At 47.2% G+C, this 64,371-nt stretch overlaps 2 protein-coding genes and 3 long non-coding RNA genes across 6 annotated transcripts; all 5 read right to left on the bottom strand.

The window, feature by feature from the left end:
• Window positions 1-13,979: 13,979 nt before the first annotated feature.
• LOC117194645 lies at window positions 13,980-15,293 on the bottom strand. The gene is made up of 3 exons (XM_033399161.1): window positions 15,257-15,293; window positions 14,684-15,190; window positions 13,980-14,073 (listed from the first exon to the last, which is right to left on the bottom strand). The coding sequence occupies exons 1-3, from the start codon at window positions 15,271-15,273 to the stop codon at window positions 13,980-13,982; spliced, it is 618 nt and encodes a 205-aa protein (XP_033255052.1). The 5' UTR covers window positions 15,274-15,293.
• Window positions 15,294-16,024: 731 nt separating this feature from the next.
• LOC117194744 lies at window positions 16,025-16,302 on the bottom strand. Its single transcript, XR_004474901.1, has 2 exons — window positions 16,263-16,302; window positions 16,025-16,205 (listed from the first exon to the last, which is right to left on the bottom strand). It is a non-coding gene; the product is annotated as an uncharacterized LOC117194744 (long non-coding RNA).
• A 23,563-nt stretch (window positions 16,303-39,865) lies between these two features.
• LOC117194689 lies at window positions 39,866-40,402 on the bottom strand. 2 transcript variants are annotated; one of them, XM_033399198.1, is made up of 2 exons: window positions 40,185-40,402; window positions 39,866-40,122 (listed from the first exon to the last, which is right to left on the bottom strand). In XM_033399198.1, the coding sequence occupies exons 1-2, from the start codon at window positions 40,386-40,388 to the stop codon at window positions 39,910-39,912; spliced, it is 417 nt and encodes a 138-aa protein (XP_033255089.1). In that variant the 5' UTR covers window positions 40,389-40,402; the 3' UTR covers window positions 39,866-39,909. The 2 variants fall into 2 exon arrangements, with proteins under 2 accessions (XP_033255089.1, XP_033255090.1); XM_033399199.1 differs by having other exon boundaries at window positions 39,866-40,119.
• Window positions 40,403-40,423: 21 nt separating this feature from the next.
• On the bottom strand, window positions 40,424-40,853 carry LOC117194688. Its single transcript, XR_004474871.1, has 3 exons — window positions 40,743-40,853; window positions 40,518-40,675; window positions 40,424-40,464 (listed from the first exon to the last, which is right to left on the bottom strand). It is a non-coding gene; the product is annotated as an uncharacterized LOC117194688 (long non-coding RNA).
• Window positions 40,854-41,800: 947 nt separating this feature from the next.
• Window positions 41,801-42,268, bottom strand: LOC117194770. Its single transcript, XR_004474914.1, has 2 exons — window positions 42,234-42,268; window positions 41,801-42,176 (listed from the first exon to the last, which is right to left on the bottom strand). It is a non-coding gene; the product is annotated as an uncharacterized LOC117194770 (long non-coding RNA).
• Between the last annotated feature and the right edge of the window lie 22,103 nt (window positions 42,269-64,371).

Below are 64,371 nucleotides of genomic sequence, written 5' to 3'. Positions count from 1 at the left end.
TCAATATTTTTGAAAGTAGTGCTCTTAATTGCTAGGGTCAGATCCGACTGAGAGAGGAGTTGCTCACTTTTGAAATCGTTTGCTGTTAAGTTTTCTGTTAATTATTGTGATATTACGCCATTCTGTCAACCGATGTCTTAGTAAGACTTTGGGTCGAGCTTCAGCTTGGACAAACAATGAAGTTGTTTGTCAATTGCTTGGCAAAATACTCGTATTCGGGTGGAAAAACAATACCAGAATGGGGAAGAGGTTAAGATGGGAGACAAGAAAATATCAAATAAAGGGCAATTAAGGAAGGGGATTGTGCGATTCTGTTTATCTTATCAACGACAAATTTTGACCCCAGGGGCGTCATTTACAATCCTCAATTTGTTTGCATACTAAAGCAACATTAGCCGAAGAGCTACCTACAAAAGATAAGACGATGTTTCCTGATCCCAATTCGTAGGCTATTGATAAACAATCAGTGGAGGATATTCAAAATTAGCCAGGTCTCATGTGTGATTAGCCGATTTCTCACACATTTCAAGCATCAAGCAGACAGCAGACAGAACGAAACAGAACAGAACACAAAAAAGCGGAGAAGACGTTGAGCTGACGGCTGCAGGGATCAAGATCCCACAGAAGAAGCCGCCTTGAAATTTACGAAAAGACGCCTATAAATCGCAAGATTTCCAGCACTGCCAGGGATTTATCTAAAGCTCATTCGAACAGTATTCAAAGCATAAAGCGTAACCAATTGATTGCTAATTGATATTGATGTGTCGATTATTTTATGATTATTCTTTATGATCTTAAATTTCGATATACCAAAGGCGAGCGAGATCGAACACCAAACTTGATTCAAATTTGTAGATCACTTTGAACAATCAAACCACTCCCTGAGTACTTCTCAGGCCTTGTCTTACCTTGTCTTCAGTTGGATTGTTATAGTTTAATAACTACACGGAGGCAAATTAAGTCTGTAGTTCGGGTACCACAAAAACCACTTAAAGACGCTTTCTTAATTGCCCCAAAACGAAGATTTGGTTTTTGTTTTTCGAGAAACCTGTGGGGTAGCTTTCGGCTGCGGATGTGGCTGTGACTGTGGCTCTGACTGTGGTTCTGCCTCCAGCTGCTGGCCAGCTCCATGGACAGACAGTCATTTGTGTGAAAATCATCGTAGCATGAAGCGTTGTCAAATACCGTTTGTTGCGGGGCTCGGTGCACTCTCATGCTTTTGTTTCGGCCATTTCAAGGTCTGTACAGAAACGTCTGTTGGGTCAGACCTCCCTCCATTGACCAGAGCAGAGCTCTACAATGCGGGTTCTGGCATCATTTTCATAGAAACGGCATTAGAAGTTACTCATACGCAGCGTGGGTTGGATAAGATTAACAAAAGCCCACATAGACATAGCTCATCCTCCCCATTCTCACTTGACTCTTTGCAGACAGCAGAATGAGCTCTAACAACTGCGGTTTCATCGATCCGCAGGGCCAGTTGATTGCAGCCCTCGCTAATCGGGACATACGGGAATTCCACACTGCTCTGGACAGCGGTGCCCAGGCCAATCGCCAGACGATCGAATGCCTCTCAGGTGGGCTCCTGCATTCAGCTGCTGCTCGAGTACAGAGCCTCTCCGAATTTGGTGGAAGAGGGCGAGTTCACGCCCTCCACCATGTGTGAAGAATAGAAAGATTGAGGCAGGCACTAAGCTGGAGCTGATCCGACTTTTCCTGAAACAACCACAGTTGGACATTGACAGCTATCGGAACGGGCAGGTACGCCAGATGTTGAGGGATCAGTATCCGGAACTGCCGTTGCCGGAGCTGCGCGAGGCCGGAGCAGAGATCGACTGCGAGCGACTCCTCCGCACGCTGCGGGACGGAGACGAGAACCAGTTCGAGCAACAGTTCGCGGAGTACCACCAGAACGTCAGCGGAAACGCAGACAACCAATGCAATGCCAACCAGGAGGAGTATCAGTCCCTGCTGGCGGAGAGTATCAAGCGGGGCAAGCAGCGAGCCTTTGAGGCCATCCGCGAGACGGGCATCAACATTAATCCTTTAAAATTGAGCGACATCAGCCCGTGGAATTGGCCGTAATCTGGGGCAACCACAGGGCGCTAGAGAAGCTGTTGAAGCATCCGCAGCTGAGGCTGACATCGCATTCCAAGCTGCTGAACGCGGTTATCAGTCGCCTGGGTGAGCAGCCGCTGGACGACTTCTGTGACCACCAGCGCTGCTTCCAGCTGCTGCTCGAGAGCGATCGTGTGAACATCAATGAGGCGGACAAGGCTGGCCTGGTGCCACTCTCCTATGCGGTCAAGTATCGCAACACAAAGGTGGCACAGGAGCTTCTACGGCAGGGAGCGTACATCGGGGCGAGAAGCGCGTTCGGAGATCTTCCCATACAGGAGATGGACCGAAAGTGCTGGAGGAGCACTTCGATTCCTGCAACACCACCAACGGGGAGAAGCCCGGTGACCAGAGTTTCGAGATCATCATCATCTACAAGAATCTGATGAGACGCCAGCGAGAGCCCGGGCAGTCGGACAAGCGGAGCATTGGCCATCCTCACCAATTGGAGGGCGAGATGACTCCAATCGCATACATCGCCGATTCCAAGGAGCTGCGTCACCTGCTGCAGCACCCGCTAACCTCGAGTTTCCTCTTCCTCAAGTGGCACCGCCTCTCGGTGATCTTCTATCTGAACTTTCTACTTTACTCGCTCTTCACTGCCTCCATTATCACGCATACGCTCCTTAAGTTCACGAAAGCGACCACACGGGCCTGACTGCCCTCTTCGGCCTGTTCTCTTGGATAGGGATTGTGTATCTCATGATCCGAGAGGTCATACAGCTTGCCATGTCGCCGCTGCTGTACTTCAGGTCCATCACGAACCTGATGGAGGTGGCTCTCATTGTCTTGTCGATCCTAACCTGCATGGAAGCCAGCTACGACAAGGAGACGCAGCGCATACTGGCCGTCTTCACCATTCTGCTGGTGTCCGTGGAGTTCTGCCTGCTGGTTGGCTCCCTGCCAGTACTCTCAATTTCGACGCACATTCTCATGCTGCGCCCCGTCTCCAGCAGCTTCATCAAGAGCTTTGCTCTCTACTCGATCTTTGTGCTTACGTTTAGTCTGTGCTTCTACATACTGTCTGGCAAGCCCCAGGTGGATTCCTCCTCTCCGAAGGACAGCACGCCAGAGCCAGCAAAGGAGGGAGAAGATGATGGTCACTTCAACACATTCTCCGTGCCCATCGAGGCGCTCATCAAGACGATTGTAAAGGCGCTATAAGGGTAGTACTGTAATCCAAAAGGGCATCCAGTATATCCAGAGCGAAGGTTAATCCATTCGATGGAGCGCTCAAGCAGACCAGCCAGGCGGTTGACCTGAAGCTTAACGAGGCTTAAAATTTCCAAGAGGCCGCCAGCCGGCAAGTGTCATTGCAGTCCCTCCAGTCGACTCCACTCCAGTCCAGTTTTTTCCCAAACTGTGCGACGTGAATAACTTTGATGATTTCTTGGCCCAAAGGCGCCCACACAATATAAATACTCCTCCCTTTTTTGTCAATAAGTTACATTTACGAATAACAGGCGAGTTTTTCTACACAAATCAAATATTAAAATTAAAAAACGAAACAGTTATTGGTTGATGTCCTTCAGCTTCTCTGCATCCGTTTTGGCGGCCCACAAGCGGCACCCAATTTTTTTATAGTCATCGCTGCACATGACTATCGCCCTCAAATACTCGGCCGGCACCCCAGTTTCCTCTGATAGTCTTAACATGGTCACTTTTTTTTCCTTAAAAACGGCAGCAATTTTTTGCATTGTCTTCGAATTCCTTGAAACCATACTCTTATTGCTGTGTAATGTTGGTTCATTACGTGGTTTCCCAAGGTGCTCAACCTTCCAATCATTTTGCCGCATAGTTTGCACTTGCAGCCATGCACGGGGGGCGAAGCCTTAGGGGAAATCGGTGTTTTCAAATTGTCCTTTCCACTTTCAGTACTAAGAATGTCTTCAGTAAACATGTCTGGAGAATTAAGAATTTATTATATGTATTTTTTTAAATTTTACTTATTTACTTACTTAAGTCCGGATCCTCCCGAACCTCCTGCTCCTGCTTCTCCTCCACGTGGTGCACTGGCTCAGACGAATCATATATTTCATCAGAAATAGTACACTCCATATCATTGACTGTATAATCAGAAATATTGTGAATATTGTCAGAAATGTTGTCAATATTCTCCTCAATATCGTGAGTTGTGGCCGACTCCTCCGTATGACCGTGCATATTGTTGTCAATATCCTCAATATCCTCAGTTGTGGCCGACTCCTCCGTATCACCGTGCATATTGTCAATATCCTCAATATCGTGAGTTGTGGCCGACTCCTCCGTATGACCGTTCATATTGTTGTCAATATCCTCAATATCCTGAGTTGTGGCCTACTCCTCCGTATCACCGTGCATATTGTCAATATTCTCAATATCAGAACAGAAATATTCTGCACCGGAGTAACAGGCTCAGCATACTTCGCGTGCGTCGTCCCCGCTGAATGGAATACATTATTAGAAGAATATAATATAAATGTAACTAATTTACTTACCCTTACGTTGATGGTCCAGAAAAAAAGTACAAATTAATCACTCCTGCTGCACTTATGTCGCAAACTTGGGCTCCACCGAACGACAACGTCATGTTGGCAATTTCCTGTGCTTTCGGGCTTTGCACTTTCCGGCCTTGCAGATGGTCCCAGTATATCCCGCATAATACATTAACAAGGGCACTGTCCACCCCGTCAATTCTTACACCTCCCAAATTAATGTACATCATTGTCTTATTTTGTGTTCTTTATTTATGTTTTAAATAACGGGGCATGTATGGTTTTGGTATTTACTCATCGATAGTATTATAAGAAATACCAATGTACTCGATATGCCAGCACACATTTATTCGAATACGACGATCAAGAAGGAAGAACGTTTACAGATATTTTGTTGCTATACGATACGGACCGATAAATATCACATAATTCCGCGTCTAGTTTCCTGATTTCAACATGTATAAAAATAAAAATAAAATAATTGTAAGGCAACATATGTTAACCCTAACCGATCGAGATATTATACTGCAATTAGTTTTATGCGATATTATACTGCGATATGATACTGCGATAGGTTTTATGCGATATTATACTGCGATAAGTCTGAGGCGAGTTATTCGACGATCGACAAAAATAGAGAAAAGAGTGAAATAAGTTAATAAGAGTAACCCAAGAACCGCGCCAAGATGGATAAAAAGATAGATTCAGAAATGCATAAATTGTCGTGTTTCGATGGGGACATAAAGGAACTCAATCTGTTCGAGCCGTATCAGGACATAGAGGAAGATATGTTCGAGCCGTCGCAATTGTCGTGGTTCGGTGAGGACATAAATGAACTCAATCTGTTGGAGCCGTCGCAATTGTCGTGTTTCGATGAGGACATAAATGAACTCAATCCGTTCGAGCCGTATCAGGACAGAGAGGCAGAGGAACATCTGCCGTGTGGACCGCTGGACCGGCTGGTTAGTACATTGCCTATGGATGTTGACGACGACGACACTGAAGGTGAGTAGATTGTGGCAATTACATTGGAGCAGGTGAATCAGACTTTTCTTCCTCCAGGTATCGTCGGTAACGATGATCTGGTCAACGATATTGGTCGCCTTCAAGCGAGCAATGAATTGCACAAAGGTACAGGCCCCCGAAAATCTGGTAACGGACGCATTGGAAGAACTGAAAATGCAAGGAAACATAATGAATGGACGCATTAACATGACTGTAAATTTACAGAAACTAAGCGACTCAGAATTTTCCATGAGTATCACATGTCGTGGTACCAATATGCAAAAAAAGGAACGGTACATAAATGGAAAATTCTTGCAGTCGCTGCAATCCCAATTAACGGGAATGAAATTCATTATTTGTATTTCCACATTTGTCCCGTTTCCAAAACATCTGCACTAGGCAGGAATGCGGTCAAGGAAGGACTCGATTTAGTATTGAGGGAGGTTGAGAGTGGGGGCTTGTCAAGTCAACTGTTGGCAGTTGGATCCGACCACTGCTTGGCAAATTTCATGCCGTGCAAAAGTGTAAGGGGAAAATTCCCCATATTGTGGGATCTGCCCCACCTCAAAAAGGTTATTTTAAAAAATGATATACATGAGGATGTGTTGTTGTCAAATATGTATGTCAAGGAATACAGGAAAGAAAATTACAAGAGTATCTTTGAGGCTACGAAGTCGGTAGACAACTTGCCCGACTACCTAATGTCTGATAAAGTTAAAGAAATCATTAAAAATGAAATAATGAACTTATTACGCGCTGTTGAAAAACATTTCGAATTTAGAAACGAACCAATATGTTTTAACAACATGAACAGCAATACCTTCGAGGAACGTGGCAAGCATTTATCAACAATTTTTATAAACATAATGAAAGTATCGTTTAAAGAAGATTTCAACAGAAACCCAGTATATTATGCTACAACTGTAGTGTTCATGGCTCACCAAACAAAACAACAAAAAATTAAATTATTAAATAAGACGTTAGAAAATATTTTGTAGTATGTAGTATAATTATATTAATTTTAATAATAATAACAATAATAATAATAATAATAATTTGTTTTTTATTTTATTTATTTTATGTAGTATGTATTATACATGTACTATACATAATTAATGTATTTTCAGCTGTAGAATGTAGAATATTTTCAGCCTGTACAAGATTTTCAGCTGTAGAATGTAGAATATTTCAGCCTGTACAAGATTATCAGCTGTAGAAGCCTGTACAAGATTTTCAGCTGTAGAATGTAGAATATTTTCAGCCTGTACAAAATTTTCAGCTGTAGAATGTGGAATATTTCAGCCTGTACAAGATTTTCAGCTGTAGAAGCCTGTACAAGATTTTCAGCTGTAGAATATTTTCAGCCTGTACAAAATTTTCAGCTGTAGAATGTAGAATATTTTAGCCTGTACAAGATTTTCAGCTGTAGAAGCCTGTACAAGATTTTTAGCTGTAGTGTTCAATTTTTGTTTGTTGTTTGATTGATCTTTGAATTGATTGTTGTTGTTTGATTGATTTTGTTGTTCTGAAGGCTTGATCCACCGGTGACCAGGGACGCAGGATGGCTCTAAGCTATAGTATTTATTGTACGAGTAATAATCAACTAGCACAGCACTAGCATTTAACCCGTATTCAGAGCAGACTGTAAGTTTACATTAGTCTGAAATTGTTTTTATTAACATACGAATAATGAAATTGAATAAAACAATTAATAATTTGTTGTCAGTAAGTAAGTAGTATATAATGGTTATATAGACAGTAAATATAGTATAAACGAATATCTTTACTGTATGTACCATTTTGTACCAGAGTAAATATTTTGTAATTGCAAATGTTAGATTTATGCATTCTTGAATTTTCATTTCTTTTTCTTTTCGTTATAATAGTTTTAGTATCTTTAATTGGTTTTCTGTTTTCTGTTTTCGTTTTGTTTTTTTTTGCATTTGATATGATTCGGTTCAAAATGTGTGTGTTATTTACGCACATATTATGGTTAATGGTTCTTAATCTTGTTCGTTACTCTTTTATTACCCTTTTTGTATATCTTTTGTTTTATAAATTAATCTTTAGCTAAGCTGAGGAGCGTAGCGTATCGGATCAAATCAATCAAAAGTTGATGGGTCTAAGGGGCTAGCTAACGAGGCAGTCAATTGCAATGGCAATGGAAATCCAAATGGAAATTTATGCAAACCATGCGGCAAATCTAAAAAAAAAACTAAACTAAAAACGCAGAATCATAGACGAGGGGGAACGTTGTGAGTTGCTGCGGACACCGCAACTCTACAGTTATACCCGATACTAAGTCAGTATGGCTCTCCTCCGGCAGACGCCTCTACAGAAAATCAGTCTGAGCGTGACGTCGGGCGCTGCGTATCCACTGCAAATTGATTTGTTCCTTTTGGCTATAAAAATTATCTGATCTAAACCAGATTCAGCAATCTGATAGATATGGTCGTTATCTATGATTCTGCGTTTTAAGTTTTCTCGAATGTGCAATATTGTGGATGCAACAGATTTTCGTCCTTTGTGGAGGCGGAAGGGGGTGGGGCGAAATTCTGAGATATACGTTTTATAGTGAGATCTAACAGAAGTGCGGATACCAAATTTGGTTACTCTAGCCTTAATAGTCTCTGAGATTTGTGGATGCCACAGATTTTCGTCCTTTGCGGGGGCGGAAGGGGGTGTGGCGAAATTTTGACACAAAACGGTCAAGGTCCGATATCACAGGAGTGTGGATACCAAATTTGGTTGCTCTAGCTCTTATGGGTTCTGAGATCCTTGAACTCATATTTTGCAATTGGCAAAACCGACCATGAAACCTGTGTGTTAGAGAGAGACAGAGCGAGAAAGAATGAAATTGTTTTCTTGATTCTGGCTATAATAATTATACGATCTGGTTCAGATTTTGCACTCTAGAACATATAGTCATCCTCTACGATTCTGCGTTTTTGGTTTTCTCGGACATGGCTCAATCGACTCGGCTATTGATGCTGATCAAGAATATACATACTTTATGGGGTCGGAAACGATTCCTTCTGGACGTAACACACATCCACTTTTACCACAAATCTAATATACCCCAATACTCATTTTGAGTATCGGGTATAATAATGCCATAAATTGGATAAACAATCCAAGCACAGTTTGCCAAAAAACAGACTTTATGGACAAGCAATTTAGTTTAGAGGGTCTCTCGATCTGATCACATCACGTATTCGGGAAGGGTATGGTAAAATATCATGTTAGAATGTTATAGCAGTGTAAGACAGTACGTAAATAGTATAAATTATTGACAGACGATCGGAGAAACGCGGCTGATCCTGTGCAGCTGGACATATACATATTCAGTTTATCGCGTTAAAAACTTTACATTAATCACGTCTGTCCCCCTTCTACTTACTCTTTCCGAAGTGTTGTCATTTGCTGATTTCACTTTTGCAGCTGCAACAACACAAAGAACTTTAGTAGAGGATTCGGTGTGCAACTCAGAGCCAATTTTGTTGGGCAATTTCCTAGGCTCCAGCTCTCTCAGTCTCCAAATTCGAGATGTTCCCACAGACAGAAAGAAGAACAGGGCTGAAAGGTTTATAAATATAAATTCACTCAAAGAAAAAATGAGAAGTCGAAACAGTTTTCGAATCGCGAATGAAGATAATCTCATTATTATTTTTCTTTTAAAACTAGTAATAATGCCGTTGGACTCCCTTTCCTTTGTGACACACTTTATTCTCAAATTCCAGAGTGATACGAGTACTTTTTTTTAACCAGTGTTATAGTATATACATATGTGAGCTCCAAGAGAAGGGGGAATAAAATTCCACTCCAGACTCCGTATACTCTGTGATTTCGACTGGTTTCCGTAGATGAAGCAAATGTTTAAGAGTTAAAGGGCAATTTGTGTTTTCCGAAGCTTTTCGCAATAAGTATAGATTACCTTGACTACATTAATATTTCTGAAAGTAGTGCTAGGGTCAGATGCGACTGAGAGAGGAGTTGCTCACTTTTGAAATCGTTTGCTGTTAAGTTTTCTGTTAATTATTGTGATATTACGCCATTCTGTCAACCGATGTCTTAGTAAGACTTTGGGTCGAGCTTCAGTTTGGACAAACAATGAAGTTGTTTGTCAATTGCTTGGGCAAATACTCGTACTCAGGTGGAAAAACAAATACCAGAATGGGGAAGAGGTTAAGATGGGAGACAAGAAAATATCAAATAAAGGGCCAATTAAGGAAGGTGATTGTGAGATTCTGTTTATCTTATCAACGACAAATTTTGACCCCAGGGGCGTCATTTACAATCCTCAATTTGTTTGCATACTAAAGCAACATTAGCCGAAGAGCTACCTACAAAAGAGAAGACGATGTTTCCTGATTCCCAATTCGTAGGCTATTGATAAACAATCAGTGGGGGAATATTCAAATTAGCCAGGTCTCATGTGTGATTAGCCGATTTCTCACACATTTCAAGCATCAAAGCAGACAGCAGACAGAACGGAACAGAACAGAACAGAACACAACAGAGCGGAGAAGACGTTGAGCTCTGACGGCTGGAGGGATCAGATCCCACAGAAGAAGCCGCCTTGAAATTTACGAAAAGAGCCGCCTATAAATCGCAAGATTTCAGCACTGCCCAGGGCTTTATCTAAAGCTCCATTCGGAACAGTATTCAAAGCATAAAGCGTAACCAATTGATTGCTAATTGATATTGATGTGTCGATTATTTTATGATTATTCTTTATGATCGTTAAATTTCGATATACCAAAAGGCGAGCGAGATCGAACACCAAACTTGATTCAAATTTGTAGATCACTTTGAACAATCAAACCACTCCCTGAGTACTTCTCAGGCCTTGCCTTACCTTGTCTTCAGTTGGATTGTTATAATTTAATAACTACACGGGAGGGCAAATTAAGTCTGTAGTTCGGGTACCACAAAAACCACTTAAAGACGCTTTCTTTAATTGCCCCCAAATCGAAGATTTGGCTTTTATTTTTCGAGAAACCTGTGGGGTAGCTTTCGGCTGCGGATGTGGCTGTGACTGTGGCTCTGACTGTGGTTCTGCCTCCAGCTGCTGGCCAGCTCCATGGACAGACAGTCATTTGTGTGAAAATCATCGTAGCATGAAGCGTTGTCAAATACCGTTTGTTGCGGGGCTCGGTCCACTTCAAGCTCTGTACAGAAACCGTCTGTTGGGTCAGACCTCCCTCCATTGACCAGAGCAGAGCTCTAACAATGCGGGTTCTGGCATCATTTTCATAGAAACGGCATTAGAAGTTACTCATACGCAGCGTGGGTTGGATAAGATTAACGAAAGCCAACATAGACATAGCTCATCCTCCCCATTCTCACTTGACTCTTTGCAGACAGCAGAATGAGCTCCTACAACTGTGGTTTCATCGATCCGCAGGGCCAGTTGAGCGCAGCCCTCGCTAATCGGGACATACGGGAATTCCACACTGCCCTGGACAGCGGTGCCCAGGCCAATCGCCAGGACGATCGAATGCCTCTCAGGTGGGCTCCTGCATTCAGCTGCTGCTCGAGTACGGAGCCTCTCCGAATTTGGTGGATCAGGGCGAGTTCACGCCCCTCCACCATTTGCTGAAGAATAGAAAGATTGAGGCAGGCACTAAGCTGGAGCTGATCCGACTTTTCCTGAAACAACCACAGTTGGACATTGACAGCTATCGGAACGGGCAGGTACGCCAGATGCTGAGGTATCAGTATCCGGAACTGCCGTTGCCGGAGCTGCGCGAGGCCGGAGCAGAGATCGACTGCGAGCGACGGACGGAGACGAGAACCAGTTCGAGCAACAGTTCGCGGAGTACCACCAGAACGTCAGCGGAAACGCAGACAACCAATGCAATGCCAACCAGGAGGAGTATCAGTCCCTGCTGGCGGAGAGTATCAAGCGAGACAAGCAGCGAGCCTTTGAGGCCATCCGCGAGACGGGCATCAACATTAATCCTTCAAAATTGAGCCAAATCAGCCCCGTGGAGTTGGCCGTAATCTGGGGCAACCACAGGGCGCTAAAGAAGCTGTTGAAGCATCCGCAGCTGAGGCTGACATCGCATTCCAAGCTGCTGAACGCGGTTATCAGTCGCCTGGGTGAGCAGCCGCTGGACGACTTCTGTGACCACCAGCGCTGCTTCCAGCTGCTGCTCGGGAGCGATCGTGTGGACATCAATGAGGCGGACAAGGCTGGCCTGGTGCCACTCTCCTATGCGGTCAAGTATCGCAACACAAAGGTGGCACAGGAGCTTCTACGGCAGGGAGCGTACATCGGGGCGAGAAGCGCGTTCGGAGATTTTTACATACAGGAGATGGACCCGAAAGTGCTGGAGGAGCACTTCGATTCCTGCATCACCACCAACGGGGAGAAGCCCGGTGACCAGAGTTTCGAGATCATCATCAACTACAAGAATCTGATGAGACGCCAGCGAGAGCCCGGGCAGTCGGACAAGCGGAGCATTGGCCATCCTCACCAATTGGAGGGCGAGATGACTCCAATCGCATACATCGCCGATTCCAAGGAGCTGCGTTACCTGCTGCAGCACCCGCTAATCTCGAGTTTCCTCTTCCTCAAGTGGCACCGCCTCTCGGTGATCTTCTATCTGAACTTTCTACTTTACTCTCTCTTCACTGCCTCCATTATCACGCATACGCTCCTTAAGTTCCACGAAAGCGACCACACGGTCGGTGGCTGACTGCCCTCTTCGGCCTGTTCTCTTGGATAGGGATTGTGTATCTCATGATCCGAGAGGTCATACAGCTTGCCATGTCGCCGCTGCTGTACTTCAGGTCCATCACGAACCTGATGGAGGTGGCTCTCATTGTCTTGACGATCCTAACCTGCATGGAAGCCAGCTACGACAAGGAGACGCAGCGCATACTGGCCGTCTTCACCATTCTGCTGGTGTCCGTGGAGTTCTGCCTGCTGGTTGGCTCCCTGCCAGTACTCTCAATTTCGACGCACATTCTCATGCTGCGCGCCGTCTCCAGAAGCTTCATCAAGAGCTTTGCTCTCTACTCGATCTTTGTGCTTACGTTTAGTCTGTGCTTCTACATACTGTTTGGCAAGCCCCAGGTGGATTCCTCCTCTCCGAAGGACAGCACGCCAGAGCCAGCAAAGGAGGGAGAAGATGATGGTCACTTCAACACATTCTCCGTGCCCATCGAGGCGCTCATCAAGACGATTGTGATGCTCACGGGAGAATTTGATGCCGGTGACATAAAGTTTGACAGCGTCTACACTTACCTGATCTTCCTGCTCTTTGTGTTCTCCATACCATTGTGCTGTTCAATCTCCTGAATGGTCTGGCTGTCAGCGATACTCAGGTGGGTTTATATTTCCTTTTCTTCCTCGGCTTTATCCAACTGTTTTCTCCCCTCTCTTTTCCCACAGGCTATCAAGGCCCAGGCGGAACTGAACGGCGCCATTGTCCGCACCAATCTGCTGACCCGCTACGAGCAAGTTCTCACTGGCCGAGATGGACACGCTCAGACCTCATCGTCCCAGTTGAACAAAAGCAGTCGGTTCGCTCGAGGAAGACCATGAGCTAGTCACCGGTTCAATCGTAATTTTCTTCATGCTTTTCTTGAGTTTCACGTGGCTTTTCCCACACTTGGGACCCCACTAGGCAGAAAAGCGAAAGGAGAGAAAATCTTCACTGATGAATCGCCTGATCGGATCGGATGTTATATACTCACAACACATACTCATTGGCCGCATTTGCGAATCGCCGGGCCGTGAACAAGCTTGAATTGAAAGAGTGTCGGCACTTCGGTGTGCCAAAGATACATATATTTACCCCTTGAATCAGCTCGTGTTGATTTTTCTGCCGTGCATTGCACTTTTGAGCTCAGGTCCTAAACGAGAGTCACACACCACACACATGCATATTATTATCATTATCATCATCATTATGATAATGACTGTGAGCGAACGAATGCTGATGAAGCCTCATTGTCAATGTCGAAAGTTATGGGATTGGTTAAGGAAACCCAAGGTGGGATATGAAAAGTATTGCGTTCTGCTCTGGCATAGGATCCCAGCTTTAATATTAGGGGGATTCCCCTTCCAAGCAACGATGCGACAATCAACGGACATTGATTAACAACTGTATGTACATATGCATCTACAGTGGGTACAAGCATGGCAGGCGCGATTAGATACAGGCCGGCGCCGAGCAGCGTAGACACCCAGTACCCTGCCACCCTCCCAGGGAAACAGAGAGCGATGAAGGGGGATCTGTGTGTGCGTATCCAATGAAATAATATTTCATTCTAGAACGCAGCTGTCTGCGCTATTTGCATATGTATATGTACTATGTGTGTGTGTGCCACATAGTACATATACATATGCTGGCAGCGTTCCCATTCAATCTACTCGACGGCTGATGCACGCCAGTAGCTCCCGCTGGAAACTTCCGCAGATTCTGGAACGCAGAGGATGCGGGCTATCGGCGACAGGGGAATCCTACTAAGCAGAAAGAGAAGGCGAGTTCATATTATTGCCAATTTAATGCAAGAAAAATAAAGAGAGTGGAGTGGGCGATGCCAAAGGCAGAAGAAAGAAAGGCCGTAAACCAAAAGAAGAAGGCCTGTCTCGCTCTCTCTCGTGGGAATTGACTTTGAATTTCGAATATTTCGGTATCTATTTTCATTGCGGCCAAAAACGGAGAGACGATTCCGTGTATTGCGATGCCAGCATCAACGAAAATAGATGCCCAAATGGAAGTGCAAACATCTCTTAGGGGAGGGGTGGAGTGTCGGGCGTGTGGCCGTGTGTCTTCTGTCAGTGTGTGATTGGATACTGCTTGCTGCTTTCTGCTCGATGGCTGCCCCTAGAGCACGAGGTGCAGGCGTATCTGGAACACCAGCTGCTCGACGGTCTTCTTCAGGAGCGCCGCCAGGGACAGGATGAATCCCAGGAGGCTGAGGGAGAACAGCCAGGGCGTGGTCATGAGCACGGCAAAGAAGACGAGCGTCTCGTCGCCCCGGGCATTGGCCATGCGCCACAGCAACTGGCGCTGGATGGTGCGCAGCTTGAACTTGCTGTTCCACAATCGGTGGCGCTTCGAGCCGACGGTTTCGTTGAAGCCCACGGTCTTCTCGACCAGCCAGAACACCGCGCAGCACAGCAGTTGCAGCACCAGCAGCACGACCTTGACCACAGCGGTCTCCAAGACGAGGTGGTACAAGGCCACCATGCGCTGACGGTGCTCCGGCTGCATTGTGGAGAGCACGACTGCGCCGAGGGACTCCAGCGGGGAGACCTTGGGGAAGGGCCGACGGAGAGCTCCTCCCACTCCGAGTCCGACTCGGTGCGCTCTATCGAGCTGAACTCGCTCTGGCTCTGACAGGTCTGGCTCTGACAGGTCTGGCTCTGACAGGAGCACGACTCCTCCTCTTGGTCCTCCTCGGTGGGCTTCGAGTAGTCGACCTCGTAGTCGCCCTCGTAGCGGCAGTCGGAGTACTCTTCGTGGGGGTCGTCGTAGTAGTCTCCGCGGCTGTCCGGAGAAGCGCCGCCTGTCCAGAGGGAGCTCAACACGGGCGGTGGTCCCATCGAAGCCATCTGTGGCACAGCATTGAATCTGAAGGGGAGCCGGGGGGTAAGTTATTTTCTGGGGGGAAGGGGAGTCTGGGCTGCTGCCGCTCACCCATCTGAATCCCCCATCGGAGGGAAGGTGGGGGGGTGAGCAGCTTAGCCAACCTGTCATTTGTACATTGAATTGATGCTCGAGAGGTCTCTTTGGAGTCCTCTGTTCCCCGTGTACAAGTTTACATCAAATCACAGGAAGCACTTAAGATTAATAGGGGGCACTCATCCCCTCTACTCACTCTCCCCCTTTTGGTGGTGTCATGGGTTAAGCATTTGCTGTGTTCGGCATTCAATTTGTGGCTTGTAGGACATGCACTTTGTTTATCCATTCAAAGGCGCTAAAGAGGGTAGTCCTGTAATCCAAAAGGGCATCCAGTATAAACTGAGCGAAGGTTTATCCATTCGATGGAGCGCTCAAGCAGACCAGCCAGGCGTTTGACCATAAGCTTAACGAGGCTTAAAATTTCCAAGAGGCCGCCAGCCGGCAAGTGTCATCGCAGTCCAAATCAAATATTAAAATTAAAAAACGAAACACTTATTGGTTGATGTCCTTCAGCTTCTCTGGATCAGTCTACTCAAGCCAAATCAAATATTAAAATTAAAAAACGAAACAGTTATTGGTTGATGTCCTTCAGCTTCTCTGCATCCGTCTTGGCGGCCCACAAGCGGCACCCAATTTTTTTATAGTCATCGCTGCACATGACTATCGCCCTCAAATACTCGGCCGGCACCCCAGTTTCCTCTGATAGTCTTAACATGGTCACTTTTTTTTTCCTTAAAAACGGCAGCAATTTTTTGCATTGTCTTCGAATTCCTTGAAACCATACCTCTTATTGCTGTGTAATGTTGGTTCATTACGTGGTTTCCCAAGGTGCTCAACCTTCCAATCATTTCGCCGCATAGTTTGCACTTGCAGCCATGCACGGATGGCGAAGCCTTAGGGGAAATCGGTGTTTTCAAATTGTCCTTTCCACTTTCAGTACTAAGAATGTCTTCAGTAAACATGTCTGGAGAATTAAGAAGTTATTATATGTATTTTTTTTAAATTTTACTTATTTACTTACTTAAGTCCGGATCCTCCCGAACCTCCTGCTCCTGCTTCTCCTCCACGTGGTGCACTGGCACAGACGAATCATATATTTCATCAGAAATAGTACACTCCATATCATTGACTGTATAATCAGAAATATTGTGAATATTGTCAGAAATGTTGTCAATATTCTCCCCAATATCGTGAGTTGTGGCCGACTCCTCCGTATGACCGTGCATATTGTTGTCAATATCCTCAATATCCTGAGTTGTGGCCGACTCCTCCGTATCACCGTGCATATTGTCAATATCCTCAATATCGTGAGTTGTGGCCGACTCCTCTGTATGACCGTTCATATTGTTGTCAATATCCTCAATATCCTGAGTTGTGGCCGACTCCTCCGTATCACCGTGCATATTGTCAATATCCTCAATATCCTGAGTTGTGGCCGACTCCTCCGTATCACCGTTCATATTGTTGTCAATATCCTCAATATCCTGAGATATCATCAGAACAGAAATATTCTGCACCGGAGTAACAGGCTCAGCATACATTATTAGAAGAATATAATATAAATGTAACTAATTTACTTACCCTTACGTTGATGGTCCAGAAAAAAAAGTACAAATTAATCACTCCTGCTGCACTTATGTCGCAAACTTGGCCTCCACCGAACGACAACGTCATGTTGGCAATTTCCTGTGCTTTCGGGCTTTGCACTTTCCGGCCTTGCAGATGGTCCCAGTATATCCCGCATAATACATTAACAAGGGCACTGACCACCCCGTCAATTCTTACACCTCCCAAATTATTGTACATCTTTGTCTTATTTTGTGTTCTTTATTTATGTTTTAAATAACGGGGCATGTATGGTTCCTATGGTCTAGTTTCCTGATTTTAACATGTATAAAAATAAAAATAAAATAATTGTAAGGCAACATATATTAACCTTAACCGATCGAGATTTTATACTGTAATTAGTTTTATTTATTTATTTATTTATTTTATTAAATAAACAAATTATCTGTTAATAATGGTACTTAGTTACTAAAGGCGGAAAAAGATAAGTTAAAAGTTAGCTAAATTTAAATGATTATAAATATTGCATGCAATTAGTTTAAGAGACAGTTCAGGGGATAGGGTTTGACAGAGGGAGTTATAATTATGGCATAAAACCCTAAAAGGTTCATGATCAGCATAATTAGACCTACATATGGGTAGACGGATAGGCCTAAAAGTACGGGTAGGTCTGGATGGAACGGCCAAGTCAATCTAACCCAAGAGAGTTTGGGAGTCAACAGTCCCAAGAAGGAGCTTGTGCACGAACATTACGCCATTGCATATTCTGCGATGGTGCAACGACGGCAGGTCAATAAGATTTAGCCTAGACCGGTAGGGTGGCAAGATTCTACCCGAGTCCCAGTTAAAGTTCCGAAGGGCGAAAATTAAAAATTGCTTTTGCACGGATTCAATAACAGCCTGCTGCTCTTTATACTGCGGGCTCCACACACAAGAACAATACTCCAATATAGGACGTACTAACGAGATGTACAGTTGTTTCGTAACGTACGGGTCGTCAAACTCCTTGGACCAACGCTTGATGAACGCTAAAACACCCTTAGCTTTATTTACAGTTGCAGCTATATGGGTGTTGAAACACATCTTATGATCAAAAAGGACTCCGAGGTCATTTGAACTCGAAATTCGCTCAAGGACATGATTTCCTAGAACATATGAGACAAGATGAGGAGCGCGACGGTAAAATGTCATAAGTTTGCATTTGGAAAGGTTCAGAAAAAGAAGATTAGTTGAACACCACAATAGTAGTTCACTTAGATCAAGTTGAAGGCGTGTGTGCAAATACCAATCAGAGTAAGAAAGACAGATTTTGACATCATCAGCATACATTAGTGTAGTAGAGTATGTTATAACTTGAGGAAGGTCGTTCACAAATAAAATAAACAGAAGCGGGCCCAGATGACTTCCCTGTGGCACACCTGAAGTAACATTAACAGTATTTGACAACACGTTAGAAAACAAAACACGTTGAGTACGGTTAGAGAGATAGGACAAAATCCAATCTAGAAGATTCGTTGGGAACCCTAATAAAGAGAGCTTTTGAATAAGCAGAGCATGGTTCACAGAATCGAATGCCTTGCTAAAGTCCGTAAAAACTACATCCGTCTGCAAACCAATTTGAAAACCCCGGTGGATTAGGTTAGAAAACTCAAGAAGGTTAGTCGATGTTGAACGATGTCTGAAAAAACCGTGTTGCGACGGAGATATCAAGCTGCAACAAAGATGTTGCAGTTGCCGGGTGACCAGGAACTCAAGAAGCTTCGGGATGGCGGAAAGCTTTGCGATACCACGATAGTTTTCAATGTTAGATCTTGAACCTTTTTTGTGAAGGGAATGGATGTAGGACTCATTCCAAATTACTGGGAGACAAGACTGTTCCAAGGAGAGGTTGAAGAGAAAGGTCAAGGGTTTGCAAAGGGACTGGGCACAGTGTTTTAAGATGCAACTTGGTACCTTATCTGGACCCGCAGAAAACGATATGTCCATAGATGACAAACCTTCCAGAACAACGCTTTCCTCGAAAAAGGGCAGAAAAATGCTGTTAGCTTGAGGTAGCTGGTACGGATACGGAGTGGATGCGTTGCAAATATGAGACGAGTACGTTGTTTGGAAAAAGTTAGCGAATAAATTTGCAATACCAACAGCAGAAGCTTCTGTTTTGTTCTGGTAATGAAGGGACGGAGGAAAAACGTTTGACTTGCGCTTAGAATTAACGAACGAATAGAATTTTTTAGGATCACTACGAAAGTTACTACTACATTGTGAAAGGTAATGATTATAACACTGACTATTGACGGCAAGGAACAGAGAGCGAGCGGAGGAGTATAGAGCTAAGGCCAACGTGGAGCCCGACTTCTGGTACTTTTTATAGAGCCGGGATTTATTATTTTTTAAGTATGACAAATACTTGGAGAACCAGGGAGGCTTGGACGATACAGGTACAGTGATATCTGGAACAAACGTATTAAGGGCGGAGTAAATAGAACTATAAAACGAGTTAACAGATGCATCTATGTTCGGTAATGAATAAAGAAACGACCAATCAACACGCGAGAGATGTAGATCTAAATCAATAAAGTTTGTTTTGCGAAAACACTTTATGTGACAAGGAGCCATGGAACTGTCAGCACCTCCAGATTGTGTACACTCCAGTGATATCAACAAAGTTGGATGGTAAGGATCTTCAGGGAGAGATATTGGGCTTGCTCTAGATACAGTAGCAAGAGAACCATCGTTAACAAAAACGAGGTCAAGAAGTCTGTCCCTAATGTTTTTAACGGCATTAATTTGGACAAGGGAAATATCCGTTAGCCCATTGATAAAGTCAATTGGGAAACAACAGGTTAGCGTCATTACAAGGCAGCCAAGAAAGAAATGGGAGGTTAAAGTCCCCCATGACAATAATTCGATCATTGCACCCTAATGTAGAAACAACATTATTAAATGCTGAAAGGTGGTGTAAGTAAAGCTCAGAATCAGACCTGGGAGGAATGTAAGAGCAGGTTAAATAGAAAAATGCGGAGCCAACACGAACTTTGACTGCAACAAATTCAATTCCATGAATGAATTGCTGAAAGGTGGTGTAAGTTAAGCTCAGCATCAGACCTGGGAGGAATGTAAGAGCAGGTTAAATAGAAAAATGCGGAGCCAACACGAACTTTGACTGCAACAAATTCAATTCCATGAATGTTATTGAATGGGAATAACTCAGATGAGAAAACAGATTTAACTCCAATCAGAACCCCACCTGCAAAAGATGGGCGGTCCATTCTATAAATAGTGTAACTATCAATGAAAATTTCATGATCATTGACAGAGGAGTTAAGCCAGGTTTCGGTAAACGCGATGGCATCGAAATCAAAGGACCCGCTATTAGTATGAATTTGACGCAATTTTCCCAGCAAACTGCGGACGTTCTGATAGTGCATGGAAAAATAGTACATCAGTTTTTTGGAGCATGTTCGGTAATTCTTGGATTCGAGCTCGAATCTTTGAGAAGGAACTCATGCACAATTGTATGCTCAGGCCATATTGACGGTTCTAGAGAACAGGATAGTAAAGAATCAGGGAGAAGAATTTTAAAGGATGATATGTTGCGCTTATGTTTAAATGTAAATTTAGTCACAACTATATCAACAGGCGAAGTGTTAAGTTTAGCGGCAAGATGTTGTTTAACATCCTCCGTTGTAGCCTCAGGAATAAGACGAGAAACAAATATTGCTTTCCGAGGGACCACTGCTTTAAGTTGAAGTCCCGAGCGAGATCGAGATGGTGGAGCCACTCCTAAAAGAGATCTCGGTACAAGGGCAGAGGAATTGGCAGCAATGGCTGTAGCAGGAATTGGAGTAGGAATTGGAGCAGGAATTGGAGCAGGAATTGGAGCAGGAATTGGCAAGACGTCGTCAGCAACCAGCACACCCGCACTAGGAGCACTCACCGCGTCAGAAGTGACGGCCACAGAAACTGCAGGGATGCGATTGATGCTGTTGGGGAGTTGGGTGCTCGAAGGAAGCACATTGCTCGGTGTAAAGAACTCCGGAGCCACCGTTGGCGGATTTACAGACAACGGCGTGGCATGACTACACGGAAATGCTTCCGATGGATGAAGGTGGGAGGCAGGCGTACCAATCGGATTAGGTTGCAAGAGATTGGTATCATTATGCGGAATTTTCCGTCTAGGCGATTCGCTCAAGAGTTTGAGCCCAAGAAACTGTGATTCAAGGGCAAGAAATTTCTCGATGAGAGCCACAAATTGTTTCCGGACATCCAGAAACCCAGTTCGAGTCTGTCTCATAAATGTGCGCATTTCGGCCTCAATCTCCCGACAAGCCAGACATGACCAAGACAGGCCCATGCGTTTCGAGATCAGATCATTCAGCCGGCCAAAATTTCCACCACCAGCACATTTTATGTGGGCAAAATTGTCGCACAGCCAGCAGCTAAGAAATGAATCACCAATGATAACACCACCGAATTCACATTTCTTTGCACTACAAACGATTGCCATTATTAACAGCAGTAGAATCACTGTGCACGAATAATAAGAGAACGGAGTGAGATCGCAGGTAAAGTATTAGAGCAGACAGCAGAGCGAGCCAGACAATCAGCTGCAGCGGCAATAATTCAAAGCAGATGATCCAACGAAGTGCAGAAAACGAGCAGTAAACTCACCAAAGCAGAGACACAAAAGAAAAGTCCACAGAGAGGGAGAGTATAGGCAATCCAGAGAGAGTGAGAGCAACAATGCGAGAAGCCCGCGTATGCTCACGAGAGAGTGTCGGCGATGCAAACGCTGATGCGCGAGAACAGTGCACGCCGAAGAAGCGATAACGAAAAGCAGACTGGGCAAAAAACAATAACAAATTGCGTGCACGAGTCCGATGTGTTACGTTGCAATATTGAATTTATAATAAACACTTGTTTACAAACAAAACACTGGTGGTTAACACAAAGTAGAATCAAATTAAAGAGATGCGATAATAAATCAAAACAAAGACACAACAATGTTGTATGATATTTAGGCAAAGGGCGGAGAATGCGGGAGCAAGAAAAAAACACAACCGGCTTAAGCAAGAGCTAGAAGCGAAGTGCGATATTATACTGCGATATGATACTGCGATAGGTTTTATGCGATATTTTACTGCGATAAGTCTGAGGCGAGTTATTCGACGATCGACAAAAATAGAGAAAAGAGTGAAATAAGTTATGTAACGGACCTGCTTCTTGGTCCGCTTGAGTTTGCTGGGCTCGCTCAGCGGTCGGCCGATTTGTCGCAACGTATTTTTATACCCGATACTCAAAATGAGTATTGGGGTATATTAGATTTGTGGTAAAAGTGGATGTGTGTAACGTCCAGAAGGAATCGTTTCCGACCCCATAAAGTATATATATTCTTGATCAGCATCAATAGCCGAGTCGATTGAGCCATGTCTGTCTTTCCGTCTGTCCGTCCGTCCGTCTGTCCGTCCCCTTCCGACCCCTTCAGCGCCTAGTGCTCAAAGACTATAAGAGCTATAGCAACGATGTTTTGGATCCAGACTTCTGTGATATGTCACTGCTACAAGAAAATTTCAAAACTTTGCCCCGCCCACTTCCGCTCCCACAAAGAGCGAAAATCTGTGGCATCCACAATTTCGACGATACGAGAAAACCAAAAACGAAGAATCGTAGAAAATGACTATATGTTCTAGAGTGCAAAATCTGAACCAGATCGTATAATTATTATAGCCAGAATCAAGAAAACAATTTCATTCTTTCTCGATCTGTCTCTCTCTAACACACAGGTTTCATGGTCGGCTTTGCCAATTGCAAAATATGAGTTCAAGGATCTCAGAACCTATAAGAGCCAGAGCAACCAAATTTGGTATCCACACTCCTGTGATATCGGACCTTGACCGTTTCGTGTCCAAATTTCGCCACACCCCCTCCCGCCCCCGCAAAGGACGAAAATCTGGGGCATCCACAAATCTCAGAGACTATTAAGGCTAGAGTAACCAAATTTGGTATCCGCACTTCTGTTAGATCTCACTATAAAACGTATATCTCAGAATTTCGCCCCACCCTTTTCCGCCCCCACAAAGGACGAAAATCTGTTGCATCCACAATATTGAACATTCGAGAAAACTAAAAACGCAGAATCATAGATAATGACCATATCTATCAGATTGCTGAATCTGGATCAGATCAGATCATTTTTATAGGCAAAAGGAACAAATCAATTTGCACTGGCTACGCAGCGCCCGACGTGACGCTCAGACTGATTTTCTGTCTCTCTCGCACGCACTCTTTGTCGTGTCGTTTAATATTAGCGGCGTCTGCCGGAGGAGAGTTATACTGACTTAGTATCGGGTATAACCGTAGAGTTGCGGTGTCCGCAGCAACTCACAACGTTCCCCCTCGTTATTGTTGCCCCAACGACAAATGATAAGACCTTCCTTTTCTTTAATCGAATTTCTCTTTATTCGTACTTATATTAGGACTTAGGGCTAGATGCTACAATTCAGCTTATCTATGGATCTCCACCACGCGTGGGCTCTCGTCGGGTGTGGCAGCGTTGAGGCTAACGATTGGGGCAGTTTGACCTCCGCTATTGCTTTGGCCCGCCACGCAAATCCGCACTCTACGTCTCGCACTCCCCTCTTAGCTTCCGCCGGCAACTGTGGATCACCTCTTAACTTAGACTCACTCTGGGGGCAGGCGGGGCCTGTCTTCCTGTTGCTATTCACTTCACTGCACTTCTTCGAACCGTACCGGGTACTACTCTTACGTTTCGGCGGGGTTTCAAAGTGCGCACGCGATCACTTCCCCACGGCAAAAAAAACTCCGCTTCGTTGCCGCAGCCTCCTTTTATAGCCCCTTGACGGGCCCCGGCTTGGCGTTGGTAGTTTTCCATCGCCGTCTCCTGGTTTCCACGGCCTTCGTAACGGGGCCTGGCCGGTGGCGTGATCCCATGCCCATATTTGGTCATGCGTCGGATCGCTGCCGGCCCGATCCCGCCGTCTCCTCTGCCTCTCGCGTTTCTCTCGCTCCGAGAGCGGGACACTTCTCCTCTCGGGGCCCTTGGCCTGTTCGCCGCATCCGGATATCCGTGGGTATCTGGGCTGACCTTCGCCTTATCCAGCCAGCCATCAGCCTTTATCCGACCGTCCCACCGCCTTTATCCGGCTATGCTTTGGTCGAATTCGGCCTGTGGGAACCGCGGTTCCTCACACCCCCCTCTTTCTTCCCGCAGCGGAATACTCCCGTTTTCCGCGACCTTGCGACGGAGTGTGCTTTCCCCATTCAAACGGCCCCATTTTACGCGCGCTCCTTACTGCATCTGGGATCACGGGCGCCCTGGCGCCCTCTGGCGCCTTTGCTCGGGCGGCGCTGCCAGCCCTTGCAATTTTCTGGCTGGGGCCGAATCCCCGCCTATCGATAAGGTGTAGGGGCGTTTAGGCGATCCACTCGATATCTCTCCCCAGTAAGTATTCCACTTTTCTCTTTTTCGTCTTCTCTTTATTCAATTTTTTCCCGCGTGTTTCGCCCTTGTTTTTTTCTTTTTTTTCCTTTTGCTTTTTTTTCCTTTCCCTTTTTTTCCCCTTACTTTTGTTCGCGGAACACCTCCGTGCGTGTGGCCGACATCGCAATGCGGTACCGGGTACCCCGCTCGCTCACCAGCTTCTTCACCATCCTACCCACGAGGCGAATCTGGGTCTGCGCGCGGACCACCGCCGCCGGCCACTCCTTCCGCGGGATCGCCGTCCAGTGGACCGTGGCTGCCGGTGCCGAGCTCTGCCGTTGCAGGGCCGGTCGCTTCGGTCCTGCACAGGGCTCCGGCAGGAGGCCTGCCGCTTCAGAGCTGGGCGCTCGGCCGCCGTCGACCTCTCCGGTGCGGGCCACACTCACGGTCCGCGCTCCCACGCCTCGAGTTCCACCTCCGTCGGTGCTGTCGCCGCCGTCGCTGCTGCCGCCGTCGCCGCCTCTGCCGCTGCCGCTGCCTCGGCCGTCGCTGTCTGGGCCGCCGTCGTCGTTTCCGCGGTCTGCGTCCCGGCTGCCGTCGTCGCCGCTCGGGCGGGCCACGAGGCCCACGTGATGTGCAGGGTCTGGTGGTGCCACACCATCCCCTGGCGCACGGCGGTCCGCACCTCCTGCGATACATACGGTCCCATTACGGCCGCCTCCGGTCCCCTCCACTGTGGTTGCTGCTGCCACTGCTCCTGCCCCACGTTGGGCGCCAGTTGTTACGGACCTGCTTCTTGGTTCGCTTGAGTTTGCTGGGCTCGCTCAGCGGTCGGCCGATTCGTCGCAACGTATTTTTATTGTAGCCCCCAACGACAAATGATAAGACCTTCCTTTTCTTTAATCGAATTTCTCTTTAGGGCTTGATGCTACAATTCAGCTTATCTATGGATCTCCACCACGCGTGGGCTCTCGTCGGGTGTGGCAGCGTTGAGGCTAACGATTGGGGCAGTTTGACCTCCGCTATTGCTTTGGCCCGCCACGCAAATCCGCACTCTACGTCTCGCACTCCCCTCTTAGCTTCCGCCGGCAACTGTGGATCACCTCTTAACTTAGACTCACTCTGGGGCAGGCGGGGCCTGTCTTCCTGTTGCTATTCACTTCACTGCACTTCTTCGAACCGTACCGGGTACTACTCTTACGTTTCGGCGGGGTTTCAACGTGCGCGCGCGATCACTTCTCCACGGCAAAAAAAAACTCCGCTTCGTTGCCGCAGCCTCCTTTTATAGCCCTTTGACGGGCCCCGGCTCGGCGTTGGTAGTTTTCCATCGCCGTCTCCTGGTTTCCACGGCCTTCGTAACGGGGCCAGGCCGGTGGCGTGATCCCATGCCCATATTTGGTCATGCGTCGGATCGCTGCCGGCCCGATCCCGCCGTCTCCTCTGCGTCTCGCGTTTCTCTCGCTCCGAGAGCGGGACACTTCTCCTCTCGCGGCCCTTGGCCTCTTCGCCGCATCCGGATATCCGTGGGTATCTGGGCTGACCTTCGCCTTATCCAGCCAGCCATCAGCCTTTATCCGACCGTCCCACCGCCTTTATCCGGCTATGCTTTGGTCGAATTCGGCCTGTGGGAACCGCGGTTCCTCACAGTTAATAAAAGTAACCCAAGAACCGCGCCAAGATGGATAAAAAGATAGATTCAGAAATGCATAAATTGTCGTGTTTCGATGAGGACATAAAGGAACTCAATCTGTTCGAGCCGTATCAGGACATAGAGGAAGATATGTTCGAGCCGTCGCAATTGTCGTGTTTCGATGAGGACATAAATGAACTCAATCTGTTGGAGCCGTCGCAATTGTCGTGTTTCGATGAGGACATAAATGACCTAAATCTGTTCGAGCCGTATCAGGACACAGAGGCAGAGGAACATCTGCCGTGTGGACCGCTGGACCGGCTGGTTAGTACATTGCCTATGGATGTTGACGACGACGACACTGAAGGTGAGTAGATTGTGGCAATTACATTGGAGCAGGTGTATCAGACTTTTCTTCCTCCAGGTATCGTCGGTAACGATGATCTGGTCAACGATATTGGTCGCCTTCAAGCGAGCAATGAATTGCACAAAGGTACAGGCCCTGGTAACGGACGCATTGGAAGAACTGAAAATGCAAGGAAACATAATGAATGGACGCATTAACATGACTGTAAATTTACAGAAACTAAGCGACTCAGAATTTTCCATTTACATGGATGAGTATCACATGCCGTGGTACCAATATGCAAAAAAAGGACCGGTACATAAATGGAAAATTCTTGCAGTCGCTGCAATCCCAATTAACGGGAATGAAATTCATTATTTGTATTTCCACATTTGTCCCGTTTCCAAAACATCTGCACTAGGCAGGAATGCGGTCAAGGAAGGACACGATTTAGTATTGAGGGAGGTTGAGAGTGGGGCCTTGTCAAGTCAACTGTTGGCAGTTGGATCCGACCACTGCTTGGCAAATTTCATGCCGTGCAAAAGTGTAAGGGGAAAATTCCCCATATTGTGGGATCTGCCCCACCTCAAAAAGGTTATCCTAAAAAATGATATACATGAGGATGTGTTGTTGTCAAATATGTATGTCAAGGAATACAGGAAAGAAAATTACAAGAGTATCTTTGAGGCTACGAAGTCGGTAGACAACTTGCCCGACTACCTAATGTCTGATAAAGTTAAAAAAATCACTAAAAATGAAATATTGAACTTATTACGCGCTGTTGAAAAACATTTCGAATTTAGAAACGAACCAATATGTTTTAACAACATGAACGGCAATACCTTCGAGGAACGTGGCAAGCATTTATCAACAATTTGTATAAACATAATGAAAGTATCGTTTAAAGAAGATTTCAACAGAAACCCAGTATATTATGCTACCACTGTAGTGTTCATGGCTCTCCAAATAATGGACCAAAAAATTAAATTATTAAATAAGACGTTAGAAAATATTTTGTAGTATGTAGTATAATTATATTAATTATACCCGATACTCAAAATGAGTATTGGGGTATATTAGATTTGTGGTAAAAGTGGATGTGTGTAACGTCCAGAAGGAATCGTTTCCGACCCCATAAAGTATATATATTCTTGATCAGCATCAATAGCCGAGTCGATTGAGCCCTGTCTGTCTGTCCGTCTGTCCGTCTGTCCGTCCGTCCGTCTGTCCGTCTGTCCGTCCCTATTAGCGCCTAGTGCTCAAAGACTATAAGAGCTAGAGCAACGATGTTTTGGATCCAGACTTCTGTGATATGGCACTGCTACAAAAATATTTCAAAACTTCGACCCGCCCACTTCCGCCCCACAAAAGACGAAAATCTGTGGCATCCACAATTTTAAAGATATGAGAAAACCAAAAACGTAGAATCGTAGAAGACGACTATATCTTCTAGAGTGCAAAATCTGAACCAGATCGTAACCCTGTCTCTCTCTAACACACACGTAGCATAGCCGGCTTTGCTTAGAGTAAAACATTAGCGCCTAGATCTCAGGGACTATAAAAGCTAGAGCACCGGTGGATCAAGCCTTCAGAACAACAAAATCAATCAAACAAAAACAATCAATTCAAAAATCAATCAAACAACAAACATAAATTGAACAGTACAGCTAAAAATTTTGTACAGGCTTCTACAGCTGAAAATCTTGTACAGGCTGAAATATTCTACATTCTACAGCTGAAAATCTTGTACAGGCTTCTACAGCTGAATATCTTGTACAGGCTGAAAATATTCTACATTCTACAGCTGAAAATCTTGTAGAGGCTGAAAATATTCTACATTCTACATTCTAAAAAACAAATTATTATTATTATTATTATTGTTATTATTATTAAAACGAGGGGGAACGTTGTGAGCTGCTGCGGACACCGCAACTCTACAGTTATACCCGATACTAAGTCAGTATGGCTCTCCTCCGGCAGACGCCGCTAATATTAAACGACACGACAAAGAGTTCGTGCGAGAGAGACAGAAAATCAGTATGATCGTGACGTCGGGAGCTGCGTAGCCACTGCAAATTGATTTGTTCCTTTTGGCTATAAAAATTATCTGATCTGATCCAGATTCAGCAATCTGATAGATATGGTCGTTATCTATGATTCTGCGTTTTTAGTTTTCTCGAATGTGCAATATTGTGGATGCAACAGATTTTCGTTCTTTGTGGGGGCGGAAGGGGGTGGGGCGAAATTCTGAGATATACGTTTTATAGTGAGATCTTACAGAAGTGCGGATACCGAATTTGGTTACTCTAGCCTTAATAGTCTCTGAGATTTGTGAATGCCCCAGATTTTCGTCCTTTGCGGGGGCGGAAGGGCGTGTGGCGAATTTTGACACAAAACGGTCAAGGTCCGATATCACAGGAGTGTGGATACCAAATTTGGTTGCTCTAGCTCTTATGGGTTCTGAGATCCTTGAACTCATATTTTGCAATTGGCAAAACCGACCATGAAACCTGTGTGTTAGAGAGAGACAGAGCGAGAAAGAATGAAATTGTTTTCTTGATTCTGGCTATAGTCATCCGCTACGATTCTGCGTTTTTGGTTTTATCGTATCTTTAAAATTGTGGATGCCACAGATTTTCGTCCTTTGTGGGAGCGGAAGTGGGCGGGGCGAAGTTTTTAAATTTTCTTGTAGGAGTGACATATCACAGAAGTCTGGATCCAAAACATCGTTGCTATAGCTCTTATAGTCTTTGAGCACTAGGCGCTGAAGGGGACGGACAGACGGACGGACGGACAGACGGACGGACGGACAGACGGACAGACAGACATGGCTCAATTGACTCGGCTATTGATGCTGATCAAGAATATATATACTTTATGGGGGCGGAAACGATTCCTTCTGGACGTTACACACATCCACTTTTACCACAAATCTAATATACCCCAATACTCATTTTGAGTATTGGGTATAATAATGCCATAAATTGGATAAACAATCCAAGCACAGTTTGCCAAAAAACAGACTTTATGGACAAGCAATTTAGTTTAGTGTTTACTCTGCTCTCCTCCTCCCACGCAGCTAGAGGGTCTCTCGATCTGATCACATAACGTATTCGGGAAGGGTATGGTAAAATATCACGTGAGAATGTTATAGCAGTGTAAGACAGTACGTATATAGTATAAATTATTGACAGACGATCGGAGAAACGCGGCTGATCCTGTGCAGCTGGACATATACATATTCAGTTTATCGCGCTAAAAACTTTACATTAATCACGTCTGTCCCCCTTCTACTTACTCTTTCCGAAAAGTTGTCATTTGCTGATTTCACTTTTGCAGCTGCACCAACACAAAGAACTTTAGTAGAGGATTCGGTGTGCAGCTCAGAGCCAATTTTGTTGGGCAATTTCCTAGGCTCCAGCTCTCTCAGTCTCCAAATTCCAGATGTTCCCATAGACAGAAAGAAGAACAGGGCTGAAAGGTTTATAAATATAAATTCACTCAAAGAAAAAATGAGAAGTCGAAACAGTTTTCGAATCGCGAATGAAGATAATCTCATTATTATTTTTCTTTTAAAACTAGTAATAATGTCGTTGGACTCCCTTTCCTTTGTGACACACTTTATTCTCAAATTCCAGAATGATACGGGAATTTTTTTTTTACCAGTGTTATAGTATATACATATGTGAGCTCCAAGAGAAGGGGGAATAAAATTCCACTCCGGACTCCGTATACTCTGTGATTTCGACTGGTTTCCGTAGATGAAGCAAATGTTTAAGAGTTTAAGGGCAATTTGTGTTTTCCGAAGCTTTTCGCAATAAGTATAGATTACCTTGACTACATCAATATTTCTGAGAGTAGTGCTCTTAATTGCTAGGGTCAGATGCGACTGAGAGAGGAGTTGCTAACTTTTGAAATCGTTTGCTGTTAAGTTTTCTGTTAATTATTGTGATATTACGCCATTCTGTCAACCGATGTCTTAGTAAGACTTTGGGTCGAGCTTCAGCTTGGACAAACAATGAAGTTGTTTGTCAATTGCTTGGGCAAATACTCGTACTCAGGTGGAAAAACAAATACCAGAATGGGGAAGAGGTTAAGATGGGAGACAAGAAAATATCAAATAAAGGGCCAATTAATGAAGGTGATTGTGCGATTCTGTTTATCTTATCAACGACAAATTTTGACCCCAGGGGCGTCATTCACAATCCTCAATTTGTTTGCATACTAAAGCAACATTAGCCGAAGAGCTACCTACAAAAGAGAAGACGATGTTTCCTGATTCCCAATTCGTAGGCTATTGATAAACAATCAGTGGGGGAATATTCAAATAAGCCAGGTCTCATGTGTGATTAGCCGATTTCTCACACATTTCAAGCATCAAAGCAGACAGCAGAACGGAACAGAACAGAACAGAACACAACAGAGCGGAGAAGACGTTGAGCTGACGGCTGGAGGGATCAGATCCCACAGAAGAAGCCGCCTTGAAATTTACGAAAAGAGCCGCCTATAAATCGCAAGATTTCAGCACTGCCCAGGGCTTTATCTAAAGCTCCATTCGGAACAGTATTCAAAGCATAAAGCGTAACCAATTGATTGCTTATTCATATTGATGTGTCGATTATTTTATGATTATTCTTTATGATCGTTAAATTTTGATATACCAAAAGGCGAGCGAGATCGAACACCAAACTTGATTCAAATTTGTAGATCACTTTAAACAATCAAGCCACTCCCTGAGTACTTCTCAGGCCTTGTCTTACCTTGTCTTCAGTTGGATTTTTATAATTTAATAACTACACGGGAGGGCAAATTAAGTCTGTAGTTCGGGTACCACAAAAACCACTTAAAGACGCTTTCTTTAATTGCCCCCAAATCGAAGATTTGGCTTTTATTTTTCGAGAAACCTGTGGGGTAGCTTTCGGCTGCGGATGTGGCTGTGACTGTGGCTCTGACTGTGGCTCTGCTTCCAGCTGCTGGCCAGCTCCATGGACAGACAGTCATTTGTGTGAAAATCATCGTAGCATGAAGCGTTGTCAAATACCGTTTGTTGCGGGGGTCGGTCCACTCTCATGCTTTTGTTTCGGCCATTTCAAGGTCTGTACAGAAACCGTCTGTTGGGTCAGACCTCCCTCCATTGACCAGAGCAGAGCTCTAACAATGCGGGTTCTGGCATCATTTTCATAGAAACGGCATTAGAAGTTACTCATACGCAGCGTGGGTTGGATAAGATTAACGAAAGCCCACATAGAGATAGCTCATCCTCCCCATTCTCACTTGACTCTTTGCAGACAGCAGAATGAGCTCTAACAACTGCGGTTTCATCGATCCGCAGGGCCAGTTGAGCGCAGCCCTCGCTAATCGGGACATACGGGAATTCCACACTGCCCTGGACAGCGGTGCCCAGGCCAATCGCCAGGACGATCGAATGCCTCTCAGGTTGGCTCCTGCATTCAGCTGCTGCTCGACTACGGAGCCTCTCCGAATTTGGTGGATCAGGGCGAGTTCACGCCCCTCCACCATGTGCTGAAGAATAGAAAGATTGAGGCAGGCACTAAGCTGGAGCTGATCCGACTTTTCCTGAAACAACCACAGTTGGACATTGACAGCTATCGGAACGGGCAGGTACGCCAGATGCTGAGGGATTGTGGCAATTACATTGGAGCAGGTGTATCAGACTTTTCTTCCTCCAGGTATCGTCGGTAACGATGATCTGGTCAACGATATTGGTCGCCTTCAAGCGAGCAATGAATTGCACAAAGGTACAGGCCCTGGTAACGGTCGCATTGGAAGAACTGAAAATGCAAGGAAACATAATGAATGGACGCATTAACATGACTGTAAATTTACAGAAACTAAGCGACTCAGAATTTTCCATTTACATGGATGAGTATCACATGCCGTGGTACCAATATGCAAAAAAAGGACCGGTACATAAATGGAACTGCCGTTGCCGGAGATGCGCGAGGCCGGAGCAGAGATCGACTGCGAGCGACTCCTCCGCACGCTGCGGGACGGAGACGAGAACCAGATCGAGCAACAGTTCGCGGAGTACCACCAGAACGTCAGCGGAAACGCAGACAACCAATGCAATGCCAACCAGGTGGAGTATCAGTCCCTGCTGGCGGAGAGTATCAAGCGGGGCAAGCAGCGAGCCTTTGAGGCCATCCTCGAGACGGGCATCAACATTAATCCTCAAAATTGAGCGACATCAGCCCCGTGGAGTTGGCCGTAATCTGGGGCAACCACAGGGCGCTAGAGAAGCTGTTGAAGCATCCGCAGCTGAGGCTGACATCGCATTCCAAGCTGCTGAACGCGGTTATCAGTCGCCTGGGTGAGCAGCCGCTGGACGACTTCTGTGACCACCAGCGCCGCTCCAAATAAAGAGAGTGGAGTGGGCGATGCCAAGGGCAGAAGAAAGAAAGGCCGTAAACCAAAAGAAGAAGGCCTGTCTCGCTCTCTCTCGTGGGAACTGACTTTGAATTTCGAATATTTCGGTATCTATTTTCATTGCGGCCAAAAACGGAGAGACGATTCCGTGTATTGCGATGCCAGCATCAACGAAAATAGATGCCCAAATGGAAGTGCAAACATCTCTGAGGGGAGGGGTGGAGTGTCGGGCGTGTGGCCGTGTCTTCTGTCAGTGTGTGATTGGATACTGCTTGCTGCTTTCTGCTCGATGGCTGCCCCTAGAGCACGAGGTGCAGGCGTATCTGGAACACCAGCTGCTCGACGGTCTTCTTCAGGAGCGCCGCCAGGGACAGGATGAATCCCAGGAGGCTGAGGGAGAACAGCCAGGGCGTGGTCATGAGCACGGCAAAGAAGACGAGCGTCTCGTCGCCCCGGGCATTGGCCATGCGCCACAGCAACTGGCGCTGGATGGTGCGCAGCTTGAACTTGCTGTCCCACAATCGGTGGCGCTTCGAGCCGACGGTTTCGTTGAAGCCCACGGTCTTCTCGACCAGCCAGAACACCGAGCAGCACAGCAGTTGCAGCACCAGCAGCACGACCTTGACCACAGCGGTCTCCAAGACGAGGTGGTACAAGGCCACCATGCGCTGACGGTGCTCCGGCTGCATTGTGGAGAGCACGACTGCGCCGAGGGACTCCAGCGGGGAGACCCTGGGGAAGGGCCGTCAGAGAGCTCCTCCCACTCCGAGTCCGACTCGGTGCGCTCTATCGAGCTGAACTCGCTCTGGCTCTGACAGGTCTGGCTCTGACAGGAGCACGACTCCTCCTCTTGGTCCTCCTCGGTGGGGATCGAGTAGTCGCCCTCGTAGTCGCCCTCGTAGCGGCAGTCGGAGTACTCTTCGTGGGGGTCGTCGTAGTAGTCTCCGCGGCTGTCCGGAGAAGCGCCGCCTGTCCAGAGGGAGCTCAACACGGGCGGTGGTCCCATCGAAGCCATCTGTGGCACAGCATTGAATCTGCAGAGGAGCCGGGGGTAAGTTATGTCCTGGGGAAGGGGAGTCTGGGCTGCTGCCGCTCACCCATCTGAATCCCCCATCGGAGGGAAGGTGGGGGGGTGAGCGTGACCTATTGGACCCATTGGGCGGGACAGCAGAGGACTGGTGTGGATTTGGCCTAGGAAGGGCATCGCATTGGGTCCATTCTTGTCGGCGGAACCTTCGGGGGGACCTGCTGCTGCTGCTGGTCGGTAAAGACGAAGGATCCCATGGATCCGAAAATACCCCGCGAGCGGGTGAATGGGGAACGTGGATTGTTAATAGTTGGATTCATCTTATTCCAGCACCTGTGAGGAAATATTCGTTCATGGGCTTTGTTGTGTATTTGTATTTTTATGTTCCCTGTGCTTTCGATATTTCCTGCCGTTCTCTGTGTTGTGCCGCTCTCTCCAGATATTCGTACTGAATGATTTCCAGAGCCAGTTCTGAACGGCTCCAAGTGATAGTTCAGGGCCCACTTCGATGTTGTGTTTCGAATCACAGGTCAGGTGACGTACTTTCCCTGGGCAGAGCTGCGACTTGCAATAGTTGATCGGCTTTGTTGGTTTGGGATAGGACTTGCGATAAATACCATGCCACCATACTCCTTGGTGTGGCCGTAATGTTGGCTACCATTCTGGGATTAAGGAGTTAAGGGTTAAGAAGAGTGGTGGTGGGGGGGGGGGGGCGGGGTATATTTTTGCTTGGCTTTACATCTTCCTTAAGCTGCTGTTTTGTGTCACAGCCAACCTGTCATTTGTACATTGAATTGCTGCTCGAGAGGTCTCTTTGGAGTCCTCTGTTCCCCGTGTAGAAATTTACATAAGATCACAGGAAGAACTTAGGATTAATAGGGGGCACTCATCCCCCTCTACTCCCTCTCCCCCTTTTGGTGGTGTCATGGGTTAAGCATTTGCTGTGTTCGGCATTCAATTTGTGGCTTGATTTCTTACCTTTTATGATGCGCTATACGGCTGTAATCCATGTAGGACATGCACTTTGTTTATCCATTCAAAGGCGCTAAAGAGGGTAGTCCTGTAATCCAAAAGGGCATCCAGTATATCCAGAGCGAAGGTTAATCCATTCGATGGAGCGCTCAAGCAGACCAGCCAGGCGGTTGACCTGAAGCTTAACGAGGCTTAAAATTTCCAAGAGGCCGCCAGCCGGCAAGTGTCATTGCAGTCCCTCCAGTCGACTCCACTCCAGTCCAGTTTTTTCCCAAACTGTGCGACGTGAATAACTTTGATGATTTCTTGGCCCAAAGGCGCCCACACAATATAAATACTCCTCCCTTTTTTGTCAATAAGTTTATTTTCAGTCGTTACATTTACGAATAACAGGCGAGTTTTTCTACTCAAATCAAATATTAAAATTAAAAAACGAAACAGTTATTGGTTGATGTCCTTCAGCTTCTCTGGATCAGTCTACTCAAGCCAAATCAAATATTAAAATTAAAAATCGAAACAGTTATTGGTTGATGTCCTTCAGCTTCTCTGCATCCGTCTTGGCGGCCCACAAGCGGCACCCAATTTTTTTATAGTCATCGCTGCACATGACTATCGCCCTCAAATACTCGGCCGGCACCCCAGTTTCCTCTGATAGTCTTAACATGGTCACTTTTTTTTTCCTTAAAAACGGCAGCAATTTTTTGCATTGTCTTCGAATTCCTTGAAACCATACCTCTTATTGCTGTGTAATGTTGGTTCATTACGTGGTTTCCCAAGGTGCTCAACCTTCCAATCATTTTGCCGCATAGTTTGCGCTTGCAGCCATGCACGGGGGCGAAGCCTTAGGGGAAATCGGTGTTTTCAAATTGTCCTTTCCACTTTCAGTACTAAGAATGTCTTCAGTAAACATGTCTGGAGAATTAAGAAGTTATTATATGTATTTTTTTAAAATTTTACTTATTTACTTACTTAAGTCCGGATCCTCCCGAACCTCCTGCTCCTGCTTCTCCTCCACGTGGTGCACTGGCTCAGACGAATCATATATTTCATCAGAAATAGTACACTCCATATCATTGACTGTATAATCAGAAATATTGTGAATATTGTCAGAAATGTTGTCAATATTCTCCTCAATATCGTGAGTTGTGGCCGACTCCTCCGTATGACCGTGCATATTGTTGTCAATATCCTCAATATCCTCAGTTGTGGCCGACTCCTCCGTATCACCGTGCATATTGTCAATATCCTCAATATCGTGAGTTGTGGCCGACTCCTCCGTATGACCGTTCATATTGTTGTCAATATCCTCAATATCCTGAGTTGTGGCCTACTCCTCCGTATCACCGTCCATATTGTCAATATCCTCAATATCCTGAGTTGTGGCCGATTCCTCCGTATCACCGTTCATATTGTTGTCAATATCCTCAATATCCTGAGATACCATCAGAACAGAAATATTCTGCACCAGAGTAACAGGCTCAGCATACTTCGCGTGCGTCGTCCCCGCTGAATGGAATACATTATTAGAAGAATATAATATAAATGTAACTAATTTACTTACCCTTACGTTGATGGTCCAGAAAAAAAAGTACAAATTAATCACTCCTGCTGCACTTATGTCGCAAACTTGGGCTCCACCGAACGACAACGTCATGTTGGCAATTTCCTGTGCTTTCGGGCTTTGCACTTTCCGGCCTTGCAGATGGTCCCAGTATATCCCGCATAATACATTAACAAGGGCACTGTCCACCCCGTCAATTCTTACACCTCCCAAATTAATGTACATCTTTGTCTTATTTTGTGTTCTTTATTTATGTTTTAAACACCGGGGCATGTATGGTTTTGGTATTTACTCATCGATAGTATTATAAGAAATACCAATGTACTCGATATGCCAACACACATTTATTCGAATACGACGATCAAGAAGGAAGAACGTTTACAGATATTTTGTTGCTATACGATACGGACCGATATATCGGGCGCTGCGTAGCCACTGCAAATTGATTTGTTCCTTTTGGCTATAAAAATTATCTGATCTAAACCAGATTCAGCAATCTGATAGATATGGTCGTTATCTATGATTCTGCGTTTTAGTTTTCTCGAATGTGCAATATTGTGGATGCAACAGATTTTCGTCCTTTGTGGGGGCGGAAGTGGGTGGGGCGAAATTCTGAGATATACGTTTTATAGTGAGATCTAACAGAAGTGCGGATACCAAATTTGGTTACTCTAGCCTTAATAGTTTTTTAGATTTTCTTAATAGATTTTCGTCCTTTGCGGGGGCGGAAGGGGGTGTGGCGAATTTTGACACAAAACGGTCAAGGTCCGATATCACAGGAGTGTGGATACCAAATTTGGTTGCTCTAGCTCTTATGGGTTCTGAGATCCTTGAACTCATATTTTGCAATTGGCAAAGCCGACCATGAAACCTGTGTGTTAGAGAGAGACAGAGCGAGAAAGAATGAAATTGTTTTCTTGATTCTGGCTATAATAATTATACGATCTGGTTCAGATTTTGCACTCTAGAACATATAGTCATCTTCTACGATTCTTCGTTTTTGGTTTTCTCGTATCGTCGAAATTGTGGATGCCACAGATTTTCGCTCTTTGTGGGAGCGGAAGTGGGCGGGGCAAAGTTTTGAAATTTTCTTGTAGCAGTGACATATCACAGAAGTCTGGATCCAAAACATCGTTGCTATAGCTCTTATAGTCTTTGAGCACTAGGCGCTGAAGGGGTCGGAAGGGGACGGACAGACGGACGGACGGACAGACGGAAAGACAGACATGGCTCAATCGACTCGGCTATTGATGCTGATCAAGAATATATATACTTTATGGGGTCGGAAACGATTCCTTCTGGACGTTACACACATCCACTTTTACCACAAATCTAATATACCCCAATACTCATTTTGAGTATCGGGTATAATAATGCCATAAATTGGATAAACAATCCAAGCACAATTTGCCAAAAAACAGACTTTATGGACAAGCAATTTAGTTTAGTGTTTACTCTGCTCTCCTCCTCCCACGCAGCTAGAGGGTCTCTCGATCTGATGTAAGTATAAATTATTGACAGACGATCGGAGAATTGCGGCTGATCCTGTGCAGCTGGACATATACATATTCAGTTTATCGCGTTAAAAACTTTACATTAATCACGTCTGTCCCCCTTCTACTTACTCTTTCCGAAGTGTTGTCATTTGCTGATTTCACTTTTGCAGCTGCACCAACACAAAGAACTTTAGTAGAGGATTCGCTGTGCAACTCAGAGCCAATTTTGTTGGGCAATTTCCTAGGCTCCAGCTCTCTCAGTCTCCAAATTTCAGATGTTCCCACAGACAGAAAGAAGAACAGGGCTGAAAGGTTTATAAATATAAATTCACTCAAAGAAAAAATGAGAAGTCGAAACAGTTTTCGAATCGCGAATGAAGATAATCTCATTATTATTTTTCTTTTAAAACTAGTAATAATGTCGTTGGACTCCCTTTCTTTTGTGACACACTTTATTCTCAAATTCCAGAATGATACGAGTACTTTTTTTTTTTACCAGTGTTATAGTATATACATATGTGAGCTCCAAGAGAAGGGGGAATAAAATTCCACTCCAGACTCCGTATACTCTGTGATTTCGACTGGTTTCCGTAGATGAAGCAAATGATTAAGAGTTTAAGGGCAATTTGTGTTTTCCGAAGCTTTTCGCAATAAGTATAGATTACCTTGACTACATCAATATTTCTGAAAGTAGTGCTCTTAATTGCTAGGGTCAGATACGACTGAGAGAGGAGTTGCTCACTTTTGAAATCGTTTGCTGTTAAGTTTTCTGTTAATTATTGTGATATTACGCCATTCTGTCAACCGATGTCTTAGTAAGACTTTGGGTCGAGCTTCAGCTTGGACAAACACTGAAGTTGTTTGTCAATTGCTTGGGCAAATACTCGTACTCAGGTGGAAAAACAAATACCAGAATAAGGAAGAGGTTAAGATGGGAGACAAGAAAATATCAAATAAAGGGCCAATTAAGGAAGGTGATTGTGCGATTCTGTTTATCTTATCAACGACAAATTTTGACCCCAGGGGCGTCATTTACAATCCTCAATTGGTTTGCATACTAAAGCAACATTAGCCGAAGAGCTACCTACAAAAGAGGCTATTGATAAACAATCAGTGGGGGAATATTCAAATTAGCCAGGTCTGTGTGATTAGCCGATTTCTCACACATTTCAAGCATCAAAGCAGACAGCAGACAGAACGGAACAGAACAGAACAGAACACAAAAGAGCGGAGAAGACGTTGAGCTGACGGCTGGAGGGATCAGATCCCACAGAAGAAGCCGCCTTGAAATTTACGAAAAGAGCCGCCTATAAATCGCAAGATTTCAGCACTGCCCAGGGCTTTATCTAAAGCTCCATTCGGAACAGTATTCAAAGCATAAAGCGTAACCAATTGATTGCTAATTCATATTGATGTGTCGATTATTTTATGATTGTTCTTTATGATCGTTAAACTACACGGGAGGGCAAATTAAGTCTGTAGTTCGGGTACCACAAAAACCACTTAAAGTCGCTTTCTTTAATTGCCCCCAAAGCGAAGATTTGGTTTTTATTTTTCGAGAAACCTGTGGGGTAGCTTTCGGCTGCGGATGTGGCTCTGCCTCCAGCTGCTGGCCAGCTCCATGGACAGACAGGCATTTGTGTGAAAATCATCGTAGCATGAAGCGTTGTCAAATACCGTTTGTTGCGGGGGTCGGTCCACTCTCATGCTTTTGTTTCGGCCATTTCAAGGTCTGTACAGAAACCGTCTGTTGGGTCAGACCTCCCTCCATTGACCAGAGCAGAGCTCTAACAATGCGGGTTCTGGCATCATTTTCATAGAAACGGCATTAGAAGTTACTCATACGCAGCGTGGGTTGGATAAGATTAACGAAAGCCCACATAGAGATAGCTCATCCTCCCCATTCTCACTTGACTCTTTGCAGACAGCAGAATGAGCTCTAACAACTGCGGTTTCATCGATCCGCAGGGCCAGTTGAGCGCAGCCCTCGCTAATCGGGACATACGGGAATTCCACACTGCCCTGGACAGCGGTGCCCAGGCCAATCGCCAGGACGATCGAATGCCTCTCAGGTGGGCTCCTGCATTCAGCTGCTGCTCGAGTACGGAGCCTCTCCGAATTTGGTGGATCAGGGCGAGTTCACGCCCCTCCACCATGTGCTGAAGAATAGAAAGATTGAGGCAGGCACTAAGCTGGAGCTGATCCGACTTTTCCTGAAACAACCACAGTTGGACATTGACAGCTATCGGAACGCGCAGGTACGCCAGATGCTGAGGGATAAGTATCCGGAACTGCCGTTGCCGGAGCTACGCGAGGCCGGAGCAGAGATCGACTGCGAGCGACTCCTCCGCACGCTGCGGGACGGAGACGAGAACCAGGCGGCGCGCCTGTCCAGAGGGAGCTCAACACGGGGGGTGGTCCCATCGAAGCCATCTGTGGCACAGCATTGAATCTGCTGGGGAGCCGGGGGTAAGTTATGTCCTGGGGGGAAGGGGAGTCTGGGCTGCTGCCGCTCACCCATCTGAATCCCCCTTCGGAGGGAAGGTGGATGGGGTGAGCGTGACCTATTGGACCCATTGGGCGGGACAGCAGAGGACTGGTGTGGATTTGGCCTAGGAAGAGCATCGCATTGAGTCCATTCTTGTCGGCGGAACATTCGGGGGGGACCTGCAGCCCCGGCTGCTGCTGCTGCTGGTGGTCGGTAAAGACGAAGGATCCCATGGATCCGAAAATACCCCGCGAGCGGGTGAATGGGGAACGTGGATTGTTAATAGTTGGATTCATCTTATTCCACCACCTGTGAGGAAATATTCGTTCATGGCTTTGTTTTGTATTTTTATTTTTATTTACATTATGTTCCCTGTGCTTCCGATATTTGCAGCCGTTCTCTGTGTTGTGCCGCTCTCTCCAGATATTCGTACATCTCGGCCAGTGAGAACTTGCTCGTAGCGGGTCAGCAGATTGGTGCGGACAATGGCGCCGTTCAGTTCCGCCTGGGCCTTGATGGCCTGTGGGAAAAGAGAGGGGAGAAAACAGTTGGATAAAGCCGAGGAAGAAAAGGAAATATAAACCCACCTGAGTATCGCTGACAGCCAGAGCCAGTTCTGAACGGCTCAAGTGATAGTTCAGGGCCCACTTCGATGTTGTGTTTCGAATCACAGGTCAGGTGACGTACTTTGCCTGGGCAGAGCTGCGACTTGCTATAGTTGATCGGCTTTGTTGGTTTGGGATAGGACTTGCGATAAATACCATGCCACCATACTTCTTGGTGTGGCCGAAATGTTGGCTACCATTCTGGGATTAAGGAGTTAAGGGTTAAGGGTTAAGCAGAGTGGTGGAGGGGGGGTATATTTATGCTTGCCTTTACATCTTCCTTAAGCTGCTGTTTTGGGTCACAGCCAACCTGTCATTTGTATTTTGAATTGCTGCTCGAGAGGTCTCTTTGGAGTCCTCTGTTCCCCGTGTAGAAATTTACATAAAATCACAGGAAGCACTTAGGATTAATAGGGGGCACTCATCCCCCTCTACTCCCTCTCCCCCTTTTGGTGGTGTCATGGGTTAAGCATTTGCTGTGTTCGGCATTCAATTTGTGGCTTGATTTCTTACCTTTTATGATGCGCTATACGGCTGTAATCCATGTAGGACATGCACTTTGTTTATCCATTCAAAGGCGCTAAAGAGGGTAGTCCTGTAATCCAAAAGGGCATCTAGTATATCCAGAGCGAAGGTTAATCCATTCGATGGAGCGCTCAAGCAGACCAGCCAGGCGGTTGACCAGAAGCCTAACGAGGCTTAAAATTTCCAAGAGGCCGCCAGCCGGCAAGTGTCATTGCAGTCCCTCCAGTCGACTCCACTCCAGTCCAGTTTTTTCCCAAACTGTGCGACGTGAATAACTTTGATGATTTCTTGGCCCAAAGGCGCCCACACAATATAAATACTCCTCCCTTTTTTGTCAATAAGTTTATTTTCAGTCGTTACATTTACGAATAACAGGCGAGTTTTTCTACTCAAATCAAATATTAAAATTAAAAAACGAAACAGTTATTGGTTGATGTCCTTCAGCTTCTCTGGATCAGTCTACTCAAGCCAAATCAAATATTAAAATTAAAAAACGAAACAGTTATTGGTTGATGTCCTTCAGCTTCTCTGCATCCGTCTTGGCGGCCCACAAGCGGCACCCAATTTTTTTATAGTCATCGCTGCACATGACTATCGCCCTCAAATACTCGGCCGGCACCCCAGTTTCCTCTGATAGTCTTAACATGGTCACTTTTTTTTCCCTTAAAAGCGGCAGCAATTTTTTGCATTGTCTTCGAATTCCTTGAAACCATACCTTTTATTGCTGTGTAATGTTGGTTCATTACGTGGTTTCCCAAGGTGCTCAACCTTCCAATCATTTTGCCGCATAGTTTGCACTTGCAGCCATGCACGGGGGCGAAGCCTTAGGGGAAATCGTTTTCCAATTGTCCTTTCCACTTTCAGTACTAAGAATGTCTTCAGTAAACATGTCTGGAGAATTAAGAAGTTATTATATGTATTTTTTTTAAATTTTAATTATTTACTTACTTAAGTCCGGATCCTCCCGAACCTCCTGCTCCTGCTTCTCCTCCACGTGGTGCACTGGCTCAGACGAATCATATATTTCATCAGAAATAGTACACTTCATATCATTGACTGTATAATCAGAAATATTGTGAATATTGTCAGAAATGTTGTCAATATTCTCCTCAATATCGTGAGTTGTGGCCGACTCCTCCGTATGACCGTGCATATTGTTGTCAATATCCTCAATATCCTGAGCTGTGGCCGACTCCTCCGTATCGCCGTGCATATTGTCAATATCCTCAATATCGTGAGCTGTGGCCGACTCCTCCGTATCACCGTTCATATTTTTGTCAATATCCTCATTATCCTGAGATATCATCAGAACAGAAATATTCTGCACCGGAGTAACAGGCTCAGCATACCTCGCGTGCGTCGGAAAAGTGCGATTGCGGTTCTCCGTAGAACCTGCCACCGGGCCAGAAGGCTGCTCCAGCGAGCCAGAGGCACACCGCGCTTGGCCCGATGCAGCGCCCTAGCTCCCTGCGGTTCGAGCATAGCCCGAGCGACATCTGCGAGGTTACGGAAGCCGAGGTGTTGCAGGCAGGCACAAACCTGATCCCTAGGAAGGCTCCGGGTCCGGATGCGATCCCCAACAGCGCGTTGAAGCTGGCACTTCTTCTACTCCCGAGGGAAGTTGCGGGCCTTTTCAACAAATGCCTCCAGGAGGGGCCGTTCCCCGAGAGGTGGAAAAGGCAACGGCTGCTACTATTACCCAAGCCGGGCAAGCCGCCAGGGGTGGCCTCTTCCTACAGGCCCATCTGCCTTCTGGACTCCATGGGAAAAGTCTTCGAAAGGGTGATCGGTGCGAGGCTGAGCGCAGCCATCGAAGCAGCAGGCGGTCTCTCCCAGAACCAATACGGGTTCAGGAAAGGGAGGTCGACGCTGGACGCTGGTCGTACAAACGGCGGAGGAAGCCATTGCTGGGACTAGGTGGAGAGGCGGTCCTATTGTCTGGTGGTGACACTGGACATAAGGAACGCCTTCAACTCGGCCGACTGGACCCGGAAGCTGGAGGCACTGAGGTCCTTCAACATCCCGGGCTACCTACTGAATATAGCGCGCAGCTATTTCAGCAACAGGGTGCTGACAATGGACACATGTCAGGGCTCTAGGCATACGAAGTCTCAGCCGGAGTCCCGCAGGGCTCCGTTTTGGGACCTCTGCTCTGGAACGCCATGTACGACGGGGTCCTACGGCTCCCGATGCCAGCCAACACTAACCTGGTGGGTTTCGCTGACGACGTCGCAATAGTGGCGGTAGCGAAGGAATTTGCCGCAGTGGAGGAGCTTGCCAACGTCGCCATACAAGCCGTCGAGGCGTGGCTAGCCGCCGCGGGGCTGGAGCTGGCGGCCCAAAAAACGGAGGCGGTCCTGATATCCAGCCGTAAAGTGGTCGAGACCGCCAGAGTGCAGGTTGGTGGGACCGCGATCGAATCGCAGAGGTCCATCAAGTACCTTGGAGTCCTCATCGACACGCGCCTGTCCTTCAAAGAGCATCTAGAATACGTCCACACGAAGGCCGGTGGGACCGCGGGAGCGCTATCCAGGATGCTGCTAAACACCATAGGGGCAAAAGCAGGCAACGAGGAAACTGCTGACGAGCGTCGTGACGTCGCAGATGCTCTACGCCGCACCGGTGTGGGCAGAAGCCGCGAAGGTGAGGAGCTACATGCGAGGAGAGGAGGCAACGTACAGACTGTGCGCCATTAGGATCGCGTGCTCGTTCCGGACCATCTCAGACGAAGCCGCGTTAGTCATTGCCGGGCAAGTTCCGCTCAGGGAGCTGGTAAGGGAGAGGAAGGAGATCCATGATGCCATGACGGACAGTGCAGCCGAGGTACGCTCCAAAGCAGAAATTAAGGACGCCGCCAGAAGGACCAGCATAGACAGATGGCAGACTCGATGGGACCACTCACCCAAAGGCCGATGGACCCACACCCTCATCCCAAGCATAGCATGCTGGGTTGAAAGAAAGCACGGCCAGGTGCATTTCTACCTTACCCAGGCACTGAGCGGGCATGGCTGCTTCCGCGGCTACCTCAAGCGCTTCGGCCACGAGACAGAGGACTGGTGCCCCGAGTGTGGCACAGGCATAGAGGAGGACGCTCGCCAGGTCCTCTTCGACTGCCACAGGTTTGACCTCGAGCGTCAGACATTGGAGACATCAGCAGGGTCTAGGGTCAGCACCGAGACTCTGGTGCCGCTGATGCTGGCAGACCCGAAGGTGTGGGAAGCGGCCGCGGAGTTCGCCTCTAGCGTGATGCGAACGCTTAGGTCCTTGGAGAGAAGGCGGAAGGAGCAGACGGAGTAGGTGTCCACGCCACTGCGAAGCAATGCTTTGCGGCAGTACCGCAGTCCGCGGGGCCCCTAGTCCCAACATACTCTTGTCCGTTAAATTAAGTTAAATATAAATTGAATAGTATATATTATAGAGCAAATAAATAAGTATATGAATATAAAAAAAAAAAAGTGTACATGGGAGAAGATCTTGCGGATTGGCACGCGTCGCCTGGCTAAAAGCCTCGGCTTGACTTCCATCAATATTTTGGCATTCCTGGCATTTTCCTCATTCCTCATCGAATCATCGCGCAGGGCTCGTGAAATTTGAGTGACTGTGTTGTTTACACATCTCAAGTAAATCCGAGCCCGCGGCGACATCATCCTCGAGTGACTCATGGGGATTTCCTGGAAGCAATTGTCGCCTCCGCTGTGGCTTACCCAAGAGGAACACACAGTCCGAGGGGGATCTATGGCTGGTCGGATGGTTAGTCGGATTGGTCTGCGGTCTATGTCTGCCGTGCCGGCCTCTTGACGTCATCTGCCGTCTCGGTACTTGCCAAAAACCCCATCCAACCGGCCCTTTCCCCGCGCTGAGGTGTGCTAAGCACTCGGCCAGAGGGTGTACGTGGGGGGGAGCTGATGCAAAACTTTCGAAAGATTTAATGTATGCTGGCGCGGTGCCCGCGGTGTCGGGCCACATTTCACGCTTTATTTGCCAGCGACGGGCAAACCAAACGGACAGAGGGACGGACGGATGCCGGCGGTGACGTTGTCGTGTCGGGTTTGATTTTGATAAAATAGGCCAAAGTGCTCATCAATAATCATTTCTGTAAAAATCCGTGAGCAAAGCAATTATTTTTACAAAATGAACGCCCGCTCCACACACCATTCAGGGCAATCCATTTTCTGTGTGTGTGTGCATCCTTCACACATCAAAAATAATAATAATTTGTGGGTAGAAACGTATGTACATATGTATATGTATTTACATCGGATGTACGAATGTATGAAGTATATGTATCCATATCGAACTCTATTCGTGGCTATCTTTTCGAAGAATTTCCCTGAATTTAATTACTTTCCTTATTTAATTCAATGCTTCAATTATTTAATTACCATTTCCTCCGTCGAAATGAGACCAGGAATTTGATTTCATATTTTATTCATAGATAAAGTGCGACACAACACGAAAATTCAAGGCAAATTTTGCAAAAATGCCTATGAAAATTATTCAAAACCATTCCCATTCGCGACTGGTCCCCGTCTCCAACTCAACCCTGCTTTGCATCTTTTGTTATACGCTCTCCTTCGACTAGGCGACAGCTCTGGTCCCAGTGAGCCGCTATTCAGTTCACTGGAATCGTCCACCACTCCACTGCTCTCTTCACAGCGGCGCCAAGCGGCGGGTCATCCATCCAGGTGGAGAGTGGTGGATGTGACATACTTAAGAAACGCTCGAGTTTCGGGCGGAAGTAATTTTTATTTTTACTCTGCAAATATTGACTTGATCCCAATTGCGAGTCACCCAAAGAAATGTTGAAAGCATTCCTTTGTTCTTATTTACCGCCAGCCAGCTCCCTTTGCGCGCTCAGGGAATTTCTTCAAAGAAAACCAGAAAGAAAGACTACCTCCTGAACACCCTTTGACATTCATATGGTGTGTGAAAAGAGTTTTCTTGGATTACCATACAAGATATTTGCGGTGTGGATTTGTATCCAGCAAAAGGCGACATTTAATGAAGCAGACTCTGCCCTTGATGCTCATTCGTTGAAAAACAACGAAACGAAAGCGAAAGGCATAGCAGCGTCATGACCTCGTTCAATATTCTCTATGTCTCTCTCTCTCTCACTCTCTCTCTTGCAGCACTCGAATGCTATGTTTGCACCTATTAGGACGGCTACAGTGATGACTCCTGTGTAAGGAACGCCAGTGCCGTTCTCAACTGTCACAAGAAGAAGCTGTTATAGGCGCCCCTGAGGCTGAGGTGGCGGGGCGCGCTGGACTGCTGTCGCGAAAAATGGGGGAGCCGGGCACATAGCGGTCAGGCTGCAAACGACACGAAACAAGAGAAACGTTTTCCCATAATTAAGTGTAAGGTGGCATCATTCGCGTGATGCTCGCATTCAACTGCGGCGGGTCGTGTACTGCTAGAGGGGTGGCTGCCCGACCTTGACCGGCCAGGTTCCACTCGGCCCAAGGGGGCGAGTCCCATTCGTTCCCGCGAGCCAGTGGGTGTCGGTTCCCTTCGTCCTGCAGCGTGGACGCCAGGCTTTGAGCGTCGCGTATTATCGTCTCGTGCTCGTCGGTGTCCGTGGTCGCGTTGTCGTCGTCGATGGCAGCCCCATAACTCCCGAACCAACGGCGATTCAGGGCGGCGACGTCGTGATTGGGCGCCGAGCGGACACCTGCGGTTGCGAAGCGGCCATCGGGCTCTACTTCCTCTTCGGCGTCGGTCCCCGGGCCCTGGGTTTGTTGGTCGATCCCTATCCTGCTTGAGCGGTGCGAGTAAGAAGATGTTTACATTAGGTGTAGTACTTATCTAATCCCATAAGGGGATGTATACGTAGCTTACGGTTTCGTGGGTCGCGCCCCTTACGGGGCGAGGACGTGACGGTAGCGCGCTACCGCAAGTGGCCCTTGCGAAGTCGGCAGGTCATTCAGGTCTCTCCAACGTCGTTGGGTTCTCCTCGGGGTGGTCCACTCCGTGGAACGCCTTTAAGTCGGCTAAACTCGCAGTTTTCCTTCGCTTGCCTTGATTAACCTGTATTTGAGGTTCACGGTAACTGGGTTAGTCGAGTCTGATCTTCGAAAAGGGTTGCGTTGTCGACCGGCCGCAGCATCGGCTAACGGGGCGAGTTGATAATTCGTTGTGGGGTGAGGTGCGAGTTGGTCTACCTTGACCCGCCCATGTCCTTCGGGGCCGTGGTCTTCCAGGCGAAGCGGGTCGTGGTGTAGAGCGATGCTGGTTTCCCGTGTGGTCGTTCGCTCTGATTGAGCCGCACTGCTGTGCATTTCTGATTTGGCTCGCGTCGATCGTGTTATAATTTTAGCGCCGCCGGGTCCGTCTCGGTCGGGCTTAGATGCGTTGTCCTTGTATTGCTGCTGGGTCTGGCGTGGTCGAGGCTTTGATGCGTTGTCCTTGTATTGCTGCTGAGTCTGGCGTGGTCGAAACTTAGAAACGTTGTCCTGAGGTTACTGCTGGTTCTGGCGTGGTCGTGGCTTAGCTCCGTTGTCTTGGTAGGGATACTCTGGGTGGTTTTCGAGGCAGACGGACTGGCCCTGGGTGTGTCCAGCGGTGTCGCAGTCGTCTCCGTCGAATCTTCGTTGCTTTGGGTGTTCTTCGAGGCGGACGGACTGGCCCTGGGTGTGTCCAGCGGTGTCGCAGTCGTCTCCGTCGAATCTTCGTTGCTTTGGGTGTTCTTCGAGGCGGACGGACTGGCCCTGGGTGTGTCCAGCGGTGTCGCAGTCGTCTCCGTCGAATCTTCGTTGATGGTTCTGACGCGGTCGTATCGAATCGTGGGTTGGGTTCGGGTGGCTTTGCTGGTTCTGGCGTGTTGATCCATTGCTGGGTCTGGCGTGGTTGGGACTCGGGTGCGTTGTCACTGGTACATTGCTGGGTCTGGCGTGGTTGGGATTCTGGTGCGTTGTCTTCGTCCGGTGGGTCGCCGTTGGATTGGTCGAGTGGGTAGGACCAGCGGATGCAGTCGCGGGACTTTCGTCACTAAAAGTAACCATGCGGGGCCGAGTCGAGGATGATGTGGGGATCGGGTTGGTTTCCCGGATCGCCCGCTGGGTCAACTGCAAGTACGCTCGTCCGCATTGTATTATGGCCTGGACGCCGCAAAGGAAATCGAGCCCCAGTATGATGTCGTCCACTACCATGGGTAGGACTAATAGAATCACCAGCGTTTCCTGTTGATCCAGACGTACCTTGACCGAAACTGCCTGCGTCACCTCCTTTGCTGTACCGTCCGCCAGGCGGACGGTAGTCCTTATATTCCGTGCGCTCCCTCCGGTACTTACTTCATGAGCGATGCGATGACTGACGAACGACCGCGTTGCTCCCGTGTCGAGGGTAGCTGTGAGCGGTACTCCTACGATGGTTACTAGCGCGGCGATCCTGCCTCCTTCCAAACTTAAGGGATGAGTTACTCCTGGGGGCCCTGGAGGTATGTCTCCGATCGGTTCCCTGACGAGCGGAGACTCGGCCCGTTTCGCGACTCGGATAGCCTACAGCAGTCGATCGTCCGGATGCCGCGGCGGCCACACTCCCAACAGAATAGCACTCGCCGATTCCTGCATGAACTGCTGAAATGACCTTCCTCCCCGCAATTACGGCAGGCCCGGCGTGTGTTCACCGGCCGGTCTCCATCCTGGGTCACTACGCGAATTGCCGTCTCGGCGCTCCGAGAGGGCCCGGTGTCGTCTGGAGGAGCATGCTGTGGGGTGGATAATCCGGGCCTTGGTATGATGGCGTTCTGACTTTCGTATTTGGGCGGTCGTTAGCTGGGTGGGTTTGTTCGCGGTCCCGCGTTGTCTCGTACGCTACTATCAATTGGGTCAGTTCTCGCAACGTCTCGAACTCATGTCTACGGGTGAACAGTTGGTATTGCGGCCGAAGGTTCTCGTAGATCCTGTCCAGCTCCCTGTCTGGAGTATACTGAGCTCGTTGCATCATGACTCGGAGGTCGATCAAAGAGTCCTGAAAGGCTTCTCGGGGTCGTTGGCGACGGGAGCGGATCGTATCTTCCAAGCGCTGAAAGTATCGCGGGGGTAGGAAGAACTCCAAGAACTCCTTCCGGAACTCGCTACGTGGCTTGCCTTGCATCTGGAACGTCATAAACCATCCTTCTGCCTTGCCAGTTAGTAGCCCGGAGATGGCTCGCGGCAGTTGTGCTGGGCTTCCGCCATATGAGTCGACCCTTTCTTCCAACCGTTCGATGAAAGCCAGCGCATCCGAGTATCCGTCGAACTTCAGACCCCAATTGCGCAGCTTATCGGCCAGGGCGGCGAAGGAAATTTCTTCCCTTCCGGGGCGCGAAGTTCCGGCTTCCTCGGGGAAGCGGTACTGGTGGTGATTATCACCATGTCGCCGGTCAGTCGTGGTTTCAAGCCGGCCAGAGTCGCCGTGAGCTGCGCGCGGGAACTCGGGAATTATGATAGATAGAGGCTGCTCCGCACAGATCCCTTAATTCCGCTCTCGCTGACTCGGTCCCGGCGACGGGGACTTGTTCCTCGGGCTTCTCGGGCTGGGCGCGCTGTCGAAGACCATTCCGAGCTCATTGATCCGTTTTTCGATCCCAGTCGGATGCTCACCGCGCGAGATAAAGGCCGAGATCCGGCTGCGCAGTTCGTCCACTGTCCTGGCTTCACCGAGGCCGAATTCGGCGGCGATGGCCTGCAATTCGTCCTTGTGCCGATACGAAATCCACTGTACCCCCATGTCGAAGCACGGTGGTCGAACTGGCACTTCGAGGTCTTTCGCGTTTCCGACGGTAGTATCACGTATTGAGCCTCCGGTAGAATCTTTTCTTAGGTCACGCACTGAATACCGGAGTCCTTGGGCTAGTCACGGCGTATGTACGGTTAACACGGTTGTCCAGTGGAGGCGTCCTTGGCGTCCTTGCTGCTTGGGGTCCTGGTCGATAGTCCTTGCTATCGTTGTCCTTGGAATTGTCCTTGTGGTCCTGGTCGTGCTGGGTTCGTTGATTTAAGCGTTGGATCTCGTCCCGTGTTGATGGCTGAACGCTGACTGATCACTTTTAAGGCCGGGCGTTTACTCTCCGCTATCGTTTTGTAGGCCAGGCATTGAATGATCGCGCTGAAGGCCGGGCATCGAATGACTGCTCGCGCTGAGGGCCGGGCATTGACTCTTCTCGCTGAGGGCCGGGCGTTGACTATCCTCTTCTGGGTCTGAGTACGAAATATATAGCCGGGCTGGTTGGTCTTCGGGAGGATTCCGACGCTCGCTCGGCCTCTACCGCCCACGACGCGCTGCTCGCCGCGTACATGTCGCTCTCTCTCTAGCGATTTCTGCCCAGCTTCGGCTCGGTTCTCTTTCTCTGCCGCCTCGCCGCGGCGCTCTCCTCCTCATGTGGGCGCAGCGGCCACGTGCTGACGCTATTGCTAGGGAGGGTAGGGAAGCCAGCCTCGGCTGTACGTGAATAATGGGCGACCTCACGTGCGGTTTTTTTACAGAGATATACAGCTATTCTTGTCCTAATGATTCCGACTGGTCGTGCTTGCGCATGGTACAGTCCCGATTCCCCCTGCAATTCTTTCTTCTGATCGACTGTTCCACTTAGCGCCCCAAAACATAACGTAATCCCGGAGTCCCTGCTCGGGCGCCATCTGTAAGGAAGCGATCCTGGGCTGGGGTACATATCTCAGTCTACTCCAGGGTCGAAATTACAGTAATATTTATAATTTGCCGGGACTCCGTATTTCGGACCGACGATGGGGGACGGGGCCTTCAGGACCCCACCGAACTCAGAATCAATACGGAGGTCTTTACTATGCGATAATACCGACAGGTGTCGCCGAGAGTACCTAGGCTACCGCCGGACAGTACTTACGGGACCCTGCCGGCCTGAGAGTTACTACGAAGCGGGAAGGGGGGCTTTGCTATGCGGGAATACCGACAAGTATCGCCGAGAGTACCTAGGCTATCGCCGGACGGTACTTACGGGACCCGGTCGGCCTAAGAATTACTACGACGCGGAAGGGGGACTTTGCTCTGCGGAAATACCGGAAAGTATCGCCGAGAGTGCCTAGGCTATCGCCGGACGGCACTTACGGGACCCTGTCGGCCTAAGAATTACTACGACGCGGAAAGGGGAACTTTGCTATGCGGGAATACCGACAAGTATCGCCGAGAGTACCTAGGCTATCGCCGGACGGTACTTACGGGACCCTGTCGGCCTAAGAATTACAACGACGCGGAAAGGGGAACTTTGCTATGCGGAAATACCGACAAGCATCGCCGAGAGTACCTAGGCTATCGCCGGACGGTACTTACGGGACCCTGTCGGCCTAAGAATTACTACGACGCGGAAGGGGGACTTTGCTGTGCGGAAATACTGGCGAGTATCGCCGAGAGTGCCTTGGCTATCGCCGGACGTCACTTACGGGACCCTGTCGGCCTAAGAATTACTACGACGCGGAAAGGGGAACTTTGCTATGCGGGAATACCGACAAGTATCGCCGAGAGTACCTAGGCTATCGCCGGACGGTACTTACGGGACCCTGTCGGCCTAAGAATTACTACGACGCGGAAAGGGGAACTTTGCTATGCGGAAATACCGACAAGCATCGCCGAGAGTACCTAGGCTATCGCCGGACGGTACTTACGGGACCCTGTCGGCCTAAGAATTACTACGACGCGGAAGGGGGACTTTGCTATGCAGAAATACCGACAAGTATCACCGAGAGTACCTAGGCTATCGCCGGACGGTACTTACGGGACCCTGTCAGCCTAAGAATTACTACGAGGGTCAGGGATATCGACGAGCATCACCGAGAGTGCCTAGGCAATCGCCGGATAGCACTTACGGGACACTGTCGAACTAAGAATTACTACGGGGGTCAGGGATATCGACAGGCATCGCCGAGAGTGCCTAGGCAATCGCCGGATAGCACTTACGGGGTACCGCCGAACTAAGAATTACTACGAGTACGAGAATACCGACGTGTATCGCCGAGAGTGCTTAGGCAATCGCCGGATAGCACTCACGGGACACTATCGGGCTAAGCATTACTGCGAAAGTCTTTATCATACAGGGCAGGTATCGCCGAGAAGGCCTAGGCAATCGCCGGACAGCCCCTTCGGAACCCAGGGAACTACGGGGATCAGGCGAGACAGCAACAGGCGTCACCGGGGACGCTTAGACGATCGTCGGATAGCGGCCTCGGGACCCTGCGAGGTCACAAACTACGGGAGGCAATCATGCGGAGGGAACGCCGACAGGTGCCACCGAGAACGCCTAGGCAATCGCCGGACAGCGGCCTCAGGATCCTGTCGGGCTACGAACTACTGGATGGAAGCACGCAGACTCGGGCAAGAGGCGGGAGGAAGGGCAGAGAAGATGAAGCCCCGGGCCTCCAGGTTCCCTAGTGTATAGATAGTTGGTGGTCGGGCTATGTTTCTGTTATATTCGTTACATTTCACTTTATTCTCTCTTGGTTCCCTACCTATCGCACCGCTCAGCAGCCCGTATACACGTCTAGAGACTAGCTTACCCCTGAACTCCCACGCTTGTACTCGTCGAAAGCCTCCTCTTCCCCGTGGGTGCAGCGTAGATGCAGAATCTCCTCTCCGTAAGTGTAGTATCGATGCAGGGTCTTCTCCCCGTAAGCGCAGCGTCGATGCCGGATCTTCCCCGTGTCACTGATAGCGTTGGCGTGGATCCGGGCCGCCACGTGTTTTTACTTTTTCCAAGCCACTCGAATTTTTCCGCGAACACGTCCGACTCCTACGACTGCTCCCAATCGAATTTTTCTCATCCACGTTTTTCTTCTCCAGCCTCAGAACTCTCCCGATCCAGCGCCAGCGTGGGCGGCCAGCGTCGTCATTCTCGCGGCGGCAGAGGGCTGGCGCCGTCGTTCGGCGTCTACGCTGCGCCGGTGACTTTTGCCTCTTCTTTTCGCTGCTGGCGCGTCGTTACTTCGCTTTAGTTTCGCTTTAGCATACCGTTTCGGCGCTTCGTTGCTGCGTCGACGCTGGCGGCTTATCTTTTCGGCGCTTCTCGTCTTCGGCCGTCGCTGAATTGATGCTGTTGGCTACCGTTTCGGCTCTTGGTGTATTCCTCTCTCTCTCTTTGGCTTCCGCTGCTTTGTTGTTGTTGGGTTTTGTTTCTTGGTGTATTCCTCCCCGTTTCTGTGTCGGTGCCGTTGGATTTCGATTCTTGGTGTATTCCTCCCCGTTGCTGTGTCGGTGCCGTTGGATTTCGATACTTGGTGTATTCCTCTCCCTCTTTGGATGCTGCTGCGTCGTTGTCGTTGGGTTTCTGCTTTCTCGGTGTATTCCTCGCCGTTGCTGCGTCGATGCCGTTGGTTTTCGGTTCTTGGTGTATTCCCCTCTCTCTTTGGCTGCTGCTGCGTCGTTGTTGTTGGGTTTGGTTCTGAAAAGCCAGTGGCGTCCGCCGTGATCGCGACTTGCCCCCCCCCCAATGCTTAAACCTAGAAAACGAAGAAAAGTCAAAATCTTAATTCAAATAACGTAGGTCCGGGTCTAGGCGCTGATAGGGACTGACAGACGGACGGACGGAAAGACAGACAGGGCTCAATCGACTCGGCTATTGATGCTGATCAAGAATATATATACTTTATGGGGTCGGAAACGATTCCTTCTGAACGTTACACACATCCACTTTTACCACAAATCTAAAATACCCCAATACTTATTTTGAGTATCGGGTATTAAAATGAAAAGCGATTTCTTGAGTTGGAGAGCAGCTACGTGTTTTTCTTAGAACAATTTCCTTTCATGGTAAGCGTATTCTCTATTTTATTGGAACAGCGGGAAAGCAGCTCCATAATACCAGGAAACAATTATGACTTACGTTTCTTTGCGCTACTTTAGGGGTTTGTAATTTGAGCACTTCAGAAATTAAGACCGTTCTTTATAGCCCCATTCGAAGTCAGAGAGATTGAGCACCCAGTAATATCAACTCCCCAACTCCTTCGATCCAGCTGTCGAGTCAACAACCCAATCATGGGGTCCCTGCACATTTCCCACCGACATTAGACAATTTCAAGCTTGATTAAACCCATAGCCAAGCGGCAAATATAGCCCGGAGCCAAAGACACTCTGAACAAACACAATGCCAGTGGCAGACCGAAGTGGAAATGTAACCAGAGTGTAGGGACAGGAACAGGGACAGAGATAGAGATAGAGACAGAAACGAGCCAAAGCCATTGCCATCCCCCCAGCCAACCCCAATGACAGCACAGACATTGACTTATTCATGTTCCTGTTGCACAGAAGCATTGTCTCGGCCAATGACTTCTGTACTTGGCCAGCCACAGCAATGCAATGCACTCCTGCGTCGCCTGCGTCTCCTGCGTCGCCTGCCTCGAGCAGCAGCCACAAACTGTATTCCGTTTGGCATGCAACAGCAGTAAAGCGCGTAACGGCGTCCTACCCCAGACATTGTTCTCCGCCCCGGGGGCGACAGACTGTACACAAATAAATACGTATACGCGGTCAATATTTTAAGGGGATTCTCATTAAGAGGGACACCAGACCATTTGGTATTTACCCACACAGAGAGATACAAATTGAATGGGTCTTTGAGGACTTCTCTAACCTGTTGTCCAGGTAACCTTCTAGCGGGCCGGGTCAAGCATTCTCTCCATATGTAGGTTAAGCCGTTCTGGATTGTGTCCTCGAATGGCTGGGAAATGTGGAAACGCCCCGCAAGGCTGTGGATAATAATGCTCGTCTCTCCTTGACTGACAGATTCATTCAATGCGGCTTACTCTGCCCACGTTCTGTTGCTGGGGCAATAAAATTCGTTTTTCCTGGGCGAGATCCAGTCATTCTCCCGATGATGTGGCTTACCAACTGTCTAATAAAGAAATTTCTATGAATCAATTCGAAGTTCGCCGGAATTTATGCATCGAGCTCTAAACCACTTTGGGAGGGAGGGACCAATATCTTAGCCGGCCCATCCCTACCACGAGGATTCCTTTCTGTGTGGGGTACTGTTGCGAGGGAGTGTGCCTGTGAGTGCGGTATCTGCTGCCGATATGTTCGGGGGGGGGGCGAGCCCCACCTGTCATCAAAGTTCAGTTTCAAGCTGAAAAGAGCCGCCACCAGCTCCACCCCTCGGCTTGAGGGTGGTCTCTTGGAAACCTTTTAGGGCCCCACATATATTTTTTATGAGCTTTTGCTGAATTTAATTATTCTTGCCAATTCGAGTGTACCCAGTACTTGCAGAGGAATTGTAGATGTTGTACTCGGATGAATATAAATATGCAACAGTTCGAAGAAATTGTTTCTCTCATTGTTAAAGTTTTTGTGGTGCTGTTGGTGGATAGCTCGCATCCTTTCCCATGGCACGCTTCCAATTTATTAGCGGAAAACCAATCGCGAACATGCCCTGATTTTAATTGCCTGATACGGCGAAATCAAAGCTACATTTTCATTCGAATCCATAGGAGGCAGGCTTCTATAATGTACAACATAAAAAACGGCATTCAATTGGATAACTGCAGGCCACTCAATCGCATTTTCCATTAAATTATTCAGCCATGAACACAAATAATGCTTCCGTTCCACCGGAACTCTTGAAAATGGTATCCCCATGAAAACTTCGATTTTGATTTATTAGCTGGCCAGGTACGGTGGCTTTGCTTTCGCCGTATTATAAATTAGTGGCTTCATCATAAATATAATCATTATCGGTCTGCGGAAGCAGACATCAATCAAAACCAATGGGAAATAATCGTTGATCCACATGTGGGCGGAAGCTGGGGAGAATCCGTGGAGCTGTGGGGGGTAATTGCGAGGCTGCTCATCACGATGATGACCATTTTGATTGTGATTGTGATTATTTACCTGTCAGCGGTCGTGTTGAGGGTTTACAGGGCTGCCAGGGGCAACGCTGCATATGAGTGATGGAGTGCGAATGGAGGGTAGAAATCAATTACAGGTGATTTAAGTGCTACATGTATTTCTGCACATAATCAGCTTACGACCGAGCAATGTTTAATATGAATGCAAATTCGAGCTGGAGGCGATACTACTGTCCAGGCCGGCAATGCTTTTCGGAACACTTGGCAGGACTCTAGGACTCTTGGACCCACTCTCATGGTTGCCAAGCTGGCCCCAAGCTAAATGGGCGTACAGTTTTCTGGCTTTTAATGAGAATTTTGTTACGTTTCTTGGGGCCACTATTGTCCCTCAAGAAAAAATTATGTAAATAAAGCTGGGCGCGCAATTTGCGATGGCTTCTGCAGCTGGTCTCTCGCTTCTGTTTGAGTTTTAATAAGAAACGGCAGCAGCGTAATGGAAAGCGGTTGTTTGTCTTCTAATGAAAGAATAAATCTGTTAGCAGCGCATTGGGCACGCGTTGCGTATAGGTAATATGATAAAATAATTGCTTCTATGGCTGGCTGGCAAATTGCTTTCGAAGCGGACCAAAGCACACCAGGCCACACGCCACGCTCCACACTCCACACACCACACACATATCCTCGTCCAACAATGATGAATCTGCAAAAAAGTTTTTTAAATAGCAAAGCCAGAAAATGATTTCGTTTACAATGGCTTCCCCACATTCATTCTTTCGTTCCTACATTTCCCTGATCTGATGAAAAGCCAAGGGTGCTGGAGTGGGTGCTTTTATGGCCGTGTTTATTGGCCTCTTTTCTGGTTTGACCAAAGCATTCGTTCCATGCCAACAGGACGTTCCTGCCTCGAGTCGACTGCTGTCATTGGCCTGCCACCTCGCTACTCATTTCCCATAAATCATGATTATCAGCTGTTTCAGCTTTTGTTTGCGGTCCTTAAAGTTTATTTTATTTCTTTGCTCTTTTATTGAGGAGCAGCGAGTTCCCACCCCTGGGAATTCGCAACCTTAGTGGTGGTAAAGTGTGTTGTGTGGAGGGTAAAGGGATAATTCTATCGAAATAAGTTTAGTTTCCTCTGAAAAGAGAGGGCAGTGGCCTGTGATATGATGAGCTGAATGTCCATAGTGACCTTGGTATCCGTTCTATCCTCCTCTCGACTGCTCTTTCTGCAACTCTTGGACGCAGATTGGAATCAGTAGAGGTCACTGGTGCGTTGTCAATTTCCCCATAAAGAGCCAGCAGTCAGTGGATTTCAAAGGAAATGCAGTGTCTGAATGGAATTTCAGTGTATCAAATATGATAAGCCGTTGCTAGGCATTTAGCTGGCAGCCAGCAAACTGTTCTGGTATTCAAGCGTTTATCAAAGTTTCCACCTGTTGGGAGGTAGATGTATCTCATGGCTCGGTCGTGTGCCCTCGCCACATTTGTCAGATGGCTGTCGGCAGCTGTTCCAGGAAAAAGCATTTATGTAGAGAATACCTGGCAGAATTTTGCTGCATTAAATAGTCCTTTCACTCAGGGCATGGCTACTCGGAGGCCATTTAAATTTCATTGTGTGTTTCCTCTTCTTTCTGCGGCCGCACCCTCCCACCATCAGCCTTGGGGCGCACATGCACAGTTAAAATGGCAACAACATACGCCACAAGAGCAGCCACAGGAGCGGAGACAGGAGCTGCGACGGGAACAGAGTCAAGCAGCCTGTGGCTGGAATGTGAGGCATTGTCAGAGGGCCAAGGGGACACAGCCATTGGGACATGATTTAAATTGTGTGTCGGAAATTATGTTCATCCCTGGTCCGGGAATGAAATCTGACCAAATGCTGTGAGAGCAATAAAGACAGCTAGAAAATCTCTGGAATTTCAGAAACAGAAAAGCGTTCTTTTTCCCCTAAAAGTTTATAATATTGGAATACCATTTGGATGATATTTCAATTACCTTTTCCATCTAATCATCTTTCTAACCATCATTTACGTAGTTTTTATTCTTTTCCTCAACTATATTATTAATAAACATTAAATATGGTATATTAAATTTGTAAGAAATAAAAATTTAAATATAATATATTATATATAATATTTAACTGTTAAATGTATTAAATTTAACTATGAAATATATTTAATTAAAATATGAAATGCACTTCTTTTATTTTGTTTTAATTTCTCTGACATTTCTCTGGACGTTAATAAATAAAGCTTGAAGAAACCCACTGTTCCGATCAGCACAATTTAGAATTTGGCACAATCTTCGATTAATTTGCATTCTTTTCTTGCAGCCACTCTCCGACCTGCTTATTTTTCCGGAGAAAACTGTCGGGCTCTGTCTGCAGCTACTACCTTCCAGTACAGTCGCTTCTGGAACATTTTAATTCTCTTAAAAGTGCCATAAGGTCTAGGCGCACACTCACACACAGGCCTTACGTGCTGAGACGAGACACAAAAGTTGGAATTAGTTTTCTGAATTGGCCCAGACCGCTGCACTTGTGGCTGGGGTTTCCAGAGATGAGTCCAAAACTTTGAGGCTAGCCGTAACCATTTTCTACATTTGCACGAACGAGTCGAATTCCATCCAAGAGGCAAACACACCTGAGAGTCGAACGTGGCAGGGCAGCAGAAGTGAGGCCGAGGCGGAGGCTGGGAGAGTGCTGTGCAGATGCATTTCATTTGGAAGGGGCCCCGACAAAGACAATACGGAGGGTTTAAGGAGTGCCTTGGCCCGTTTACGCAACGGAACGGGCCCCTCAGTTCCACAACAACCCACACCGCCAACCTCTCCCCTGCCTACCTCCAACTCCAGATACACCAATCCCTACCAGCATCCAGTCGCCAATTCCTTGTCATCGCCCACATCTGCTGCTGTCTTGCCGCATTCTAACGCGGTCTTATCATTAAAGCCAACGGAAGCGGCATCGGCATCGGCAGCGTCAGCGGCAACGGCCACTGGACGGGGAAGGGGACGAGAAAGGGCTGCTGCTGGTGCTGAAACTGAAACCGCTGGAAGCGCAGGAACTAGAACAGGGGCAGCTCGCATCACAGGAGCCAGGACAGGAGCTGCTGATGCAGATGGGAACCGCATCAATGGCCTCGTCCAGAACGTGAGTACCATAAAATAATCTTACAGCAGTACCACAAGAGCCCGCTTCCCCGCATACTATATGGCTATATGTATAGGGTATTCGTAGCATATATGTACCTGTATATTCTTGGACGTTGACATGCAATGACTGCATCTTTCAAGAGGCGATGCAGTTACTGCACCGTCAAGGGGCCCGTGTGACACCAGCAGAAGGCTGTTACGCGCGGATCCCAGGCAAAACGCAGCCCTCCTCCCGCCCAACCGACCGAGGGGCGCTGCCGCATGACGCGCGGTGCGTAGCCGAACCAAACGCGAACATGCAAGAAAGATAGCTATTAGACTAACATTCGAGGAAAATTAGTACTAAACTTACTAAGAAACTAAGCATGCAATCAAAGTACAAATACCACTACAGTTACTAATTAATAGAAAGGTGTGTAAGGATTAATAATTTAATAAGAGGAAGAGAATTAGTGGTGGATATAATATGGTAGAGGGAATTATAATCCGAGCATAAGACCCTAAACGGTTCATGCAAGGAATAATTCGATCTACAAAGTGGAAGGAACAACGGTATAAAATTTCTAGTCAGTCTAATAGGAATCGTGAAGTTTATGCGGCTCAACAGATCAGGGCTGTCTATGTCACCCCTGATCAAGTTGTGCATAAATATCACACCAAGCATTTTTCTACGGTTAACTAAGGATGGGAGGTTTACTTATAGTAGTCTACTAGAGTAAGATGGGAGTCTTACACCCGCATCCCAGTTAAGGCCCCGCAGAGCAAAGAGTAAAAAGTTTTTCTGTACTGATTCTATACGGTCCTGGTGTACTTTGTACTGAGGGCACCATACACAGGAGCCGTATTCTAAGATCGGACGAACAAGTGAGGTATAGAGAGTCTTTGTTATATAGGGGTCGTCAAATTCCTTTGACCACCTCTTTTTTATGAACTCTTGATTTTAGGTTTTTTAGACTGGATAACTCTTTGGTAAGCCAAGGGGTTTTCTAGTCGGACAAGAAAGCGGGACACAAGAATCGAAAAATGTGCTAAGAGCATTGTAAAAAATGTTTGTGCCTTTTATGATATCAGTGCACAAGTACAAAGCGGACCAATCAAAATCCCTAATGAGGTTATTAAGCTTCGCAAACTCGGCTTTACGAAAGCAGCGGACACGTTCGGATAGCCTACTCGACCGATCCAATACAGTTGGTCCTATATCTAGCGACACCTCGAAAGTAGGGTGGTAGGCGTCTTCAGGTATAGTGAGCGGAAGGGCTCGGGTTAACAACACTATGGTCGGATCCGATACAAAGCACAGATCAAGCAATCGACCCAAGGAATTTTTCACATGGTTGACTTGAGACAGGGACAGGTCAAGCAAGCCGTCAGCAAAGTCATGTCGTGACATGGGCACTAGGATACTAGACTCGTTTACCGAAGACCAAACAGTTCCTGGCAAGTTGAAGTCACCAAGAACTATCATACGATGTTTATCAGATAGCGAGGAAGAAACAGCGGTTAAAGCGGACAAGTGCTGCTCATAAATTGAAATATCCGAAGAAGGTGGGATATACGAGCAAGTAATAAATATAGCGAAAGCGGGAAGAATCAGTTTTACACACAGGAATTCCAGTTGCTGTTGAACTAGGACTGTGAATTGTTCCGACGTGAAGTAAGAGTCCACTGCAATTAGAACCCCCCCTGCACGTCGAGACGAACGGTCCTTTCTAAAAGTTGTGTACCGACCTGCCAAGTCCTCGGAACAAAGAATGTCCGGCTTTAACCAGTTTTCAGTAAACACAATAACGTGGAAGCAAATGCAACACTATCCCGGAAAAGAATGCTGAGCTTACTACGCAAGCCTCTTACATTCTGATAGGTTACTAAAAGAGAAGTTAGTTTTTTGGAAAAGTGGAAGCAAGACAGGAAGTTGAGGAAGAGGAAGTTGAGGTTGAGGGTGGCACACTGGAAAGATTTGTAAGGGATATGGGGGGCCTATTCTTCTTCTTAGCCTTAAGCTCCTTCACCACCAAATGCTCCGGCCAAAATTTGGCGGAGCAAATGGTGTCAAATTGAGTTAAGGAGATGCTTATCTTAAACGAGGCTATCTCCCTGGCATAAGAGAAGTTGAATTTCTCCACCTTTAAACCCACGGCTTTTATTTTGCTTTGAATGAAAGCAATTACATAATTAGATGTGAGGTCAGGGGCCAGCCGTGAGAGAAAAACTTGTCGTTTTGGTGGGACTCCCACCAGTGGTTTGGGCACCACAGGCCTAGTACCTGTGGTGGCAATATCCGGAGGTCCGGAAGGTCTATTTACTGGTGGGATCGGGATGGACGGGACAACTAGCGAACTTGCGGACACCACGGACACGGACGCTGCAGACGTACTTGGCTGCACATCCTCCGAGGCGATGAATACGGCTACCGAATCTGCATCGCCAGCAGCTGTCGTTGCCCTTGGAGTGGCAAACGAGATCAACTGCTGCACCCTTAGAGTGGTCGGAGTCAGTTTTTCGGCGGCGCACGGCTGAGTGACGGTTGGCACTTGCAGATCCCGCGGAGTGACCTTTTGACGCCACGGAGACTCATTCAGCAGTTGCAGACTGCCAAATTGAGACTCCATGGCTAGGAGCCGATCGTATTGCTTTTTAAAGCCAACGGTCAGCTCCTTAAAGCCCTTCCGCGTCTGCCTCATGAAAGCCACCATGTCTTTCTCCACCGCACTGCATGCCTCGCAACTGTAGTGCAAACCATTACGTTTTGAAATGGCATCACTCACAAGGCCAGAAAATCCAGCGCATTTTTCGTGCACTACGCTGTCGCAGAGCCAGCAGGGGATAATCGGCTGATCGCGGGTGATCTGCTTATTGCATGATTTTTTGGCACATACAACAGAAAACTCCATAATATGAAATTTGAACAAAATTAGAATCAAATAATATTTTAAAACAAATGGCTATCAAACCTTTGTGCCAGACAAACGCTAATAGGAGGAGAGGAGAACAGTTTCAGCAGCAGCTAATGAGAGAGAGAGAGCTGAACTGAACAGAAAGTTACGAGAGCGAGAGAGAAAGAACAGTTATTTAAATTAAGGTGATAGGGAGAGAGTGATAACACAACAAAAGCTACCAGATGAGAGCGGACTGCAATGCAATGTAATGCGTACTCACTCACTGCAACAACACACACACGACAAGCCGACGCCGAAAAATAAAAAGTTAAATAATGTTTTAACACAAAGCAAAAGGCATGCACTCGCGGGATAGAATAGGTTTCCAGATTGTTGGCTGGCTAGGAAGTTAATTAAAGTTTATTTAGGAAAACACCGGCTGTTTATTCAAAACAAAAGGAAACGAGGGGGAACGTTGTGAGTTGCTGCGGACACCGCAACTCTACAGTTATACTCGATACTTAGTCAGTATGGCTCTCCTCCGGCAGACGCCGCTAATATTGAACGACACGACAAAGAGTGCGTGCGAGAGACAAAGAAAATCAGTCTGAGCGTGACGTCGGTAGCTGCGTAGCCAGTGCAAATTGATTTGTTCCTTTTGGCTATAAAAATTATCTGATCTGATCCAGATTCAGCAATCTGATAGATATGATCATTATCTATGATTCTGCGTTTTTAGTTTTCTCGTATCCTCAATATTGTGGATGCAACAGACTTTCGTCCTTTGTGGGGGCGGAAGAGGGTGGGGCGAAATTTTGAGATATACGTTTTAAAGTGAGATCTAACAGGAGTGCGGATACTAAATTTGGTTACTCTAGCCTTCATAGTCTCTGAGATTTGTGAATATCCACAGATTTTCATCCTTTGCGGGCGCGGAAGGGGGTGTGGCGAAATTTTGAAACAAACTCGTCTCGGTCCGATATATTAGGAGTGTGGATACCAAATTTGGTTGCTCTAGCTTTTATAGTCTCTGAGATCTAGGCGCTAATGTTTTACTCTAAGCAAAGCCGGCTATGCTACGTGTGTGTTAGAGAGAGACAGGGCGAAAAAAAATTAAATTGTTTTCTTGATGCTGGCTATAATAATAATACGATTTTATTTAAATTCTGCAGTCTCAAAGATATGGTCATTCTCTACGATTCCGCGCTTTTGGTTTTCTCGTATCTGTAAAATTGTGGATTCCACAGATTTTTGTCTTTTGCGGGGGCGGAAGTGGGCGGGGCGAAGTTTTGAAATATTTTTGTAGCAGTGACATATCACAGAGGTCTGGATCCAAAACATCGTTGCTCTAGCTCTTATAGTCTTTGAGCACTAAGCGCTAATAGGGACGGACAGACGGACGGACGGACAGACGGACAGACGGACAGACAGACATGGCTCAATCGACTCGGCTATTGATGCTGATCAAGAATATATATACTTTATGGGGTCGGAAACGATTCCTTCTGGACGTTACACACATCCACTTTTACCACAAATCTAATATACCCCAATACTCATTTTAAGTATCGGGTATAAAAATTCGGAGCGCAAAACAAAAACGCGTCTGATCACTACGAAAGAGAACGAACGAACGTATACCTGTATATGAATCTGTATCTGCTTGAATCAACACAAAGCCGCAAAAGTGGATAGCTAGCTGGTATGCCACACAACACCACACTTTAATTGCAGTACACCGAAAGCTTGAAATCGAGCCACATTCCAGATTCCAGCACTGCTTGAGTTGGCCAACAAGGTTGCCAAGGATGATTATACCAATTATACAATAGAACGAGGGGGAACGTTGTGAGTTGCTGCGGAGACCGCAACTCTACATTTATACCCGATACTTAGTCAGTAACGCTCTCCTCAGGCAGACGCAGCTAATATTGAACGACACGACAAAGAGTGCGTGCGAGAGAGACAGAAAATCAGTCTGAGCGTGACGTCGGGCGCTGCGTAGCCAGTGCAAATTGATTTGTTCCTTTTGGCTATAAAAATTATCTGATCTGATCCAGATTCAGCAACCTGATAGATATGATCATTATCTATGATTCTGCGTTTTTAGTTTTCTCGTATCTCCAAAATTGTGGATGCCACAGATTTTCGGTTTTTGGTGGGCGGAAGGGGGTGGGGCGAAATTAAGAGATATACGTTTTATAGTGAAATCTAACAGGAGTGTGGATACCAAATTTGGTTGCTCTAGCTTTTATAGTCTCTGAGATCTAGGCGCTA

Source organism: Drosophila miranda (genome assembly GCF_003369915.1).
Source record: "Drosophila miranda strain MSH22 chromosome Y unlocalized genomic scaffold, D.miranda_PacBio2.1 Contig_Y3_pilon, whole genome shotgun sequence".
NCBI classification, from domain to species: Eukaryota; Metazoa; Arthropoda; class Insecta; order Diptera; family Drosophilidae; genus Drosophila; species Drosophila miranda.
This window is presented reverse-complemented; position numbering and strand designations above follow the sequence as displayed.

Excerpts from the sequence above, each read along its gene's own strand:
- LOC117194645 (XM_033399161.1), bottom strand. Across the intron at positions 14,074-14,683 it reads CCGTGGGCTTCAACGAAACC|GATTCCCCTGTCGCCGATAG; the intron begins GTCGGCTCGAAG and ends TCTGCTTAGTAG.
- LOC117194689 (XM_033399198.1), bottom strand. The coding sequence starts at position 40,388 with ATGGGATCCTTCGTCTTTACCGACCACCAGCAGCAGCAGCAGCCGGGG. Across the intron at positions 40,123-40,184 it reads CCGAAGGGGGATTCAGATGG|CAGATTCAATGCTGTGCCAC; the intron begins GTGAGCGGCAGC and ends CCGGCTCCCCAG.